The sequence below is a fragment of the Sorghum bicolor genome, chromosome 4 (genome assembly GCF_000003195.3).
Source record: "Sorghum bicolor cultivar BTx623 chromosome 4, Sorghum_bicolor_NCBIv3, whole genome shotgun sequence".
Classification (NCBI taxonomy): Eukaryota; Viridiplantae; Streptophyta; class Magnoliopsida; order Poales; family Poaceae; genus Sorghum; species Sorghum bicolor.
This window is the reverse complement of record NC_012873.2, coordinates 63,483,415-63,540,414: the sequence shown is the minus strand read 5'-3', so window position 1 is coordinate 63,540,414 and position 57,000 is coordinate 63,483,415. Positions and strand designations below refer to the sequence as shown.

General features: G+C 45.7%; 8 protein-coding genes and 1 long non-coding RNA gene across 16 annotated transcripts; 3 read left to right on the top strand and 6 right to left on the bottom strand.

Annotated features, from left to right (window-relative positions):
* Window positions 7,954-9,257, top strand: LOC8073956 (ethylene-responsive transcription factor ERF039). The gene has a single exon (XM_002454492.2). It carries the CDS (start codon window positions 8,098-8,100, stop codon window positions 8,800-8,802), a length of 705 nt encoding a protein of 234 aa, XP_002454537.1. The 5' UTR covers window positions 7,954-8,097; the 3' UTR covers window positions 8,803-9,257.
* Window positions 21,267-22,919, top strand: LOC8076236 (acetylglutamate kinase). The gene has a single exon (XM_002454491.2). It carries the CDS (start codon window positions 21,717-21,719, stop codon window positions 22,752-22,754), a length of 1,038 nt encoding a protein of 345 aa, XP_002454536.1. The 5' UTR covers window positions 21,267-21,716; the 3' UTR covers window positions 22,755-22,919.
* LOC8076235 lies at window positions 22,953-26,213 on the bottom strand. The gene is made up of 5 exons (XM_021460172.1): window positions 25,683-26,213; window positions 24,416-24,611; window positions 23,963-24,056; window positions 23,530-23,764; window positions 22,953-23,283 (listed from the first exon to the last, which is right to left on the bottom strand). Exons 1-5 carry the CDS (start codon window positions 26,054-26,056, stop codon window positions 23,253-23,255), a joined length of 930 nt encoding a protein of 309 aa, XP_021315847.1. The 5' UTR covers window positions 26,057-26,213; the 3' UTR covers window positions 22,953-23,252.
* LOC8076234 (VAN3-binding protein) lies at window positions 30,535-32,202 on the bottom strand. Its single transcript, XM_021460513.1, has 3 exons — window positions 31,833-32,202; window positions 31,193-31,733; window positions 30,535-31,092 (listed from the first exon to the last, which is right to left on the bottom strand). The coding sequence occupies exons 1-3, from the start codon at window positions 32,139-32,141 to the stop codon at window positions 30,734-30,736; spliced, it is 1,209 nt and encodes a 402-aa protein (XP_021316188.1). The 5' UTR covers window positions 32,142-32,202; the 3' UTR covers window positions 30,535-30,733.
* On the bottom strand, window positions 36,842-37,598 carry LOC8076233 (probable aquaporin TIP5-1). The gene is made up of 2 exons (XM_021459605.1): window positions 37,407-37,598; window positions 36,842-37,156 (listed from the first exon to the last, which is right to left on the bottom strand). Exons 1-2 carry the CDS (start codon window positions 37,596-37,598, stop codon window positions 36,842-36,844), a joined length of 507 nt encoding a protein of 168 aa, XP_021315280.1.
* On the bottom strand, window positions 37,805-39,103 carry LOC8076232 (aquaporin TIP2-1). Its single transcript, XM_002452763.2, has 2 exons — window positions 38,863-39,103; window positions 37,805-38,677 (listed from the first exon to the last, which is right to left on the bottom strand). Exons 1-2 carry the CDS (start codon window positions 38,987-38,989, stop codon window positions 38,055-38,057), a joined length of 750 nt encoding a protein of 249 aa, XP_002452808.2. The 5' UTR covers window positions 38,990-39,103; the 3' UTR covers window positions 37,805-38,054.
* Window positions 42,023-42,516, bottom strand: LOC110435138. Its single transcript, XR_002452819.1, has 2 exons — window positions 42,334-42,516; window positions 42,023-42,259 (listed from the first exon to the last, which is right to left on the bottom strand). It is a non-coding gene; the product is annotated as an uncharacterized LOC110435138 (long non-coding RNA).
* LOC8073955 lies at window positions 48,786-49,857 on the bottom strand. Its single transcript, XM_002452762.2, has 2 exons — window positions 49,535-49,857; window positions 48,786-49,412 (listed from the first exon to the last, which is right to left on the bottom strand). Exons 1-2 carry the CDS (start codon window positions 49,627-49,629, stop codon window positions 49,085-49,087), a joined length of 423 nt encoding a protein of 140 aa, XP_002452807.1. The 5' UTR covers window positions 49,630-49,857; the 3' UTR covers window positions 48,786-49,084.
* On the top strand, window positions 53,777-56,419 carry LOC8076231 (protein NUCLEAR FUSION DEFECTIVE 6, chloroplastic/mitochondrial). Of its 8 annotated transcripts, none has more exons than XM_021458361.1 (4): window positions 53,777-54,268; window positions 54,364-54,485; window positions 55,771-55,812; window positions 56,024-56,419. In XM_021458361.1, exons 1-3 carry the CDS (start codon window positions 54,126-54,128, stop codon window positions 55,788-55,790), a joined length of 285 nt encoding a protein of 94 aa, XP_021314036.1. In that variant the 5' UTR covers window positions 53,777-54,125; the 3' UTR covers window positions 55,791-55,812; window positions 56,024-56,419. The 8 variants fall into 8 exon arrangements, with proteins under 8 accessions (XP_021314036.1, XP_021314035.1, XP_021314032.1 ...); XM_021458357.1 differs by having other exon boundaries at window positions 53,786-54,268; window positions 54,364-54,521; XM_021458360.1 differs by lacking the exon at window positions 56,024-56,419 and having other exon boundaries at window positions 53,779-54,268; window positions 55,771-56,005.

The window sequence follows — 57,000 nt, the reverse complement described above, 5'->3', positions numbered from 1 at the left end:
TTGCTAGATCGCTTGCGTCTAAATAAAACCTGCGGGCAGGCTGCTATTCAATCGCAAATTGTCCTAGCTACCAGTTGCCGGACCCCGCCAAGAACACCAAGACGCCAGATCACCAAAGACAGCCTTCAAATAAAGCTCTCGTAGCAGCACATATACATACATAAACAATGAGAATCAGGGTGTGCCAGTGCCACCAGTAATTGTTAATCTCCTGTATTGCTGTATGTCCAATGCCCTTACTTTCCTGGTCGCCCGAATTAATGGGCGATCTATGATTAAGGGGATGTTTGGTTGCTAGCCATAGTTTACCACAACTAACTTTAGATAAGTGTGGCAAGCCACAAAAAGTGTGGCTAGCAAATTGGTTGCCACACTTTGTCATGCCTAAAGGAATCTTGCCACACTTTTTAACTCTATGACATGTGGGGCCCAAAAGAATCATGCATAAACTTAGTTGTCAACCAAACACTTGCCAACTTGGTCAAACTTGCCTAAGGTAAAGTGTTGCAAACTGTGGTTAGCAACTAAACAGCCCCTAAGCCCTGATGACCCTATTCCTCTTTATCACGTTACCTAACAGATCGATCTTTTCCCCCCGGAATCATCTTAGCTTGTCCAAAGCATCCATGCAGATGCAGCAGCCTTCTTCTATCTTCTGGGCCTCGGCAGACAGAGAATATGATTCTTGCAAGAAAGAGGAAGCATGGCTTGACTTCCTGACCCATTGCATGAATAATAAGCTCACACAGATTCAGACAGAGATCATCAGGCTTTAAGAAAATGTTATCGAGACAGATTCGTGCCTGCGTGATGAATCATGAGCGACCAGTAAAGGCCCGGCACGGCAGATGTTCTCTGATTTGGAACCGATTCAATGATAATGCCTTGTCTATTCGTTAAATAACCCTGTCATCGATCCTCATCAACTGTTGACTGCACTAATTCTGATTGTAGCGGCGCAACTACTGGTGTGGTTTGATCTTTGAGTTGTCACCATTAGGGGACTCACCATACATGCCCTACTTGTAATTGCTAGTGCCTATACTAGTACTTAATAACAATACAAAATTAGGCAATCATGCAGGGACTAATGGAACGTTGAAGGCATGCATGATCATGATTATGATTACTAGGGTGGCGGTTACGGCAGCCACATCTCGCATCGGTCTTGATGAGGAGAAGAAATGCGTGCTGACTGCAGCTGGGAGCTTCCGAAAGATGCAGGCTATGATGGTGAACCACTGATTGTGATTGCTACGGCCCGAATGAGTCAAGTAACGCTAGCAACCTCCTTGGTTGGTTTTTGTGCCTGCAGAGTTGTCACTCCTAGACTGAATGAATATTATCTGTATCGTGGGAGAATTCTTAACTGTCCTCTTCTCATCAAGTTTAGGACAAATTGTTTTTTGTTGTTTACCTGACACTGTCAAGGTCCATGATATCAAGTGATGGGCGTGCTTAAACCGCCAAAGATCAACTGGCCTGTGTTGGACTGATTTGCATGGATTATTGGTGGCTCGATTTCACGTCAGTAAATTTTGATCGATTCGGTAGCCACTCTCCTCTGCAGTGGTGACTTGTTACCCCCAGCGAGTTCGAGTTCATGGAATCCCTCCCTACACACATCACAAGGATAGTACTACCTCCATACATAAAAAAATGTATGACTTAAATTTGACTAAGTTTATAGCAAATAATAGTAGTGTCGACGAAACCTGGTCGGCAGTCTACCTTGGGGTATACCCACGGTAGTAGTTTATCGGTAGACGGTGCGCAAACTACGAACTCGATGGTGACGCAAGACACAAGTAAGCTTTTTATCCAGGTTCGGCCGCCAAGTTGGCGTAATACCTACGTCCTGCGTCTGATTGTATTGATTTGTGTTGAGCGAATAATCGTGTCCTAGGGGGGTCCCTTGCCCCTCCTTATATAGTCCGGAGGGCAAGGTTACAGATCTGGAAACTAATCCTAGTCGGTTACAATTGTCATAGATAGTTCGATATCAATTCCTATTCTAACCGACTAGAATCCTGCTTGATCTTCACGGCCTGTTCCCTTACGCGAAACTCCAAGCTGTCGGATCAAGCTTTGAGCTTGTCTCGTAATGGGCCAAGTCTCCTGGCCCAAGTCTAGCCGTAAGGGTATAGGGGTTTATACCCCCACAAGTAGTAATTATGGCTCTAAATAAATTTACATTAAAAATATATTCTATAATTAATCTAAGGATACTCTAGTATTTTGTATCATGAATGTTAGTACTTTTTATATAAATTTAGTTCAAGTTTAAATTGTTTGATTTCTCAAAAAGCGAGAATTGTATTCTTTTGTGAATGAAGGGAGTACTAGAGTACAAGGGAATGGGTCTGGTTTAAATTTAGGCTTTATTTAGACGCTTTCAAAATTCCAAAAGTTTACAAGATTTCTCATCATATCGAATCTTGCAGCACATGCATAGAGCATTAAATATAGATAAAAAATGACTAATTGTACAGTTTGTCTGTAATTCGCGAGTCGAATCTTTTGAGCCAATTAGGCCATGGTTGGACAATATTTGTCAAATACAAACAAAAGTGCTACAGTATTTAAATTAAAAAAATAGGTCTAAACAGGCTCTTAGGGCGTAAAGTTTTAAGGTGTCACATCGGCTTTCACATGGGGTGTTACATCGGATACTCAGATAGTAATAATAAAATAAATTATAGAAGTCATATATCAATACACCGCGAGACCGGTTTATTAAACCTAATTAATTCGTCATTAGTATGTATTTATTATAGCTTTACCGTAGCACCGTATTGACAAATCATAAATTAATTAAGTTTAAAAAACTCATTTCACAAATAATCGTAATCTGTAAAATTAGTTATTTTTTATATTTAATACTCAGTGTATGTACGAAAGGGAGCAGGAGGAAATAAACAAAGGCTTCACAAAACACGAGGGATTCGCAGACAGAACACAGAAGAGGCAGGAGGTCCAGGTGTGAGAAATGCCCCAGCAATCAGAGCATCATCAGGGCGGGTACGGGGTGCTGAAAATTAGGCGAGGGCACGAGGCATGATGCTGCCCGTGGACGATTGCCTCCATCTCCATCAGACGATTACGGTATGCTGGTTGATTGCCCAAGGTAAACCATTCCTTGGGCCAAATGGTTACTGTGAATTCGCCACCGGAAGGGAATATATCCACAAATTTTCCACTACAAATTGCTGCCAACCCTTAATCCTGCCATCGGTGATTGGAAAATACTCCTATCTTTCCTGAACCGTAAATATAAGGCCTTGTTCAGTTTGCAAAAAATTTTGGGCTCGAGTACTATAGCACTTTCGTTTGTTTGTGGCAAATATTGTCCAATCATAGACTAACTAGGATCAAAAGATTCTTCTCACGATTTACAGGTAAATTGTGTAATTAGTTTTTATTTTTATTCATATTTAATACTTCATGCATGTGTTGTAAGATTCGATGTGACGAGGAATCTTGAAAATTTTTGGCAGTTTTTGGGAACTAAACAAGGCCTAAGTCGCTTGCCCTCCTCTTTACAACGAATGACAGCTCCCGTACACGTTCAACGAAGTTAGAAAATTGTGAAAGCAAAACCCAAGGATCTGGCTAACAGGCTAAGTTTGGGTAAAAAAAAAGAAGTACTAGATTTCACCAGTATAAATGAATTTTGGATTTTTGTAGTACAAGAAAAGTCAGACCAACTCAAGCAAGTCCCCGAAAACTGTTTGAAATTTGTTGAAAAGACAGAAAGTTTGTAGCAGAAATTGGCTATGTTTCAGGGATTATCAAAAAAAGGGATATTCACGGTCAAACTCAGTTATTTAAACAGTTATGGCTATCTATGGAAAACAATAACATGGAAAATATCGGTGTAAACTAACATCTTTGGTGAAATTGCAGAAACCCCCCTAGAAAAACATAACATGATATGTATAGTATCTCAAATGTACAAAACAAAGTGATATACACTTGCAATCAACCATAGTGACTCTACCTACAAATACTAATGTAATCTAATTACTTGACAATAATAAGCAACGTATTATCATTGGCCAAGTACCAAGAATAGTTATGTGTAACATGTATGCACAACGAAACCGATCTTTTATGTGCATATATAATTGGGAGAACTCCATTTTTGGTCATTCAACTATTGCCCAAGTTTGTTTTTTTTCTGTTCAAATCTAAAACCAGAAATATTTGACCGCCAAACTATCAATACTGGACAAATTATGCCATCTAGTTGGTTTTATAGGTGTTTTTTATTTTTTAACAAGAAAGTAATACATTTGCAATTCGTAACTAACTTAGCTTAGAAATATCTAAAACTAGTATGAAAATATTTAGACAAATATAATATATCCATCGGTGCTATATTTGGAGTTACTCCTGTTGTTAGTTATTCCTATTACTAATGTTTTATTGCTCATAATTATGTTTCTTGTTCAAATCATCATTTTTGTATTTTTATTGTACATGCTCATGACATTTTCAACTCAAACAAAGTTCAAATTGTATTATTTTGAGGACTAACATACATAGGAACACAAGTGCGAAATCATTGACCAAAGTGGGCCTCCAGGGTTCGCTCGACTCTATTGGGCTTTGGGTGACTTAGGCCCTAGCCCAATTGCCCTCCAAGCTGGTCCGTGCGGATCAAGGAAACATAGGCCTTGTTTAGTTCACCCCAAAAACCAAAAAGTTTTCAAAATTTCCTGTCACATCGAATCTATCGACACATGCATGAAGCATTAAATATAGATGAAAATAAAAACTAATTGCATAGTGTAACTGTAAATCGCAAGACGAATCTTTTGATCCTAGTTAGTCCATGATTGGACAATATTTACTACAAACAAACGAAAATGCTACAGTAGCGAAATCCAAAATCTTTTCGCATCTAAACAAGGCCATAGCCTAGGCATCGTCCACCGCTAATTCAACATCGATTCACCCTCTTTAACAACTCATATACTAATAATACTTACAAATTATTTAAAACCACATTAGTAACCATGATATGTAATTTGTATAGGTTATTACCGAGATATATTTATATATTTTAACTAAATGTTTGGCACGTCTATAGTGTTTAACCGTAACTGCACATATAATTCCTTGATAGGAAATTTTCAATCATCTTGAGAAGTGTGAGAGACCATTGGTAGCTATAATTTCTCTAGCCTTTTAAGATTAATTTAGAGTAAAAAGTCGATCATTATAAAGCTTAAGTACTAAACTTCTTTTGAGGTTAGCACTGCTACCCCATATGATATCTCACTTCAAGTTCTATCATTTATTTTAGTCGACATGCATGGTGCAGATTTCAAATGATTCTTATACTACTGTGGTATTTAAGAATGTATTGTATGACCTAAATTTTCTACTTTGGAAGTGCATAAAAGAGAGTTAGTAATAGATAGAATAAACATAAGAGATGCAACTTAACTTATGGTCAAAAAATCTGTAGCAGTCAATGAGACTAAATTTTGAAAAAATAAATTTTTGATTCATAACTTCTTAAGATATGTGATACAACAGGAGCCATCATAGTTAATTTTAAGGTTTCAGACTTATTTCGTATTTAAAATATATAGAAATATCATGCAAAAGAAAAATATGAATATGGATAAAAAATCATATAGATCGGTACCTTGAAAAAAGTTATTAAAAAGTTTATGATAACTAGATATAATTTATAGAGTATTGTGGTAGAAAATAAACAAAAATAAATAACATACAATTTTTCGCAAGCATCCAACTTACTATAAGTAAAATTCTTTATTAATCAGATATATTGAACTGTCTTAAAATTTTAGGCTGTACATGAGAACACGGATGATAGAGAGTAGTATATAATAATTAAAAGTAAAATAGTGTGACATCACGCACACATGTCTTTTACTACTACACTATTATACACAATCGATAGTGAACTAGTGTACATATATGCCTATATATATAATAATCAAAAGTAACACGCAAAAGAATCGCAGCCACACTGATCTTCGGTCTTCATTAACGTGCACTGCAACTAGCAGGCACCAAAAATACAGGTTGCAAGCACGTAACAAGTTCACAAAAAGTCCTCTCTGCTTCGTGGTCATAGCACGTAACAATTCTAGGATTGATTCAAATCTAAAAATCTTATTTTTGGATGATAAGTTTATAAAAATCCAATATGTACATAATAAAAATATATTTGTTAAAGAATCTGATGATTATATTTAATTTGTTAAATGTTGCTCCCTCTATCCCAAATTATAAGGCATTCCAAGAAAATCTTGGAGAGTCGAAGCATATCAAGTTTGACCAAAATTTACATGATAGCATAATAACATTTAATATATCAATTAAGTATGATTAGTTTCTTCATTAATTATATTTTCACATTATACCTATTTAATGTTATAAATCTTTGTAATTCTCTCTAAATTTTGGTCAAACATGAAATATTTTGACTCTCTAAATTTTTTGAAATATTTTATAGTTTGGAATGGAGGGAGTAGTATCTTACTATATAAATTTATCTAGTTAAACTTAAGTGTATTCGAGTGAATGTAATTCTGCATTCTTATCTTTATTTTTTTTACTTTATATTTGCTTCAAAACATTGTACGTGACAAAAGTATACATGTCCACATGCATGTGCATATGCTCACTGTTATGAATACATACACGTAGTCTAGGTCAAATCTATATATAAACACATAAAAACATTTAACAAAATGCACAGAAGGTTATTGAGAAAATCACCATAAACATTTCGCTGTCTAAAATACCTTTCGAATACTAAATGCACAGAAGGTCCATCGACGAATATACTTCACTCAAAATGCGGCGAGGGGAATAATGGATGAATGAACCAACAGCTAGCACCACGAACCACATGTATATGGAGGCAGGAGGCTACCTGTCACTCTGTCAGATCTGCATGACGGACATGTCGCAGCGTGCTACGTAGCATGCACAGATGTCGCCGTGACATGCTCGTTATTAACTCTCCAACTCCCACCAAGAACAAAATCAAAGGCAAAACACAGAAATCACGCTTATTTAAAAATCTACCATCAGCACCAGTAGCGCTCTCTCTCTCTCTCTCTCTCTCTCTCTCTCTCTCTCTCCAATAGACGTCAATGCCCAGCAACGTACGTACTACTTCCACACGTTTTCATTCTACCGGATTGCAATGTACTTACGTACTACTACTACGTGTGTGCTACGGTTATACGTACATGTTCCCTTCAGCTAGCATGGTGTGTAGGTACAAACAGAAGGGTGGTTTTCAGAGAGTATCATTGCAAAACGCTCTGTGATTTGACAACGCGCGCATTTTGGCAGGACGTGGATGTGCCCACCAAGCCACAACACTGACGTGAAAAAAAGAACTAAATCTGTCTGTACATGACACTTGGAATATACTAGGGCCCTGTTTATTGGATTCCATGCCTAAAGTTAAGCTACTAAACTCTAAATCTTTTTAGCTCTTAAAGCTCTAAACATGAAGTCTAAGCTACTGTCTAAGCCAAAACTTCAATCTAAACTATTGTCTAAATCGTCTTAGCTAATTTCACAGAAACTTAATTTAGATCACACAAGTGAGCTAAAGTCATCTAAAGTTTTAGTTCTCAACTTTAAACAACTAAAATTCAGACCAGAGAATCCGGACGGGTTTAAATTGTAGGTAAGGTAACCACCAGAGGTTACGGTTTCCTGTAAGCACGTAGAAACAAAGGTCAGGCCCCAAAAAACCTGTGATGTTGTGTCGTGGTGGTGTCCCCTGGGCCACGACCACGATCAATCTGCATTCTACCTCGCCGCATTGGTACTGTTCCCTTGCCCGCAGGGAAGAAGAGTGACGGAGCAGCTTCTGTCCTCTTTCCACGTCTCCCTACACCTCATCGCCTCATCATAAAACCCCCCTCGCTCCCGCGGTCTCAGCTCCCACCTCACCACACCACGCCACTCTCCTCCTCGGCTCCTCCTCGCACAGCACAGTCACTCTCCTCCCGGCAGCAGGCAGCTGCTAGCTCCCTGCTGCCAACCAACTCCACCAACACAAGCAGGAGCGCGGACGAGCCGAGAGGAGCCATGGCCATGGACGACTCGTCCTCCGGCTCCGAGCCCGAGCCCACCTCGTCGTCCTCCGTGGAGGCTCCCGCGTCCCCGACCGCGTCGTCCTCCGACTCCGCCTCCGCCGCGGGCAGCGACAGCAAGAAGCGGCGGCGCACCAAGGACGGGCACCACCCGACGTACCGCGGCGTGCGCATGCGGGCCTGGGGCAAGTGGGTGTCGGAGATCCGGGAGCCCCGCAAGAAGTCGCGCATCTGGCTCGGCACCTTCGCCACCGCCGAGATGGCGGCGCGCGCCCACGACGTGGCCGCGCTGGCGATCAAGGGCCGCGCCGCGCACCTCAACTTCCCGGAGCTCGCGGGCGAGCTCCCGCGCCCGGCCACCGCCGCGCCCAAGGACGTCCAGGCCGCCGCCGCGCTCGCCGCCGCCGCGGACTTCCCGGCAACGCCCGCCAATGCAGCCGGCGCCGACGACGACTGTGGCCCGGACGCCAGCGCCGCCTCCGACGACGTCTCCGCCTCCGCCTCGCCACCGCCGGCAACGACGCTGGACAACCCCGACGACGCGCTGTTCGACCTCCCCGACCTCCTCCTCGACCTCAGACACGGGGCCTCGTCGTGCCAGCTGCTCTCGTGCGCGCCGTCGTGGTACGACGACGTGTGCTTCTCCGGCGCCGCCGCCGGTGCGTTCCGCCTGGAGGAGCCGCTGCTGTGGGAGTACTGAGTCCAATAAAATACAGTAGAATATTTTGCTCAGTCGTCGACACGAGAATCAAAGTTAGACCACGCGGCTTCGAGAGCTAGCTGCTTCGTTCGTGTGTGGCTATGGACTGTAATTGCGTCAGTGGACCAGGAACTATGGCGATCGATGTAAACCATGCATGCAGCTAGCTGGACCAGCAGAAATGGAACCTAATTAGAGCCATTTCTCCTTTGCGTCTGCTCCTCCAGATTTAGAAAGCAAACCATGTATAAAAAACCAATTCATCCCCGGCCCGTTCCTTTCGCTCCTCCAGTGTCCAGTCTGTCTGTCTTTGCTTGGATTGTGGGGCAAGAATATGGTATGGTGCACGACTAACCGCGCATCTAGCTAGCTCTTCTTTTTTTTTTCCCTTTCATTCATTCATTCATTCATTCTCCGCTGCCCATTAGGGTTATTATAAATAATTTCTTTTAGTAGCAGCAACTAGCAAAGCACTAGTGCTATTTAAAGGTGATCTAGCCCGATTTGGACTAATGCCCTCACGAAACGCTTTCGCCAAAAGATGCACGCACCTTTTAAATTACGGCCGGATTCGTCCGTCCACCCATCGATCATCTCCAACCCAGCACGAAACAATAAAAAGCGCAAACAAGTGAAAGAAATTCACCCGACGTCCCGAACGGCCACCACCAGCAGGAGGAACCTGTCCTGTGTCCTGTGTGGCCTTTTCACGCAACAACGACGGTCGCATGCAGAATGTAACCGCGAACCAAAAGCCGTGGGATGGCGACCGGCCGGAGCTAGGCAAGGCTGGGCGCGCGCGCGGCGCGATCGAGAGCGACGGCGACCGCGCGGAAAGCGGCGTGTGTGCATGGATCCCGGCCGGCAGAGCTACTACCGCCGGGGCGGGGCTGCTGTAAGACGAGAAGCAGGAAAGCGGCCGGTGGCAGTGCCGGGCCGTATCCGCGTGTCGCCATCGTACGCCGTGGCCGCCTCCACCGATCGATCGCGCGCGCGCGCGCGTTGCCCTGGCCGCTGGCGTTCATGCGCACACGGTACCGCGTGCGCGCCAGCGGCACCGCTAGTATGCAGCTCGATCGGCGGTGGCGCCTTGGACGTTTTCGTCGGCCTTGGCTGACGCAGACGGCCAGCAGGCCATACATACTCACAGTCAGCACACGGCGCCAACGGAGACGGGGGCGAGGAGAGGAGAGGAGAGGAGAGGACAGCGGAGTGGTTGCGCCCGCATAAATGGCACCGGTTTCCTGGGCGGGCCGGGATCGATCGTACCGCGAGGATAAGGCGAGATCTCGAGGGCGTGCCTCCCGTCCGTTCGTCGTCTCGTCGCCCACCCTCAGCAGCTCGCTTTATCCACCTTGATTAATGAGCGACGAGTAAATGCCGTGTGCTGCTGACCTGACCAAGTGACCATACCATACTGCTCCTTTTGGACCTTCGTGGAGGACAGTTCGTGCTGGCACGCACGGCAACCATGCACGACGACACAGCAGCAGGCTTGTGGCGATCGTGGTGTGGCTGTACACATGCACAAGCGGCGACCAGAGGTGGCCGCACGAGTGGGACGCCACGGAGGTGATCGAACAACACGGGTGGCTGCTGGTGGCGTCAGGCCGGCCGGGGTCGATCGATATCGTGCTGTCCGGCACTGCCCGCGAGTCGTCGTTGTTTTCCGTGTACGAGATTTGCCGCGTACTGCTTGCAATGTGGGCAGCTTAATTCTTGCTGGTCGTTTTTTTGATCTGTTATATATATATATATATATATATATATATTCATTATCCGTGTTCGCGGGATAGGGGATCCTTGTTTTACGGGGTTAGCTCTGTGCATTTCCTGCAAGATTTCGGGCTCTAGGTCGTGTAGATAGAGTATATCCGTCGTGCACATGCGACAGCAACACGGAGACGTGAGACCAGTACAGATCGTGCTGTGGATGGATATAGCAACTCGTGCTAGGAGCGGCAATGTTGTGGTGCTTTGGTTAGTATAGACTTAACTTGTCATGTTGAACAATGTTATTTACAATCCACGTTACAACAACTAAACATCTTTTTAGAAAAGACAATATATTAATATTCTAGCATCTACATCGATTAATGCATATAGTTGTTCATTATTACAAGCACACAAAAAATGTATTAAACAACTAAACCTCTGCTTAACGGTTACAATATGTATGCAAGTGTCCACTCATGAAAAATATAAATCTCATACAATTAGAATCTAAATATATATTTTAATTAATAAATGAATTATAATAACGTGTATACGTGTGCCCTTATGTTAGAGGGACTGGTTTTCACTTCTTAGCAAAGTGGGTTTGTTAACGAAACATAGAAAGCGCGACTGGCCGCGCGTGACATAGTTCCACCGCGTAGTCATTTTTCTCCTTTTGCTTGTAGTTGTCTTCCTCCTCCAGCTCGCAGTCATGCTCGTCCCATCCCCACCACCCACGGCAAGTAGCTGATGCACTACCGGTCGCGCCACCTACACCCACTTTCTCAACCCCACTGCTAGCCACCGTCCCGTCGCGGCGCTCTAAGCTTTCACCAGAGCTCCATGGCCACAGCCGCTCCCGCGGAGCTCCGACGAAACCCTAGGGTGCCCACAGTGGCCCTCTTCTTCCCCGCCTCACTCTCGCCACAATGAGCTTCGACCATGGCGCCCCTATCGACCTGACTTGGGCCAGTTGCCTTTGCCTCTGCCACCACCAGGCTGTCGTTCCCACTGTCTGGCCGGCCTGGCTCCCCAAAGCATCCTTCTAAGCCCGCCGGAGATATAGAAGAAGAGAGGATGATGAACTCTAATGTCGACGAGCTCATAGGAACCCTACACGCCTTCTTCCCCAACTCTAGCGTGGACATGGGTGCGGACACGAGCACGGGCATGTGGGAGGGCGAGGGAGATGTGAGCCGGTCTGCGTCACACCATCCGTGCTCTGCGCGACGAGCTGCGAGATTGAGTTTGCTTTTGTCAAGGCCCTACCATTGATAATGTGGCCATTTGCCATATATCTAGTGGTTAAAGGTCCTTGGTCCTAAAATTTCTAGATACGTTCAACTTATACTACTAGATTTGTAGCTACGCTACATTAGAGCTACAGTACTGCAGTAAAATCTTAATTCGTGGATCAATTAATTGTTACTACAAGAGTACCATGTGTCAAGTACACCTGTATCAGCGTCGTCTTCTATGTGTTGTCGAGTACCCTCTAACAAAATCCAAAACGTATTTATGTCTGCACATGATCGTGCTTGAAATAGTACTGCACATGATCGTGCTAGTACCATGATTAGGGTATATATTGATCGGTGGCTCTTGAGTACCTGTATATCATAAAATTTATTCGATACGAATCTAAGTACTTCTTGCAACCACTTGGGCATGTTTTTAAATCCCTTGTACGTGTGGGATTATTCAGAGTTTACGATCTCTAATCAAATAGCTCGCTCCGGTTTGACAGGACAACTCATCAGTCATCATCAGATTGCATCCATGTACGACAATATTCCATCGTTTAATTTGTAGAGGGACTCCATGCAATGCCAAAAAAGAAAAAAAAAATTATTATTTGTCTCTGCTATAATAACGCCTTCAAGAACTGCTATAATAACGCCTTCAAGAACAAAGGGACGCAGCAGCATCTTAGGTGCACCTATTATTTTATTTATCTATTTATTTATTACCGATCGAGAAGAGACGAGAACAAATCTTCTTTCGACTTTCGTTCATATCATGGCCGATTCTTGTCTCATGTCAAAAGATCTACAACTAGTCTACTAGCTAAAAAACGCTAGGACCAACGCAGCAACACACAGAGAGATTTGAGATTTCGGAATGTTGTGTATCCTGCGCGTCCAAGAAACATGACGCACGGTCTACGTACTAGTACTAGTACGTCCCTTGCACCTACCGTGCGGCGGTGCTGTGGGCCTCCCTCGAATGGGGCCGTCGGTCCGGGCGGTCCTACTGGCGGCCCATGAGGTAGCGACCTACGCTGTACGCCCACCGCACCCTGCATGCAAAAGCCAAAAGCCCGCACAGTATCCAAATTTTTAGCGCAAGTAGTCCTCTCTTCGGCTCTGCTCCGTGTGTGTGTGTGTGTGTGTCCCGTTCCAAAGCCTGGGACCGACGACCATGCTGTCGTGTCGCTTCGCGGCTGGTTAGTGGTTACGAGTACTTCCTCCTCTAATGCCGGATGGAGCTTTTTCGGGTGGAAAAATGTGGAATCCTACAGATACACAGGTCGTGTTCCTATTCTTCATCATTCATGAGATTAAAATGGACTAATGCAAGGCTGGGACAGGACAATAATACGAGTAGGGTCGTAGTATAGTACCAGCACTAGCAGCCAAGGCGAGGCCAGGCTCGTGCAAGGGGTGGCTTGGACACAACCAGAAATGGCCAAAGGCCCCAGGGCTCACTTCGTACGGCCGGCGGCCGTGGCGTCTGCCCATTATGATGCGCTGGAGTAGGTGGAGGGTGGGCATGCTTCAGCTTCAATAGCGGCGCCAGTGGCGCCAGCGCCCGCCCGGCCGCCGCGCCCCCGCGGTACCGCCGGTACATGCCGCGCCACGGTCAAAAAGGGCCGGGGGTCGATGCCGCGGCCACTGGGCAGACCAGGTGTGTGCGGCCAGCAAGGACCGGCAGGGTCTGTGCCGCCTGTGCGGAAGGCAGCGCCAGCACGGCCACCTGCCTGCAACTGCAACGCGGTATGCTAGAGCGGGTGCCCCGCGCGCGCACGGACGGACATCACGGACGCCACGGCAAAACACGGCGGCAGGCGGGCACGCTCCGTGAGACGACTGTGAAAGGGCAAACAAAAATCCTTTGCCGCTGCCGCTGCCACGGTCGAATCGATCGGTGGTCGAGATAGAGCGGCCTCCGGGGAGCCGGCCGCGGCCACTAGTGGACTAGTGGTTGGTTGTCTCGCCTGCGGCTGGGCGAATCGATCAGGACAAAATTCACACATGCAACACTCGTGCCAGTGCATGGCCACGTAAAACAAGAAGATAGACGTACGTACGTACGTACTATAGTCTTGCTTTGGCTAAGTATAGTAAGGGAGGGACGTCGTGAAAAGGAGGATACACGGCCGGCAGTAGCCAGACTACATGGTGGTGGGTGTCACGTCCACGTCACGCTCGCTATCACCTGAGTGACCTCCTTTGTCTTCCCACGTAGACCGTCCCCGGCGCTCTCTCGCAACAGTACGCCGTGATGCCCATCGGCAAACAACCCACCCCCCACACACACAAAAAAAAAACGATGTGCATGTGTACGATACGCCCCGACCGGTCGTCGTCGTCGTCGTCGTACGGCGGCACGAGCGACCAAAACCGCCCACGGGATCGATCGACGCATCGTTGCCGTCGATTCTTGTAGCACGAAAGTCGCGCGCGCGATAGCTAGTAGTTCAGAAAAAAAAAAGAAAAGGAAATGAAAGTGACGCGCCAGGCGCCCATGCATAATCAGTGATGCGACACGACGATGCTGATGCCCATTGCCCTTTGCCCACACAGGTGAGGTCACGAAAGATGCATGCAAGGCACGTCTCGATTCAGTCCATATATATATCACGTAATAACGTCTTGCCAAGTTTTTTTACGGACTCGTTTGCTGGCATTCATTTCCCGCCGCGTGCAACATGCCTTCTCATGCACACGCTCCTTTTCCACCAGACCACCAAAGCCTCTAAAGTCTAAATCTATTCGACAAGACTAGCATAGCATACTTGCAACACACTAAATTTCTTTGGAGGGAATAAGCTAGGTAGCTAGCGCCAGAGGGCTTGCACTGTTGCACAATGGTAGGAGGATGTTAGTGGTTTCATACTCAATAGATGTCACCCTAAACTTACGCTTATTTAGAGATACAAATATATTATACTATTTTTCATATTTCTAATCAAACTTAGAAAAAATTAACTCTAATGCAACTTAATTATATAGAAAAAAAAGTCATATCTACTTATGGGCTTCATGCAGGTAGCAGGCAAGGGTTGCCTATACCCAAAAAAAATAGGTGGCCTAGTTGGACCGCGTTTTGGAGTACCTACAAACTGAGAGACGGATAAGCTTCAGTTATTTAATACCTCAATCTATGTGAAAGACCACTTTCGAACTGATGTTGTTTTACCATATTTATATTTGAAACAAGTTATTGTAATAACTTATACTTTCGCACTGTGATTTGTAATTGTAAACCTATGTGTGGATATATTGTACAATATCCCAGATTGTGATCTTGTTGTAAAGATGGTTTCATCGAGGTCCTTCGGAGCACACCGCAAACTATCAAACTTACATGGGTTCAAGTGTGTAGATGTTGCTAGTCTTTGCGAGACTGTGATGAAGGCCATCATACTTGAACTCTTATAAATTAGGTGGTTTTACCAGGTATCTGATGTCCAGATTTTGCATATTAGATTGTTGATTGTTTGATATCTTGGCTTGAATATCTGAATTCTATAATAACTTTGTTTCATGGTAGTGACATTCGCTTTTATCGCTATGGAAAAAAAATTGGACCCGTCAAAGTTATGAGCTCTCCTTGAGCATTGTTATTAACGTAGAAGGCCTTGACCTTGCAAAAACGAAAAAAAAACCCAAAACCCTAATAGAGTAATAGTGTAGACCATAGAGTAGCATCGACTACCACCATTGTCGACACCCTACCACTATTTTAGGGTTTGCTAACAAGGGGGGTTTTTTTTACAAGCCCTAAACTTTTCTCTCATGGGAGTTAAATCTAGGCGTGAGAGGTGCTACTAAGAAGTTACAACCCCACTAGACTATGAATCATTTCGTTGTTGTGGAAAAAAAATATGGAGATAAAGGAATAATTAGCCTACATCTATGCTCTAGCAGAGTACAAAACTAGTATATATTATCATCCATGCAGAAAGGCCCTCTGCAATACTCTACTCCACTGCATGCACGTTGGTGTGGTGTGGCGTTGCAATGCAATGCAATGCAAGGGGCCGGCGCGGGTGACGTACCGTGAGAAAAGCACGGCCTACCCACCAGCATTAAAGCTCGGTGTTTTGATGGGGAGACACGGCTATACACACGTAGAGACAGGGTGAATAAAGCATCGTGCATAATGACGTGGATCAAAGGCGCTCAATGCAAAGAGATTAGATTCCCCCATGATTGTGCGGGAGAGGCGATCGACCGCATGCATGGCTACTACTACTACTGTGCCTCTGTGCGGCGGGGGCCGGGGCTCCCCATGCCATGAACAAAAGGGAGCCTGAAGCTTCCTCTGCTTCGACAGATAAAAAGGCAGCGCTCACGCGACGTACGTCGTGGATGATGGCTCGATCGATCCTCGGCTGGCGTTTTATGTTTGGCTGCTCTACTAGCTATCTATCGATCGAGTGCGTGTGCGTGGTAGGAAATCGCCCAAACAATCCACGTGCGCACTTGGACGCTGCCACGGGTGCATGCTACGTCACGACTTGCGCCATGCATGCGGGCATGCACGCGCGCCCTCACAAGTTATTCATGGTGTGTGTATGTAGTAATAAGAAGTGGTGGGCAGGAAAATCTAGCCACGATGATATGGCCTACAGGTGTGACTGTGAGGTGTCCACATACCTCTTTCGCTCCCTGTGTTCGATCAAGATCATCATGGGGCTAGACAAAAAAATCCGTAGGCAGAAAAGGAGCGATGCCGGCCGGGTGCTATGCTAAAGCTACGCTGATAGTACGCTACACACTGGTCACAGATTCGTTCCATTGATTATGAGAAGCAGTAGTAAGGTATGCGTAGCTGTCGTCCTTGCTGCTTGCTAATAATATAACAACAGCAAATGAGCAAAAGCAGGAATTTTTTTTTTTAAAAAAAAAAGGAGATGATGTAGTAGATATATATACGCACAAGCACAAAAAGAGTGTCAGTACAGGTCCCTACTACAGTCCAAACTCCAAAGGAAATGGTCCTCGGTTCTAGATGGAATAGCTAGCTGGAGGTAGCCTGAACGACGACGCCGAGAGAATCATCAGAGGAAAAAAAGCACAAAATTGCAAAATGGTAAAAAGAGGGCCGGCCGGCCGGAATAAAGCAACGCACGATCGATTCAGCCGCAGCTACGTACTCCTACGTTAATGTTGGAGCGTACTAAGGTTCCACCGTGACCAAAAGCTAGCACGCCCCCGGCCCGATCGAAAGGAGTGAGGGTTTTAGTTTGGACAATTATTCGCCCAACAAATTGTGTTAATTCTTATTACTACTGGATTTACGTACGTAAGCATATATACATATATATACACACACACAAACGCATTTTGTTTCCGAGTCACTAGATCGGCGTCTTCCTTTTGCTGTTTTGGCATAGTGTTACGTCGCCATTGCGCGGTAGTTTTCGGCCACGTGTTTTTTTTTCTGTACGGCGAGCATATGCATGTCACCAGAGTCAGGCAGTCACCACCACCGTTCCAGGCCAAAACCTAAAGCCCCCACCCCTGTTGCCCCGGGCAAAACCTGCGGCGTCGTCGCGGCACCCACTCCGGCCGGTGGCCCAGGCCAGGCCAGGCCAACCTCAGCTTCCTCCCGTCGCTTGCAGCATGAGGTAGAGGGTAGTAGTATAGGGGGAATGAACGCTACCCTACGCGGCCGGTACCGTAGGTACGCCGCGCGTGCGACGTCGCGCGGTGAGCGGGGCATGCAGTGGACACACAGGAATCCAATTCGATTCTCGCGCTCTCGTGATGGCGTTCACCGGGCAGGCAGTCACAGCAGGGCCCCCGGCTCCGGCAAAGCCAGCCACGCCAGTCGCCACCAGTGTGCGCGCATAGTGCAGTACAGTATTGTTCCATGGCTTTTAACCCGGAAGGAAGGAATAGAGAGGATCCCCACCCACACCCAGTAGTACTACGATTATGTAGGGGGGGGTCAACTTCACTACGTACGTACTGTACCGTGCAAAACAGTGGGTGAAAGCTATTACTCCTACCGTCCTACGGCTAGCATACGTTGCTTTTGTACGTCCTACTGGAGCATCTTCCGGTGCGCCTGTGGCAAAGCATCTGTGTGGGCTCTGGACCTCTGCAGGTCCCCTACTCACAGTCACAGTGCACGGAAGGAATGACCATGTAGTAGGCTCGTTGTACAGGTACCAGTACCACACGGCAGCACTACGGCCAACTGATCTTACTGTATTCAACAACGTACACCATTATTCATCGGCGGCAAGGCAGCTCGTCCCTCCACCTACAAAACCATGGGAAAACGATCGATATCGCGCGCGCGCGTGTGGAAGGAAACTTGAGACGCCGGCGTTCGATCGTAGTCAGGAGGCAGGACGACGGGGCAACAGTGCGTGCGAGCTATAGCAGGAGATGAGGTACGTGGACGTGGGTGGCCGGCGAGACGGCTGGTTAGCTCTCGCGGTCACTGAGCCGGCCGGAGTTCCGTGCATCCCATTCGTTCCATCGTTTGCAGGCTCTCTGCTGGCCCCGGCGCCCCCACATGATTAATTTGCTCCTCCTCGACAGGGCGCTCTCGGTCATGGTCTCACTGATCAACTCATCCATCTCCGTCCGCTTGCTATGAGAGAGAGAGAGGCAGAAACAAAAAGGGGCCGGCCGGGGTGAGGTGCGCGCGTGTGGTGTGGGTGCCGCTGCCGCTGCCGGGTAAGTGCGCACCGGGTTTGCCACGACAATCTCACTGCACCTACCGCCGCAACGCGAAAGCCTCTCTCTCTCTCTCTCTCTCTCTCTCTCTCTCTCTCTCTCTCTCTCTCTCTCTCTCTCTCTCTCTCTCTGTGTGTGTGTGTGTGTGTGAGGAGTGGTGCGCGATAGGCAATATAGCCAATAGGCAGGCACACAATGGGGCATCACAGGGGCTAGCTGCTGCGCACGCATAACATAATTGCGATCAGGAACTCGATCGACCAATAGGCAAGTAGAGTATATGGCTACCGTTCGTTCGTTAAGCTGGACCGCGGCGTGGAGGCACCGTACGTACGTGGCGCCAACGCAGCCGATGGTGACACGGCCTGGCATGACGACGGGCGTATAGCCTAGCTAGCGCAGCGCAGGCGGCGCAGGGCTGCCGGCCGGCCGTGCGTGCTTGCCGCCTCGGATTCTCGATAGGAGTGTCCAAGCGATTGGTAGGAGCGGCCGATCGACCGTTCCAGGCAGGACGAGAGAGCGCAGGCCCAGCCGGCGATCGACGACGTACGGTTCGCCGGCTCGCGCCGTGCTGCCTGCTCCTGCTCCGGCGACGGGATGAATGGGAAAGGGAGAGTTGTGGACGACGACGGCCTTTAAATGCCTGTGGTGTGTGGAGCTACCATGGCGGGGCGTGTGGTAGCTGGACCTGCTGGACGCGCGGCCGGCGTGCTGCTGGTCCGTACGTGTACAACAGGGATGGGATGCCGCAGGGCGCGCGGCAATGAATACTGTAGCTGGAGGAGAAGGACCACGTAACCGACCAGCGGCGACAGCGGGTCAAACCCAACCGCACAGTGCTCCGACGATCCAAGAGCTGGATTCTGGAGGGTTATGTTATTTCCTTGATCAAAAAGTGGTTTCTTGGATGATTTGACGACGATCTAGGTCTCATGGCGAGACATGTGGTTTAGTGTGCAAAAGAGAATTTTTTTTTGCAGTACAATAATCATTCAGCGCTATACAGTAGCAAAGAAAGAAAGAAAGAAAAAAGGTGGCGCGCAGCTTATACACGAGCCTGAATAAACGGGCAGACACCCGCACACTTTGTGGCAGCAAAGCACTGTTAGACGGTCAAAAAACGAATGATACTAGTGTACAGTGTATAATACAGCAAGTATACAAAAACGGGACATCCATCCATTCATTTCCAAGAGCATTGGCATTGCAATGACTGCCTTCCATGCCATGGCCCATCTTGATCTGGCCGTCGAGATCGATCGAGACCAACCACGCCCCCGCACCACGGGGAAGCACCAGATGAAGTTTACAATGAATGGCATGCATGATCCCAGTGACACGCAGATCATATCCAGGCTCCAGTCTGCAATCAATACAGGGCGGCATCACTGAATGACATGACCCTCCAAGATGGCAGAGGCAAAAAAGGAACCGCAGTCTTTACCAACCTGTCTCCACAGAAGATCATCAATTGAGCTACTGTTGCCGTACCACCGCTGCCAGCAAATGAATGGAGCTACCAGGAATTACAAACGGGCCCGTCCAAAACACACGGCCAAACAACTCATGATTACTCGATGCACATTGTAGCGTACTCCGTATGCCGACATCCCCCAATACTCCACCGCTAAGAATTTCAGCAGACAATAAGCCCCCGAATACTCAAGGTGCTCTCTCTCCGTCTAAAAAAAAGTAATTTTTGGTTTTCAAAGAGTCAAACAATTTAAAATTTAACTAAATCTATAAAAACTAACATCTATAACACCGAATATCATTGGATTAATTACAAAATATATTTCGTGATAAATCTATTTAAAGACACAAATATTAGTATAACTTTCTATAAATTTGGTCAAATTTAACAAAGTTTGAGTTGTTTTACATATGGAATTGCTTTTTCTTTTGGATGGAGGGAGTAGGGAAAATAGCTGGAAGTTTGTACTCTTCCACGGACACACAGCATTTGACTGTAATCTCACTATCCACAGACCACAGAGACTATAACACAGAGCATTTAACAATGATAACCAGCAGCTTAAACCTGCATATAATCAGTTATACCGAAGAAGTGCTGCAAACTATGTATTATACAATGTAGTGTAATGCTCTGTAATGACTAACCATACGTCTTTGGATCTAACAGGCAGGGTTCTTTTGGGATTTGGATATAAGCAACAGTTGAGGTGAGAATGTGAGATATACAATACTATTTTGACCCAAAAAAAAAGTAGGAAAGCCACTGGCGGTACAGATCCACATAGCCCAACGAACTAGGCTACGACGATACTGGGCTCTCCCCATGGTTGGTGTCCACAATGACTAACGCGACAAGGCCTAATCCAGTCTATTTTTGGGCCGGGCTATACTTACTGGCGGTTTCACGTTGCAAGGTAGACTAGGTTGGTGTCACAAACCACTCAAGCAATTTTGAGCAAAATCAAGTCAAACCACGATATAATCGGAAGAGAGTTTTTACTTTTTAGAAGAGCTGAAGAAGAAGGACATCAGATGAGAAGGAAGAACCGGGAAGTGGAGAGCCGAGCAAGAACAGTTCGTCGTTCTGTTTTTCGTTGAGTTGGCAAATTAAGAGGAAAAAAAAAGTCCAAGAGTTGATTGCTGGGCCAAAGCTCCAGCCGGTTGGCCCAGCCACTCATCAGACCATGAAGCCCAAATGCTACAATAGTCGTGTCCCTGGCAGACCGTTGGGCCTGTCAAGACAGTCAAGTTGAGCTCAGAAACAAATAGTATATTCCACGCCATGCTCGAGACAGCAATCAGGCCTGTCAAGCAACACTGATATTGTTTAGTCCTGACCTTTCAGTTTTGTCGAACGGGTTTTAAAATGCAGAAAATCCAACGGATGTCCCCAACGTAAATACAGAGACTCGATCAGAGAGTTCATATGAATCAGAACCTCTCCAGATGTGAGAATTGCCCTTATTTCTTTTCACATTTTGATCGAAATTTCTCTATCATATCAAATGTGCTGCTACACCATGCCAAATAATCAAAACCAGAGCACGAAACAACATATACTCGAATTTGCAAAGCAAGTCGATCCCCAAACGAAAACACGTGCTCCGGTCAACCGCCGGCCGCTCCACCAGCTCCGGTGTCACCACTCGCCACCTGCTACGCCGCCGTCCCAATCTTACAATTACCCATTTCCGCTGCGCCGTGGGCACACTTCCAGTGCCGAGCAGCAAGCTCGCTTCCGCCTACACCCAAACCAAAGCGAGGCATTTCATCGAACACAACGACCCCCCGTTGCAAACCATGCTGCTCACCAATCCCCACCCCTCCCTCGCCGCCGCCGCCGCCGCCTCCACGCCGACCCCGAAGCATGGCCTGAACGCTAACCGCGTTGCGGCCCTGACCCCGTCAGCCTCCCACCGCAGCGGCGGTCTCCGGGTCTCCGCCGCTTCCGTGGCGGCGGCGCAGCCCACGCCGGCGTCCCCTGTAGCGGCGCTGAGCCGCGTGGACGTGCTGTCGGAGGCGCTCCCGTTCATCCAGAGGTTCAAGGGCAAGACGGTGGTGGTCAAGTACGGCGGCGCGGCGATGAAGTCGGCGGAGCTGCAGGCGTCGGTGATCCGCGACCTGGTCCTGCTGTCCTGCGTCGGCCTCCGCCCCGTGCTCGTCCACGGCGGCGGGCCCGAGATCAACTCCTGGCTGGCGCGCGTCGGCGTGGAGCCCCAGTTCCGGAACGGGCTCCGCGTCACGGACGCGGTCACCATGGAGGTCGTGGAGATGGTGCTCGTGGGCAAGGTCAACAAGCAGCTCGTCTCCCTCATCAGCCTCGCGGGGGCCACCGCCGTCGGGCTGTGCGGCAAGGACGCGCGCCTACTCACCGCGCGGCCCTCCCCCGACGCCGCCTCCCTCGGCTTCGTCGGCGAAGTGACGCGCGTGGACCCCGCCGTCCTCCACCCCATCATCGCGTCCGGGCACATCCCGGTCATCGCCACCGTGGCGGCCGACGAGGCCGGGCAGGCCTACAACATCAACGCCGACACGGCGGCCGGGGAGATCGCGGCGGCGGTGGGAGCCGAGAAGCTGCTGCTGCTCACGGACGTGTCCGGCATACTGGCGGACCGCGACGACCCGGGGAGCCTGGTGAGGGAGGTGGACGTCGCCGGGGTGAGGCGGATGGTGGCCGAGGGGAAGGTGGGCGGCGGGATGATTCCCAAGGTGGAGTGCTGCGTCCGTGCCATCGCCCAGGGGGTGCGCACCGCCAGCATCATCGACGGCCGCGTCCCGCACTCGCTGCTGCTCGAGATACTCACGGACGAGGGCACCGGCACCATGATCACCGGCTAAAGCTGGATTATTATTTGTTAGCAAGAGGGGATTAGTCGTGAGTGTGTGTGACACATTGACATTGGTCTGAATTGTTTTGCACACGCACCCAACGGTCTGTTTTTCGCGAACGAAAGATGTGATAGTGAACTGAACCAAATCAAACTTTATTTATACAAAGAATTTTATCAATTGACATTTATGCGGGCTATTTCAATGGAGCAAATCAAATCAAAGTCAGCCTGTAACTTTATTTATACAAAGAATTTTATCAATTGACATTTATGCGGGCTATTTCAACAGTTAATGTTGTATCCTTACGATGAAGGACTGCAAACATGAAATTTGCTGATGCTGGACTGCTGGAGTAGGAGGCGTAGCTACAGAGGTCCATCCGGCACACAAATATGACCCAGAACAACAACATTCCCTTGTAAAATTTTGTATAGGCTAAGTTATGAAGCTTGGTGTGTTCTACAAAACATATACAGACGAGCTTGTAGAATGCCAGAATCTGCCTCACCACACTTTGAAATCCCAATGTTCATAACTGTAGCCAAAATCACCAGGAAAACGAAAAGCATAAGCACGCTGAATGCAAGCATAATAATGTTAATATTACTAGGACACATCATAATTCCACACATTGGCACAATAACAAATCCCAAATTCTTGGCCAGTCAACCTTTGGATGGCCTCAATCTTGACCTGACTAACTGACTAGAGTTGCTCCGTGTATAACCAAAGAGGCAATGAAACATATAGAAATATAAAGTCGACGGATTGTTGTGCTCACTTGATACGAGCAATGGCCACCACGATGAAGACGAATACCGTGAGCATGAACGACACCTTAACTGCATCACTGTATGCATCTGGCTTATCATCATCCTCTTGAGGGTGGATCAGCATGTTGATTATCTTCATAACATTCTCAAGGAATTCAACTATTTTTGCCTGGGCACTTTCCAGGATCCACTTAAGCACTTCAGCTGGACCACCAGTGTCTCCCTTTTTGTCATTTTCTTTTCCTGAACGATGTTGTTAGTCGGAATAAGTGAAAATATATAGACCAGAAAGAAAAGCAATAGTCTAGCTAAAGCAGTGAATATTTCTTGCAAATGTTACAAGGCTAAGGTCAAATGGTTCATCCGAGTACAGCTTGGAATTAACAAACAGAACATTGTATATGATACATGCATATACATGAAAGTTTTCACGCAACATACCATCATGTAAAGATCTCCTGAAATCTTGAACTGCCTCATTATTCATGACAGCATTCCAAACAGCCTTATCGCATGACAAAGACATAACCATTTTCTGCATAATGGACAAGGTTAACACAATGATTAAGAGATAAGCTGTTGAGAAACTTCTAGATGACAGCTAGATCTGAAATTACAAATGGTACAGCAAAATATGACAGGGCACTATAACATGATGTGGTAATAATGTATCACTATCTAACTAAGTGTTGCAAAATACCTCTGCTCGCCTAAACAGCCGGTTAGCTTTAATCACTACATGGTCACCAGTTGTTTCCATTTAACCAGCCATTTTGCTTGTTTAAAAAGCTGTTGAGCCCGAATAAAAGGCTACGCAATAAGTTACTGACCATTTAGCATCTCGTGTTTAGGTGAACACTGAAAATACATAAAAGGAATAGGTTCAGTTTAAACCTGAACGGTGGGATCCTTTTGCAACAGACGGAAAGCATCCAAAACATTCCTATGTTCCCTTGAAAGAAGTGCAGTAGAGTTAAGAACATAGGCAGCAGGTTCAATCCAGTCATCTGATCCAGATGAATTGCCAGATGAATGTCCTGATGCAGACAACTGTCTGTCAGTTGTGTCTCCAAGAGGATTCTCAAATACCCTGAAGGAAACGATAACTCGATTAAATGAAGCAAAGAACAGCAATGCATGAGATTTAACTCTTTGGTACAAGTTAATGAGCAAAGGTTTGCTGTAGATTTTTAAAGAAAAAAAGGTTTGTTTTCAGCTACAAACTTGAACATAGAAAAAAACATTTTTATCGGTTTATCAAATGATGGTACACACATTGCAATATGGTCACAACAAGATGTTGCATAATACAAACCCTGGAAACAAAGGGAGTCTAATCCATAGAACCTTTTCTATCTAATAATTAGTTTATGTTTGTTCTAATTATAAAGCAAACAAGAACAAATCTTTGATTTTCTCAGGCCAATCGCTCTGGTTTCTTTTTGGGGAAGAGGAGAGGAGAGGGGGGGGGGGGTTATAAAAAGACAAATACAAATTATGTTAGTACAACAAAGCTAGTCTTGGGGATCACCTGGCAAGAATGAGCCAGAGTGAGCAAGTAATCCATAGGGTTGGAAAAAGTTACAAGAAAATAAACAATGGGAAATTAGCATAACCAATTATAATCCTTCATTGAGCTGCTACTAATCATATAAAGTTGATGTAATTAGGTGGATCTAATGTTCTATAGTAGTCCCTACAACACGGGTGCCAAAAGGTACACAGACAATCCTATGATTCAAGAACATAACAACAAAAATAGGAACTCATTCATGATTGTTAATGAATTCTGCATGAGAAAAAATTGATACTGCAACTCTGCAAGTTCGTGTGGATGTCTATCCATAGATCCCTCGCCCCCACCCCTACCCCCATAGCGGCATAGCCCGCCCCCACCCCATCCCCACTCCATACTAAGATGGCAGGGACCGCATAACGACAACGAATGCTAACCACCATATAGTGCTAAAATGAACTGAAGCATGCAAGAGCTATCTATGTCGCATGAAACTACATTCGAAAACAGCTCCAATCGAATCTAATCCATGGAAGCAAAGGTCGCGTCACCAACACAAGCAACATCAAGATGCAAAGTTAGATCCAATCTAACAGTGTGCGAAAAATAAGATATGCTTTAACAAGGTGAGCACGCAAATCATACTCCTGGATGCTGGTGACTGCGCCGGTGACCTCGTCTATGGTGGGCGGGGACCAGAACACCACCCTGTACTCCTCTTCTTCCTCCATCTCCCCGGTACCGGAGGGGCCGGCTCCGGCGACGACCTCCTCCCAGTCCCCCTCCTCCTCCCCGTCGCGGCGGAGCGCGCGGGACTCCCAGTACGCGGCGGCGGCGACCGCGGAAGGCGGGGGCGGGGAGCTGGCGCGCAGGGGCCGCCCGCTCGCGACGGCGCGCGGGCGTGGGGACGCGGCGGAGGTGGAGGCGCCGGCGCCGGGGCCGAGCGCCGACGAGGAGGATGAAGAGCGCACGGCGCGGCTGCTGAGGCGGAGGAGGTGCCTGCCCGGCGGGTTCCTCATCGCCGTCTCGCCGGAAACAGAGGTTGTCTTCGTTCTTCGACCGCGAGGTCTCCTCGGCTGCACCGCGCGCTATCCAACAGCCTACGGGGGATGGGATGGATAACTAAAAAAAATGTCTTGAGCAGGAAGGTAGTTTTGGCCTTTGGAGCTTTGTGGAGTTGCGAAAATCCTCCAATGAACGTATTATGCTCCAATATATATTTGGAGAGGGTTGAGTATTGCTAGGGGTCACCCATACTGGTTGTGCGGTTTCTTGTGGTGTCATGCTTATTGGTTGCTTTAATTTTCTGTTCTCTTGTGATTCCATCAAATTAGTTTTGATTTATATTCTACAGTGGGCAATTATTAAGGTGCTATGGTTTTGAACTTATCAAACGTTTATTATCTCAAAGTTGCCTTGATTCTTGCACTTTTGAGGCTAATCAACTTCATGTCTCAATCTCACCGTCCATAAAAAATAAGAAAAAATTTCTAGTATATTTTTTTCATAAACTGATAAAAACTAAAAAAAAATCAAGGAAGGAAAATGGTATTAGGACTTTTTTCGTATATGCATATGAGTTGTTAAGCAATAGTTATTATTTTTTTGTTAGAGTTAGTAAAAATGATTTTTTTCTAATAACAAATTCTAATACGTAGTAATCCGTAATCGTTCTTGAACTCCAAGATTTTTTCTTTACTTTAGCTAAACATAAGCTCATTTCTATAAACACACATACTTCCTCAACATAATTCTAATGTAGTGCCAAGTCAAAACATCTTGAATTTGATCAATGTATATTGAAAAATATGAATACTTCACAAAATAAATGTATTCATTATATTATTTGTGGAATATATTTTTATATTATGTGTATTTGGTGTATTGAATATCACTATTCTTTTGCTATAAACTTGATCAAATTCTGTATAGTTTTACTAACGGCACAATTAGGATTCCCTTTGGCACGTGGGATTTTTCCCTTTTTCTTGTGTTTTTATGTGAACATGAACAAATTCTTTGAAATTACTACGTTCCAAAGAAACTCTGAATCCATTATTTTTAGGACATACATGCATGCACAGGCTGCTCTTACTAACATCTATGTTGATTAGGCTGAGAAATTTTGATATGTAAAAACTCAACATGTACACCTTTATTATCGATAAGCACATCACTTGTAAAAAGAAGAATACTTAACCGAGCAATGCAATTATGCAATCACCTATGTTGAACCGAAGGCTGCGCCCAAACCTAGATGTACAGTTACCATGACAAGAACCAAAGCCTTAATGCTCTAGTATTTCTTAATCAGGCACGAGTTCCTCGATGGGAGAAAAGGTCTACTTTGTGATTAACGTTTTGTTTTTCCTGTGAGCTTACCTAGAAATGACGAAATGTTTGTTTATGTAACAAAATGTTCCATATTCACAACAAACGGTTGTAGCTAATGCTTCCGCATTGAAGTGTAGTAGCAAGCGGAAACTAAATTAAAAGGCTAGGGGGCTGTTTAGTTCCTGAAAAATTTTGTAAGGTTTTTAAGATTCCTCGTCACATCGAATCTTGTTGTACATGTATGAAATATTAAATATAAATAAAAAATAACATCACCAACTAAACAACCCCTAGAATAATACGTACTTCAAAGCTATGGCCTCGTTTAGTTCTAAAAAAATTTGCAAAATTTTTTAATTCCCGTCATATGAAATCTTTAGACGCATAATTGACGAGACGAATCTTTTAAGTCGAGTTAGTACATGATTGGATAATATTTATCAAATACAAACGAAAGTGTTACTATTCCTATTTTGCAAAAAAAATTTGCAACTAAACAAGGCCCATGTAATGTAATGTAATGTAGCTTCAGCTGTGCACCAACGGTTTTCCATCGCCGCAACCTGCCGCAACCGTTGCTTTCTCAGCTCCGGCTATGGGCTGGGGCGGAATTGATCCACGTCGCCATTCGGTCCCAGCCGTAAGATCCCGCGCCACAAACAGCCAAACACGGCTCCCACCCAAGGAGCAAAACCATATTCCAGGTATGTACGGGGGGTTTCGGTTTCGCTGGGGCACGCAGCCGGCAGCCAGCGAGCCCCCCACCAAATGCTCGGTCCCACACGCCGTTGCTTTCAGAGTTGGCACACGCCACTCTGCCCGGTGATTCGCAGAATCGCAACAAATGCTGTCAAACCTTGCGGTTATCCTCTAACATAAATCCGTTGCGAATATTAAATAACTTTTGCCTGCTGGCTGATCTCAGCCGTGAGTTCTCTTTCTCGCTATGGCCCTCTACTCTAGCCTGCGACGGATTCAGAGTCGTCGCGCATGCATGTCGATCGATCGACCGGTCGCGAACTAGGTCACGAGTGTGTTAACTGGTGTCTTCACGCCATGACGCGCCGCACGTCGGAATCGTAACGCGACATATTATGCATGGATGATGGATCGGAGCACGCGTGCTGCGCGGTGCATCGAAACCGCACGCGGGCGTTTTGTTGTACGCCAGCGAGACAACCCGGAAGGCCGGAACGAAAGCGTGCGCCGGGGTTCAGGAATCGGGAGACAGCGACAGGCCGGGAAGCTCGCAGCCAACCGTGTACTTGTGTTCCTCATGCATCCTCCCCGACGACGGTGACGAACGGCAGTCCAAGCGCACGCAATGGCGCGAGGACGTCGAGGAGGCCGCGCGCGGCCGAGACCGCGGCGTGGCGTAGCGGCAGAGAGTCTCCCGATCCCCGACGGCGATAGACGACGCGATGGACAACCAAAGGCAACGGCCGCACGGGACATGTACATACATAAGCGAAAGCGAGGGGCAAGCGGGCAAGACATCGCACGATGATCGGATGACGCAACTGCCAAAGTGCCAACGCCGCCGGCCGGCGCTAATAGCCTGCACCTCCACGACCGCGTCCACCGTCCACGTACGGTGGCTAGCTAGCCGCTGCAGAGACCGCGCCTCGGTCCATTTGGTGGTTGCCACTTCTATTTTCGTTGCGGCTCAGCGCCTCTCACAGCCTGACGCAAAATCCATGGATGCTCAAATTCTTACCTTGTTTGTTTTTTTCTTCAAAGACGACACTAACTTAACCAATATGGACCTGTTTGGATCAGCAAACTAAAGTTTAATCCATCGTAACGTGGACTGATTAAGATTTCCTTTTTTCTAATGAGTTTTACTCATCGATTAGTTGTTAGACACAGTAATTAGTTCATGTTTAGGCCTTCTATTTGGCATCCAAAGCATGGACTTAAATTTTGTTTAGTGCATCAAACACTCCCGTATTTGAAGATGACCTCCAACTCCAAATACGTACTTCATTTCTGATGTCTTAGGGTTTACGTCGAGATTTGTGTCATATGACGATGATGATTATATAAGACGGGTAAATGTCAAATGTTCTCTTACAGTTGCCAATGCTTGAGCTTTTGCTAACAACCATAGTTACATCTAGCTTACATTGAATCTACCTAAGTTTTTAGTTGTGATTTAGTTAGTAAAATGGTCTAATAAAAATTAACTTATAGGATCTGGATCTTATGTATATGATCCTATCGATCTTATCAGATCGAGCAGTACTGGATTCTGTTAAATTTGCCATACTCCGTACATGGTAGGATGGATTTCTTATGGCTTTGTACTTGTAATTCCAAAAAAAAAATCTTGGTTTTGGAGATATGCAGAGAGCATTTATGTGTATAAGAGCATCCAGAGTTTGGTAAAAACAACTCCCTATCTTAATATTTTAACAAAAAGAAAAAAAAAACTTCTCCAACAGTTTGCTAAAAAAGCTCATAGAAAATTGTCAAATATCCTCTTCAACTCATAAGTTTTCAAAGTCGAGACACTTCCCTATATCTCTCCTCGGACCTATTTTCATGGCATTTCTCGCGCAGCCCTCTGGTCTGGCCGCCACTGGTATATACCTCCATCCCCAGTAGGTCAACAATGTCGCTCCGTGCTTTGCCTCCGCGGATGTTTATTGATCTTTGTTTTAAAAGCACGGCATGCTGCCTTCACATGTACATGACCTGTTATCTTCACATATGCTCATTGCTTGTATTGGCCGGAAACCAAATTTAGTTGGCTATTAGTTCATTTATGATGTTGATCGGAATTCTAGTTCCATGATGTCCGTTGCAAAGAAATAGTCTCTCCGTCTCAGAAAAATGTAACTCTAGTGAATCTCCCTTACATTTTCAAACATATAAAATAAAAATGTTTGCAATAGAAAATAATTATTGTTAATTCATTACAGAATATATTTTAAATATATTTAGAATAATAAATGTTGATGCTGTTTTTCATAAATTTGATTAAGCTTAAAAAAGGCCGTGTTATTTTTTGCTAGGAGATAGTGCTTTTCAACATTATTTTTTTAGCGAACGAACAATGTTTGTCTCCCTTAACATTTCAGCATACGCCAAATTTTGGCAAAAAAAAAAGGGGGCCGCACGTCATAATCAAGTCACAATCATGACGATGCTTGAAATTGACTACACCAGGAACAAACAGTATGGAGTCTGAGCAAGGAGAACTACGTACACCAGGAACAGACAGTATGGAGTCCCAGGAAAAAGCAAAAACTACAATTCTGCACATAAATCGCCCCTCGATTTCTCCCTGCGTTAAAACCGTGCGGGGAAACTAACGGGGTCAGATTTACTCATTTACGCGCCAGGTTACACGACCAAATTTAAGATGCGCTCAGCCTGAGCGACTCAAACGAATGCTCGAGCTGAGCAGTACCGCCGGCCACCTGCCGGATCAGGTTCTTCACCGCCTCCACCCACTCCTGCCTCTGTGCCCTTCTCTCGCACTGGAACTCGAGCAGGCCCTGCGCCGTCCTCAGCCCGAAGTGGCACGTCTCCGGCGCCGAGCTCTGCACGCCGCCGCCCTCGTGCGCCGGCCACGCCGGTATGTCGTCGTAGACGCCGTAGACGACGCCCTTCTTCTTCTTGGAGAAGGCGCCGCCGATGTGCTCGCTCTTCAGCTTCACCATCACCTGCGACTTCTTGTTGATGTACACGGCCACTTGCTTCCAGTGCAGAGCGCCTGTGGAAACAGCAGTTCGGTTTGATTCAGATTCTAGCTTGCCCAAAGCTCTGTCAGCAGTGAAGCTTGTGACGTGGCGAACAAAAATGGCTGTGCTTGCCTTTGCGGTTGCGTTCGAGGAGCGCCCCTTCCTTGCACCAGACGTCGGCGCGGCAGCTGCCGCCGGTCTTCTCGTACGGCGCCACGGCTGCTCTGCTCCTCGCCTCCCGCTGCGCCCTGTGCCTCATCGCCGCGGCTCCTCTGAGAGCCGTGGCCGCAGCGGCGGTGAGGGTCAGCAGATCCCCGGGGCTCCGCACGTCCACCGCGGCCTCCACGGCGGACGCCACCTGGTCGTGGTCGGCCCCGGCGAGCTCGGCGACCTCGACGCAGTGCGACGCCAGCAGCTGCGTCGCGGACGCCAGCGCGCTCTCCATCCGGGCGCCATCGATGTCATCCATCTCGGCGCTCGCGGTCCCGGCCACGGCGGCGACGGCGGCCGCCACGCTCGCCACGGAGACCGCGGCGTGCACGCGCGCCCGCTCGGCGCGGGCCTTGTCCACCTTGCTGCTGCTCGCGTCCCAGTGGTGGAACCACTTGCCGATCGCTTGGACCGTGTGGTGGACCTGGTGCGCGGAGATCGCGCTCCTGCTCCTGAGCGTCTGCTGCAAACGCAAATCGCGCAGGACAATCCATCCATTGATTCAGCTGCACTGGCGGTATTGCAGGGATGAGCAGAATGGTTCGATGAGATCGATGCTTACGCGTTTGCGGGGGCTTATGTTGGTGCCGGAGGCGGCGGCGGCGAGCGCGAGCGTCTCCGGCACGAGCATCCCGGACAGGCGGTCGACGACGAAGTTGGAGCTCCGCCTCGCGCCGACGCCGCCGGCGGCCAGCACCTTGGAGATCTCCGACGCCGACACGCTCCACGACCGCGAGAGGAACTCCATGGGCTCCATCGGCATCTGCGGCGACTGCACCGCCAGAGCCCCCGCCGCCCCGGCGCAGCCCCCGTCAGTGAGCAGCAGGTGATCCCTCCTCTTTGTCCTCATCATCAACAAGTGCGCCTCCATCTTGAGTTCCTCCTCACCCCCTCGACGACCGCTGCCTTGACCGTAGTTAGTATCGCACTGTTCTTCGTGTCGCATTGCGTCGCGTCCCGGCCGGTGCTGCCACCTCGCCGCCCATTTATCGTCATCGGGCTCGCCCGCGCGGTGGGCGGTGGCGGTGCGGCGCAGGCAGGCAGACACGGAGCACGGGGGAAACGCTGCGTGGGCGGCAGGAAACACCAAGGCTTCGGTCCCTGACGCCGCTGCCGCCCCTGTCGCGCAGATGGAGCGACACGTAGACAGAGTTGCATTGCTTGCGGAGTGGCCATGGCCGCGCGCGTACGCTGCACCGGCCGGGTGGGAGGGCGCGTCGGGGTCTGTCGGCGTCGCGGCATATAAAAACGTATGCTAGGGGATGAAATCTCCTCGGACTCGTGAGCCCGCCAGTGTACATTCGGTGGTAGTTTATTCGAACCGGTGGGTCTCACGGCGAGCTTGTCGGACCAAGCGGACACGGGTCAGGACGTTTGGACCTGGGGTGCGGATCGGTGGACATCTGGTGAACTTTACCACGTGTCTGTATGCTGTGTATTGTGCACTACCAGAGCCAGAGCACAGCACACTGACCCTGGCAAAAAGAGAAGGGGAGATCTAGGACGAGGATACGACATCAGTATGATATCTAGGCAAAGGCTAGCACGCTGCCGGCCACAGTAGTAGCACGACAATGTTGTCGTACTAGAAGACTGTCGCCAGGAATAGACGTCTCATGTGTTGTAAAACACGTCGTTGACGTTGGATCGGCTATCGCTCTCAAAAGCAACGCAAACACAGAGATGAACACAAGAGAATAATTGTGTGGGACTATTCTTTATTGATTTCTGAATATTGATGATTATAATGAAGGATCTCCCACATATATATATCCTGAATATGTCCTAGAGTTCGGTAATTATCCACATAGCAAACGGACTAGGATTAGGATTCCTCCTTCTCCTCTTTCTATATTCCAAAGTCCGTTTGTTTTACAACACTCCCCCTTGGGCAATTACCACGATATTATGTCTCGTTAAAAACTCTATCCGAAAAACCCATTGGGAAAAACGGTTTATGGAGAAAAGAGTACATATACACCGTTCTTGTTAATTGCACATATATTGCCTCATTAAAACCTTTATGAGAAACTTCAGAAAAACTCATAATAGGAAAAAGAGTACAATAATGATCTTCAAGATTTTATTGAACATTCTTCTAGAATGGTCATCACTGTGTCTTCTAGACATAACAATCAGGATTATTTAATCAAGGAGTTCTCCCCCTGATTCTTGTATTTCTCTTAGTCTTTTCATGCCAAGCCCACGTATGCATTTTTCAAAAATTGGTGGAGGCAAAACTTTTGTGAATACATCTGCAAGATTATCACAAGATTTGACACGAGTTACCATAATTTCTCCATTCTTTTGCATCTCATGCGTATAGAAAAATTTAGGCGAAATATGCTTCGTGATATTTGATTTAATATAACCTGATTGAACTTGTGCAATACAAGCTGAATTATCTTCATAGATAATAGTAGGGGTAGGCGCGATAGTGATTCCACATGCATTCTGTACATGCTGATGAACACGCCTAAGCCAAATACTTTCTTTGGCTGCTTCATATAATGCAATAATTTTAGAGTGGTTAGTGGATGTTGCCACCAGAGTCTGCTTAGATGACTTCCAAGAGATAGCTGTTCCACCACTCAGAAACACATACCCAGTCTGTGATAATCCGTTATGGGGATCAGACAAATACCCTGCATCTGTATACCCAATTATGCCAAGATCTTGTTTCTTCCGAAAATACAATCCAAGATCAATAGTACCTCGAAGATACCTAAGAATTCTTTTTACACCACTCCAATGCCTTTTGGTTGGGGCCGAACTGAACCTTGCTAATAGGTTAACAGTAAATGCAATATCGGGCCTAGTGCCATTTGCAAGGTACATTAACGCACCAATGGCACTTAAATAGGGATACCCAGATCCTAGTATTTCTTCACCTTCTTCTTTAGGTCTAAAAGGATCTTTTTCTACGTCGAGGGATCTCCCCATCATGGGTGTACGTTCAGGGTGTGCATTTTCATGATGGAATTTCTCTAATACCTTCTTGGTATATGCAGACTGGTGCACTAAAATCCCTTCATGGGTATGCTCAAGCTGCAAGCCTAAGCAAAATTTAGTTTTACCCAAATCTTTCATTTCAAATTCAGATTTTAGGTAAGAACTAGCTTCTTCAATTTCTTTTGTAGTTCCAATGACATTGAGGTCATCTACATAGACTGATACTATACAAAAACCTTTCTCAGATTTTCGTATAAATACACAGGGACAATCCTCATTCTTCAGAAATCCCATCTCTTCAAGAAAATCGCTAAGACGATTATACCACATTCTTCCGGATTGTTTTAAGCCATAAAGTGATCGTTGTAATTTGACACTATACATGTTACGTTTTTCTGGCTTTCGGACAGTAATTCCTTCAGGAACTTTCATATAAATTTCAGCATCTAATGACCCATATAGATATGCAGTCACGACATCCATTAATTTCATCTGCAAGTTCATACTTGCTGCCATTGATATCAAATACCGGAATGTGATTCCATCCATTACAGGAGAATAAGTCTCTTCGAAATCGATGTCGGGTCTCTGCGTAAACCCTTGTGCTACTAGTCTCGCTTTATATCTTACCACCTCATTGTTTTCGTTTCTCTTTCGAACGAAAACCCATTTATGTCCTACAGGGAATATACCTTCAGGGGTTCGGTCTACGGGACCAAATACTTTTCTTTTATTTAGCGAGAGTAATTCAGCTGCGATTGCTTCTTTCCACTTAGGCCAATCAGAACGCTTCTTGCATTCTATTAATGTTTTTGGCTCAGGATCTAGATCAATTTTAGCAATCTTCTCAGCAAAATATACGTCGACATTAGTAGTCTTTCTATCATATACTTCTCCTGTTTCAACATAATTTGTTGAATTCTCTATTATTCTTTCACATTCATCCTGATTAACCGGTATATTTAAATCAGGAATTTTCGGTTTCCCATCGTGAGTTTTTTCTATGTGCACATTCTCACTGGGTTGTTCATCTTCAAGATGCGTCACTATAGGTGTACCTTCACTTTTATTCTTATTTTCTTTCTGCCCAGTCTTAAGCTTCTTAGGACGTCTCCGTATAGCTGTAGACTGAGTAGATGCACCTTTTTCTTTATTAGTATTTCTACTTTGTCTCCCCCTCTTCAGGGTATGAGGAGTTAGTGTAGATTTTATTTGGAATTCCAATTCATCCACTTCATGTGGTATTTCTATTCTTTCAGGTGCATTTACTGCAGGTATGTGAGATTTTATAATCCCTTTATTATTAGTGAAGGCTTCAGGCAGCTCGTTTGCAATTCTATTATATTCTGAACTTCAAGTTCATTTTCTTTAGTGCGAGGATCCATTCCAAAGACCCCAGTACTTTCCTATGTTATTTCTCGGCATTCGTCCCTAGCGAGGTACTTTCCTCCCCCTAATGCCGGGAAATGCTCTTCATTAAAAATACTATCAGCGAACCGAGCCGTATGCAAATCTCCACTTAATGGCTCTAAATATTTTATTATTGATGGGCTTTCAAATCCTACATAGATTCCCAGACTACGCTGAGGCCCCATAGTTGTTCGCTGAGGTGGTGGTATAGGAATGTATACAGCACATCCAAATTTACGCAGATGGGAAATATTCGGTTTTATTTTTTGCACTAATTGTATCGGTGATACATCATGATATGCAGATGGTCTAAGTTGAATTAACGCTGCTGCATGCAACACAGCATGCCCCCAACAAGTGGATGGTAGCTGACTATTTTGTATTAATGGTCTTGCAATTAACTTGATCCTCTTAACTAATGATTCTGCTAGACCATTTTGTGTATGCACGTGTGGCACAGAGTGCTCAACTTTAATTCCCAGAGCCATACAATAATCATTAAATACCTTCGAGGTAAATTCTCTAGCATTATCCATCCTGATGGATTTAATTCTTGAGTCTGGAAAATTGGCTCGTAATTGGATTATTTGGGACATTAATCGTGCAAAAGCATGGTTTCTAGTAGAGAGAAGACACACATGACTCCACTTCGTGGAAGCATCAATTATAACACCATAAAGTACTGAAATGGTCCTGACAACGGACTAATCGGACCACAAATATCACCCTGAATTCTTTCCAGGAATGATGGTGATTCATCTCTAAAACACGTCGTTGACGTTGGATTGGCTATCGCTCTCAAAAGTAACGCAAACACAGAGATGAACACAAGAGAATAATTGTGGGACTATTCTTTATTGCTTTCTGAATATTGATGATTACAATGAAGGATCTCCCACATATATATATATATATATATATATATATATATATATATATATATATATATATATATATATATATCCTGAATATGTCCTAGAGTTCGGTAATTACCCACATAGCAAACGGACTAGGATTAGGATTCCTCCTTCTTCTCTTCTATATTCCAAAGTCCGTTTGTTTTACAACATCATGCGGTCATGCCAAGGTTCAAAGACATCACAAATGCAGTACAGACGAACGCTGAGCACAGACAGGTGCTAAAACATGCTGCTACCGGATTACGGGCCCGAGGTAATACTGCGGGGTGGGCTACTAAACATGGAACGATCATTTGACAGTTCCTAATGAGGGCATCTGGGCCTGTGCGGTTGCACAACCACCGTCTCGACGCTGCCGGGCCCGCAGCTCACCGAGCGACGAGGCCGGGCGCACCAGCGCCGCAAGGGCCGCACTGGCCATCGGGCCGGCCCAGTCGGCGTCTCTGTGGCGCCCTCCCTGTTGCCGACCGCCGGGACCTGGGTCGCACGCCGCATGCCGGCGTCCACCGTGATCCGTGAACACCACCATCAATGTCGTCGCCGCCTCCAGGATCGACGCGCCGAAACCCGTCATGTCCACGGAGACCCTCGTTGTGGGCACGGCCTGCGTGAACATCTTCGGTCATAGCTGCGAAATCGGCACGCTGATGTGGAACGAAATGGCCAGGGGAGTCCAGGACAGAAATGCATTCTCCCATTCAGCGTCCTGACGGGAGTAGTTCCATGATCTGGACGACGGAGAAGGTGTGGAGGTGGACACAGGGTAGCGGTCGGCACGGCAGTGTGGCCATTGACGGCGAAGACGAACGTGACGTACGGCGGGGTTGGCGACTTGGCGGTGGCCACCGTAGTACCAGCGGCGAGGCGTCGGATGTCACGTCCGGCGTGAGGGCGAGACTACGACGGTACGACCGAGCAAGCGGTGGCAAACACCGGAACACGAAGAGGGAAGTGGAGATGAAACCGGCCGGCGAGAGGTACGACCGCTGGGGGGCGACGGCGAGATGCACTGCTGCGAGCAGACCATACATCATGCCGGACGCCATGGCTGCAAACTAGTCTCGATGTTTTTTCTCCCCCTCTTGTACCTGCGCGGTTAAGAATTCCAGAGGAAACGCGTGCTGCTTGTTCGTTTTAAAATGGCGATTGTACGGGTACGTAGTAACCATTGCACGGGCGGGATTGCAACCGTCAGGATTTGGGGGCAGACGTGGATGAATGGAAACCATAAACGACCCAAGAAATCCATGCATAAACTAACTCGAAACGTAAATCACATTTGTTTTTTCACTTCAAGAACCGCAGATCGGACGAGATCTTTACATCGATTTTACCCCGAAAAAAAAAGGGAACTGAATACAAAGGACCATATGCATGGACGAGATATCATCGACACACATTACATACAAACCATTTAACGTGGCGAAGAGCAAAGCAAACGACGACGCAGATCCAAACGCTGCGTTCAATTCAAATCCAAACAGCCCAGACGGCCGGAGCACTTAGGCGTAGTCCTGGTCGGCGACCTGCTGGTAGTTGCCGCCGATGAAGACGTCGCCGTAGATGAGGCCAGCGAGGCCACCGCCGATGAGCGGGCCGACCCAGTAGACCCAGTTGCCGGCGAAGTTGCCCGCGGCGACGGCGGGGCCGAAGGAGCGTGCGGGGTTCATGGAGCCGCCGCTGAAGGGCCCCGCGGCGAGGATGTTGGCGCCGACGATGAAGCCGATGGCGATGGGCGCGATGGTGCCGAGGGAGCCCTTCTTGGGGTCGGCGGCGGTGGCGTACACGGTGTACACGAGCGCGAAGGTGATGATGATCTCGAACACCACGCCCTCGAGCTCGCTGATCCCGGACACGCCGTGCGTCGGGATGGCCTTGCCGTGGGTCACGAACTTGAGGAGCAGGCACGCCACGGAGGCACCCAGCAGCTGCGCCACCCAGTAGAAGATGCCCGTCAGGATGGTGATGTGGCCGCCCACGGCCAGCCCGAAGGTCACGGCCGGGTTCAGGTGCCCGCCGGAGATGTTGGCGGCGATGGAGACGCCCACGAAGAGCGCCAGCGCGTGTGCGATCGCGATCGCCACCAGACCGGCAGGGTCCAGAGCGCCGTCATTGGTCAGTTGCCCTGCACGTGGACATCAGGACAGGTAATTGTTCAGCATCGTTCCATGCATTGAACTAGGCACACAGACGAATTAAAGTCAACCATTTGAGCCTGAGCATGGCTGGAACAAGTATATATATATATATATATATATATATATATATATATATATATATATATATATATATATATATATATATACTCACCGAAGGCGATGGCGGAACCGACGCCGGCGAAGACGAAGAGGAGGGTGGCGATGAACTCGGACACGTAGGCCTTGATGGAGGTGGCGCTGAAGGAGTCGCCGACACTTCCGAACGCGAGCTTCACCATCTTGCTTTCGCTCTTAGCTAGCTCTTCGTCACGGCAGGGAAGGCTTGGCGCTGTGAGCTTGAGAGATTGCTAGCTCTGCTTCACTGATGCTTGGAGTCCAGTCAGCTCAGGCCCCTTTTATACACACGTCCTGGAGCTCAAGGCTTCATGGGCGGCCTCAACTTGTGGATTAGAGTATTCTGGACGGTGCGGATAATCGTCACAAACATTTTAATTACAAAAAAAAAACTATAGGAATATACTGGCTTATTCCATGATTGGTACCTAGCTATAGCTAGCCCGGCCGAGTAGGCGCACCAAGCTTCATTCAGATGTCTGTTGCTATTATTATGAACTTTTTAGGGAGCGTCCATGTGAGGGTACACCAAGGCAATCAGCCAGTGATGACAATACTAAAGGGCAAAGCCGCTAATTGGAGGATATGTTATCTCATGTGTAACGCTTAAATATTTTGTTAATGGTACATTTGAACGGCTGCAAGTGTCGGTCAGAGATGGGCTGTCATTTGGAGGATATGTTATCTCAAAGTCTATGTAGTTGGGCACTGTATTCTTTGTTTTTCTTCTGAAATTTGGAAGTAATGTGCTTGCAGATGCTTGTGAATTTAATTTGTCAGTTGGTCAATCAGGAGAACAAAGCACAAGAGATTCATTTCAAATGCAGTCCCGTTTCTCTGTTCGTGCAAGAAGTGCAACATGAGAGATAAAAAGTTTTAGCACTTTAGCATGATTTATTGTTCCATTCACTTCGTTGTATACTCATGCTTAACCATAGGCTTTATCGCTCTTTCTGAGAGGCATGCATGACAGTGGTTAGCTCGAAGACTTTTGTTCTGTAGCAAGTCATATGTGGCTGATAATCATTGCTCTCCAATGGTGGGAGCTCCCATCCATCGTCATCGGTGCTCTTTTCCCAGCCTGCCTATCCAATCAGCTTTGCCTGCCATTCTAGACACTTCGGGACGATGATGGTGACGTGGACCAAATGAGCACTCTTCATTTTGAAGTCGGTGAGTGCAAGGTTAGTAAACCCATTACGTTTGCATCAGTACAGCAATTGAAAACCTCGACAATATGATAGTACTGCATGCTGCCATCGGTGGCAACGACTTCATCAAATGATTAGGACTAAGCCTTTTGGTACCCTCTTTTAGTATTCTTTATAACTATATATGAAATTATATAAGTAGTATTCCCCTTTTGAATTCAAGGAGGCTTCTAAACTTCAGATAGTGAAAAACTGAAAAGATGAAACCTGTGACTGATGAGCCAAAGTAAAATAGCATTAGCGTGCATGATGTGTAATAGCAGAGTTGGGAGTTTGCAGTAAAAGGGCGATTTATTTATACCTTAATAACCAGAAAACTTGACTAGATGGTTTTCTGACCATCAACAACAGCTTTGATGTTCTGAGTTCAAACATGAAGATCCTCGAGATCCTTCCCTTTTTCTTTTTGTTAACATCTAATGTGTCCTGTAAGCCGTCTTACCATTTACGGATTATGTAAGGTTTCTGCTTTTGTCATGCTCAAGTCATCAATAAATTTAACAGAACAGAGAGAATCTTTGGCATTTTCATACCATTCCGTGACAACAGCCAACTTGGAACCCACAACACCCACACGTTTTTTTGTAATGCAGTGGTTAGCACTTTTAGAGGCCATGATCAGTGGCTCCTAGCCACTACAATTTCCAGAGGTTAGGTTTCCTGTCCTAATGTCCTGCCCTCAGTATTATTCAGATGACGCATCCGGCCGTGCCAGGCTGCTGTTAACAATACTCCAATGGTTGTTTACCTTATCGCTTTATGCAAAATGATTGACAAGGCACGTCTGCAATTGAGGATTTGGAATCTTTCTGCACATGACTGGCACATCAAGGTCCAGTTGGCCGAAGAGGCCCTGTCTATCTGACTGTCTAGCTTGCCTAATTGCTGCTCGTGAATGGAACTGTTACTGTTACTACCTTCTTCACACTTCCTGCAAAAACTCTAGATCCAGCTTATTGCTCCTCGTGAGTGGAACCGTTACTGTTAGTGCCTTCTTCACACTTCCTGCAAAACTCTAGATCCACCTTAACTTAGGGCCTGGTACAGCTCACAACAGCTTCATGAGCTGTTGTGAGCTGTTTTTTTTACCAAACACTTATTTCCAAAACAGCTTCATGGGTGAAGCTATTTTTCCCCTCCTCTCACAAAGACATAAGTTGGATGAAGCTGGAAAAAAGTAGCTTATTACAGCTTCTCCCTCATTTCTCTCTCTCAACTGTGTATGAAGTAGTTGGTGAATCTATTTTGCCAAACACTTTTTCCAAAACAGCTCAGCTTCATCTAAAAAGTCACTCATGAAGCTATTTTCTAAAAAAACAGCTTTATTAGTGAAGTTGAGCTGTGCCAAACAAGCCCTTAATATAATGACAGAAACAGAACTCTGAAGTTGGAAAAAGAAGTTTACATTTCAGTACTCAACAAACCTGGATGGCTGGAATCCATCAGTTATGCATTGTAGGAACCAGTGGTGGAATCTATCATGGCAGATAAATTTGCAGCTGCATTAGCACCGTGCATGGCAGATTTCACGAGCTAATGGATGGTCGACTAACAACAGTTAGATAAATTATCTATGCCACCAGTTGTAATCCAGGTAAACAAAATATTCCATGCACTAGCAAGTAGTAACTGATCTACAGCAATGGTCAATTTGGAACATAAAAGGGGTCATCGTTGAGTTGTCAGATGTTACCCGTAAACAATTATTGTTTTAATATTGCCAATTGGTTTATGATATCATGAAAGTATTTTTAAGAACAATCCACATGTATAATTTTCATGGTTCCAAACTAAGTATTTGAAGACTATTGATTGTCCAACTTCTAAAAGCTTAATCAAACCTTATCTGAGAGATGTTAAGTATTTGTGACCCAAAAAGAATAATGCTAGCTTCTGCATAGAAACATAAATAAATAAATAAATAAATAAAAACTTCTGCACCTAAACCAAAAATAAATAAATAAATAAATAAATAAAAACTCCCAGTTCACAGGAAAGGAGAAACCATGATGCAGTTGGAAAACCAAATGAATCAATAATGTTGGCTGAAGTATTTCACATGGGAATCATACGCTACAAGGAAGCTATGTGATCGATGTATAGCTGTATTTTGACTTATTTGCCGCTTGCCAGCCTTCCAAGTATCCCGTGGGCCAAAGCGTTTATCTGCATGATCGTTGATCGGTACGGCCAGCCAAATTCGTCATGCATGCCTGAAAATTCCTGCAATGTACAGATGTTCTCATGAATGGGAATGGTACTTGGAAGGACAGGTGCTTAACGTAAATATTGAAGACCTCGCCAAGCCATGGCGGTGATCTGCCGGCGGCAGATCCACCACCACACGACTCCGGCGAGGGTCGAGATTTGGGAGGACAGGCACTCCGGATCCCGAGAATCGCGCTTGGCACGAGACCACGGCGCTGGATGGTCGCGGTATGCGGAAGCAGCTGCGGCTGCATCAGCGTAGTCGGCGGATGTCTTGCCTCCAAACGTAGATGCAGACCATCTCGCCAATGGTAGGCACCAGCAAGAGAGGCGCGCGGTTTGGCGGAATCAGTGAATCACCGGCCGGGCGTCCGAACGGCGCCGCTTTAAGGCGGGCAAGCTCACGTAATCTCGTTGCCGTAACCTTGGGAAGGAAAAGGATGCCGCTCCTACGAGGAGGCGCCAGTTACGGAGGTCGGAGTTGAACGGCGAAAACGGTCGACGCCGGCGGGCGGCGGCGACCTGGAAGGGCGTCTATCGGGAGCAGGAGAAAACGTATTGGGCTGAGTTGTTGGGTATGGTGCTTATAGGCCTTGGTTTAAAGTTGGGCGCTACCATGTGTGCATGAAGCAGCCGTGGGCCGTTTAATCGGCCCAGTGTCTCCAGCGGGCCATCGCAGACTTCTCGAGTTAAAAAAAAAAAGAACATAGTTTTCAGTGAACGAACATATTTTTTTTTCTCGCAGTATTTCAACGTAAGTCAAATTTCCATGTCCATCATAACGTCATGTCATCTAACATTGAAATAATAGGCCATAAACGATGAATTAAGCGGTTGGCTTTAAAACCACTAAAGTCTGACTAAACATGTTATTTAGGCCATAAAACGATGAATTAAGCGGTTAGAATTTAAAAGAGGCTATTGCGTTCTTAGGGCCTGTTTAGATTGGAGATGAAAATTTTTTAGATGTCACATCGGATGTGTCGGAAGGATGTCGGAAGGCTAATAAAAAAACAAATTACATAGCTCGTCAGGAAACTGCAAGACAAATCTATTAAGCATAATTAATCTGTCATTAGCACATGTGGGTTACTGTAGTACTTAAGGCTAATTATGGAGTAACAAGGCTTAAAAGATTCGTCTCGTGATTTTCAACCAAACTGTGTAATTAGTTTATTTTTTATGTATATTTAATGTTCCATGCATGTGTCCAAAGATTCGATGAGATGGATGAAAAAAATTTAGGTGGAGAACTAAATAGGGCCTTACTCTTATTTTGAAGTCTAATTATAATTTTATTCGCGCTTTTATCACCGTTGCAATTTTATCTTTGCTTTATAAAAATGAAGCTTCAGTTTACCTCTAATTCGTAAACAGTGAGTAACAACGTTAAATAGACTCAATAAGAATAACTTTATTCTTATAAAAACACCCCTACTTTTCTGGTACATACCACGAGGCCACGACGCCACAGAAACGAGAAGACCGAGGGTACGTTTCAGTGCAACTTTTGTGGGATGGTGCATGCACATGCATGAACCATGCATCAATGACCATTGCTGATAGCCTGATAGCTTCATAGCTAGTAAGTGCCGATGAAAAGATTTTGGATAATGTAGCATTTTCTTTTATATTTGGTAATTATCATTTAATTATAGACTAATTATGTTAAAATATTCGTCTCGCAAATTAGAGACAAATTATATAATTAATTATTTTTTAACTATATTTAATGCTTCATACAATATGTCGTAAGATTTCATATGACGAGAAATTTTAATTTTTTTTGGATTTTAGGTGCAACTAAACAAAGGCCTTAATCTGTCTAATGGACACGCGCGTAGACACGAGCAGCGAGATCTTGAGACAGAGGCCTAGGCCTTGTTTAGTTCATCCAAAGAACCAAAAAACTTTTCAAGATTCTTCATCACATCGAGTCTTGCGGCACATGCAAAAACATTAAATATAGGTCAAAAATAAAAACTAACTGCACAATTTATCTGTAAATTGCGAGATGAATTTTGATCCTAGTTAATCCATAATTAGATAATAATTACTAAATAAAAATAAAAATGCTACACTACCCAAAACAAAAAAAATTAGAACGAAACAAAGCCAGATACTGACATACTGTAGGCACATTTGCTTGTCGCGTGTTCTGAATCTACTGCATGGACAACGTTGATCGCCTACAAATGCAAATGCAAATGCAAATGCATGCAGTCGATGCGCTTAATCGGTGCAGGTGTTCGTTTGTTGCGGCAAAAGCCACGGCGGTGGACGGCGGCCGGCCGGGCACACCGTACCACGCCGCCGGACGGGAGGATGCACACGGCCGTCCGTGCCGCAGTATATTGTGCTCGCGTTCCCAGCTTTGGACACACATGCATAGTTTAATCCGGGCGGTCGCGCCATGCATATTGCTGCTTAATAAGCTGCAAAAGTACATCCGAAAAGACTTTATATATTTATACTGTTAAGTGTTAACTAGATCTGCAAACGACACTGGATCTTTAACATATATATTTGTAAACATGCATGCATGGTAGATTGGTAGGGTCGAGGCATATATATATGGTATGATGGTGCGGTATGGTGACCAGATGCTTTCTGGTGCATGCATATCAATGTGTGTGTGTGTGGCTGGACGTTGGATGCATGTATCATCAGCCTGCTGTTCCTTTCGTTAAATCCTAACATGGAGTATCAACTATCAAGCACCTATTCCCAGGTCCTATTGTAAACTTCGTCAGGGCGGGGCCTGTTCCTGTTCGGATCTCATCATGCATGCGCACAGAGTTTAACAAAAACGAGTTGATTATAGCATAAGATACGTGGATCATGAGACTATTATCAAAATTCATTTCCTAGTGCTGGGATAAATGTGGGCACATATCCGATCTTATCCTAGTCCCATGAATCAGACGCCTCGTACGTAAAAGTCAACACCGTGGATTCCAGCCATGCATGTAGCTAGGAAACTTGCCCAATACATATACCTCTCTCGAGAGTCGGTCTCATCGGGTACCATTCTTAAGGTCCCGTTTGAAGGGTGGGAGATTCTAAAAGTTCCTGTTAGCTAGCCAAGCCGAAAAAGAAAGTATATGACTGGAAACAGTGCTGATAATTTTAAGCGAACATGTCTGATTATCTAGGGTGAAGAAGATTCTAAGATTAGAACTTTAAGTGATAAGGTTTTAAAAATATGCTTTATTATCACTCCCGTTTGGTTAAGGATTTTTTTATCATAATCCACGAATCTTTATCCTATTTAAATGGGGGCCGTCTTGTTCATTTGGCTCATAAGTCATGACAGAAAATACTGTTGGCTGATTTATTATAAGAGAAAAACACTATTAAATAATTGACAGATTCGGCTGATAAGTTAAAACAAAGGCATAAATAAACTTCCTTTTTTGCAGCCACGCAGCAGCTGCTGCACAACTGCAGAAACTTACTCTCACAAATTACTGAGGAGAAAAAGCTTGTGTTGCAGCAGTTGCAGAATTTTAGAGCCTATTTGCATGCATAAGGACTAACAACTAGTGGAACAAGTAGATTGCAGCGCTTTGAAGTCCATGGTCGATAATCACGAGGGAATGATATCCTCAATTGGAAGAATTTGTTTTGATATTATAGAGTTAAGCAGGAGTTTTTGTGAGTTCAAAGTTGTATGCGTGTGTAGGGAGGCTAACTTTGTGGCCCACCGTTGTGTGAGTATGGTGTTGCCTATGGAGCGTGCTCTTTTTTTGGCTAGACTATATCCTAGAGTGAGTGATTGTTGAGTATAGCTGCCGCTGATTGTATTTTGTGTCGTTGATTAATGAAATTCTATATTGCTCAAAAAAGGACTAACAACTAGTCCTATTAACTCCTATAAATTGACTAATGGACTAACAACTAGTCTATGGCTAGTGAACTAATAATTAGTCTACATGTTTAGATGCATATAGAGACTAAAACTTAGTAAATTACTTGTTAGTTCTATTGATCTAAACAGGACCTTACTCTTGTAAATTACTGCAGCGAGCACCCCTACATCTCCCAAATCTCTGTCCTAACTCCTAATTGATTCACATTCCTCAAAACTAGCTGCGGCGAACAGAGGGACAAGGCTTTTGATTCCTTTGGAAAAGCTGCCCTTGATCGATTCCACCACAAAACATAGGAAAAATAGGAACTTGCTATATTTCAGATGCCTCAAATATAGCATGTTTTCAGACAACGATCTTCACCGTTGGCTCAAGAGCATGCAAAACTAAGATTCAGCTTGATGAAGGGTAAAGATCAAACAAGGGATGAATATGGTGTCGCCCGAGAAGTTAGAACTCAAGTATCTGGCCATTAGGCCAATTTTAATGGGGATTTCATGTCATTTTCAACACATCTTATTTTCAAAAAGTAAATTGCATGATTGGTCCTTAAAGTATTATGTGGTTTTCATCTAGGTTTCCAAACTACGAAATCGCACGTCTGACTCCCTAATGTATTTGAGTGATCTCATCTAGGTCCAAAATACACATAAGGAGGCTTAGAAGCTGACATGGTCATCCACATATGGATATGATTTAATCCCATGACCCCTTATTTAAGCCCACGCGTGCGGCCGCCGGCTCGCCCCTACTCACCATTTGAGCGCCCGCAATATACGACCTAGTCTTGTAGACGACAATGGCGGCCGGTTAAATCTAATATATATTTAAGTCTCATCCGATAAAACTTCTCTAATAGTTTTAGGGTTTTTTTTACCAAACACATTAAATAGAATAGCTGCTGAGATGGAGTTGCATAAAACCCGTTGTCACAGAGTGGGAGCTAGATGGAGTTAAAAATACTAGCATCTCTTAGCTCTCTCTCTCTTATTTACTATGAGAGCTAAGAAAAAAAGGTTACTTCAAAAGTAAAGCATAACTGCACCAATGAGACCTTGCGTTGTAGAGAAACCATATTTAGATTCCCAGCTAATCGAAATCTAATAAGATCAGACCTAATTAGGCCTTGTTTAGATAAAAAACCCAAAACTTTACAAGATTCCTCGTCACATCGAATCTTACGGCACATGCATGAAGTATTAAATATAGATAAAAAGAATAACTAATTGCACAGTTTACTTGTAAATCACGAGATGAATCTTTTAAACCTAGTTACTCCATAATTAGATAATGTTTATCAAATAAAAACGAAAATGCTATAGTGTCAAAATTCCAAAACTTTTTGTATCTAAACAAGGCCTTAGTCTGTGGAGAATAGATGAGAGAGAAAAAAAACTCTTGTGAACAGTGAATGAATAATGAGTGCGTCAGAGAAGCCGGAGCCAATAAAAGCTCTACCAAACGGGTTAGTACTAGCAAATCAGCACTGGCAGAGCACAAACCGTTGGTGCCGTGGATCTATGCCCTGCATACAGATGCAGTGGTGCAGGAACAGCCGGCCCAGATGTATATCATGACACTGTTGACCAGACAGACAGAGAGGTTAGGGGTGTCAGATGGACAAGGGAAACGAGTGGCGTTTCATGGGTGGATCATTGCGCGCCCCCCACAAAAGATCTGCAGCCCCATCGCGGAGCAGGAGTGGTGGTGGTGGGCCTTTTCAGTTTCAGGCATGCTTCGGCATGGGCTATGTCGGCCACTTCACTTCTCTCGAGTCGCTAGCCGTGGCATGCCGCCGGTCCCTGATTCCAGCCGTCCGCCTCCGCCACCAGTACTTCATCGCCGCCGCCGCCGCCGCCCACCGGTGGCCTGGCTGCAGGAGGAGCATGCATGGAAACTACAGCACATCGACCACCTTCCAGAGTTTTCCAGAGACCTCAACGGCCGGCCGGCATGGAGGAGAAATTAACTAAGGCCTTGTTTAGTTCACCCTAAAAACCAAAAAGTTTTCAAGATTTTCCGTCACATCGAATCTTATGGCACATGTATGAAACATTAAATATAGACGAAAACAAAAACTAATTACACAGTTTAGCTGTAAATCACGAGACGAATCTTTTGATCATAGTTAGTCCATAATTAGATAATATTTGTCACAGACAAACGAAAGTGCTACAGTACCGAAATTTTTTCACTTTTTGGAACTAAACAACGCCTAAGCGTACCATGCATGTACAGAAAGCCATCCAGAAGCAGTGTGGCTGGCAAGAATACGTACTCTCGCCTCATATTCTTCTTGTTCCTCCTGAATGAAAGAATCTTCAGTTGCACCCTGTTCCAACCGTGCATACTGCGAGAGTACTCCTAGGTTCGATTAAGACGTCGTCGTCCATTTTTTGCTTTAGTAGCAGTACGTAGGTGAGAGAGTGGATTATTGATTAGGGCCTAAGCTAATCGTCCTCTCGTATCATATCGACAGCTAGTCTAGTCAAAACCCAAAAGATTGATCTGATGGTAGCAAGTGACGTACGCCCGCCCCGCCGGCTGACCACCATGAGTTGTTGATACGCAAGATCAAGCGCATGCATTTGACGACGTGATACGTCTAGCTAAGAAATTCGTCAAAACTCTCGCACTCAAACACACAATTAACGTACACGCATGTGATCACAACAAAAGTCTAGCTCGACAAGGGCAGCAGCTTAGCTTATGCACATGCATATGCATGCATAATAAATAGCCAACAGCGTCTCAAACACAGCACGCAAATAACACTCTCGATCGCTCGTACAAAGAGGATGATTAAAAGATGGAACTAATTAAAGCATCTAGCTACTAGCAGTAACAATCTAGTTTTACCTGCTATCTACTACGTAATTAGCAAGCATTGTTTTTGTACATAGTACAACGACGTCGTACGAGCACCTAATTAAGCTAATAGCTAGCCGGCCGGCCGCCGGCTCGCTAGCTAGCACATCACGTCCTTGAGGAGCTTGTACCTGCGGGGCCTCCGGCCACCCTCGGCGTGCTCGCTGCCGCCGGTGACCTTGCCGGCGCCCTTGCTGCACCCGCTGGACGCGAACGACGACGCCGGCTGCTGCATGCTCCTGCCTGCTTCTTCTTCTTCCACCTGCAGACGCTGCTGCTGCTGCTGCTGCTGCTTGCCGTGTCCCGACACCGAAGAGTACTGCCGCTTCTTCCCGCCGACGACGTCGCCGCTGACGCTGAGGCACCAGTCGCACACGCCGGCGCCCGCCTCGGCCGGCGCCGCGTCGCCATAGTAGTTAGTGCAGTATCTGCGCGCATTCATTCAAAGGAAAACGGCAAACCATGCATGGGTTCAGTCTCTGATATGATGAAGGGAAGTAGCTAAGCTAGCTTATTTACTCGATTCGATCGTAGGATTCGAAGGGCGTACGAGTGCTGGAAGCGGCGGCGACAGCGGGCGCAGCGGAAGAGCTTGTCGGGGAACCCGACGTCGCCGCACATGGAGCACACGGTGGTGCCGGCCATCGACACACACGGCCGGACGGGGTCGCCGGCGGGCGTCCTTCTAGCCCGTGTGGAATGGAATGGATGACGATATATAATATAACCTTGGAAGGCCGGAGGGAGGAGAAAGAGATTCGTTCACGCGCGGTGGCGCGCGGCGGCAAACAGCGCAGGAGATCGAGCGGCAAATAAAGCTCAAGCTCAAGCCCGCCGGCGGGAGCCAGGACAAGGGTCCCTTTTATAAACACCGATGCGAGAACGAAGATGTGGATGAGCAGGGAGAGGGGAGGGAGGAGATCAGATCGTCAGATGGGAGGGGGCCCTCCAGCACCCAGGTGTGAGGTCGCCGGCGGAGCTGCGGGGCCGGGGAGCCGGAGACGGTGGTCCACGTGTCCCTGCGCCTATACGTGCGTGTAAAGGGCAAATTTCAATAAAAAAAGGTGTGGCGCGAGTCGCCTGGTCGGTTGCACTAGTTTAATTAACCTTGTACTAGTTTACTTGATGATGATATGAGTAAAGTTAGATTTATGCTCAGTATCAAGACTTAGGATCACATCAGCAGCCAGCCTATGTGCTGGACAAAAAAGTTGAAATAAGAGTACTCTTGAAATAAACTAGTTGATTCAGAATAGCTTATAAGTTGGGCCTGCATTGCGTAGGGCTTGTTCGGTTAGCTAGAAAACTACTCAGGAATTGTAGCTTATCAAAGGTTATATAAATTAACTAAAGTTTTTTAGCTCTATTTTACTAAATTATTTCTTTTCTGGTCCATTCGAATTTCATTCTCTCTCTCATCGGGGCACGGTACTGTTTGTCTTCAGCGAGCATGGGTAAAAGTCTCCATTTTCGATGAGGGCATGCATGCATATATGGTTAGTTTGGAGAAAGGGAGTTTAATTAGGGCCTGTTTTCATGGCCTAAGAGGCTTATGGTGAAGAAGTTGAAGGTGGCAATGGATAAGGGTCTGTCATGGGATGACTCACTCATGAACAATCTTTAAGCATATGGGACATCCAGATACCATATATCACTTGATACGGGAGGACATGGGATAGAGAGTGGTGCTATGGAAAAAACTCATTGCCACTGAATAATCAGAAAACGACAAACTTAATAGGTAAGATGAGTCTTTTGTACAATTGTCCAGTTATACACGTTGAGGAGAATAGTTTCTTCAAAACTGACGAATATATATTGTATCACTTCATTTCGTCCTTATTTCATACTCCTTGTTTACTTTCAAAAATTTTTGCAAAATGAACATCATAACACTTTCATTTGTATTGATAAATATTGTCCAATTATGGACTAACTAGGCTCAAAAAATTCGTCTCCCAAAATATAGGTAAATTGTACAATTAGTTATTATTTTTATCTATATTTAATACTCCATGCATGCGCCGCAAGATTCGATGCGATGAGGAATCTAAAATCTTTTGTAAATTTTTTTGAGAACTAAACAAGGCCTAAGTTGTGTTGCAAGCTTTAATTATTATCATATCGAATTATTGTTAATTGGATTTTAATGAACTACATGTAAAAAGTTTAGGATGACGTATCCTTCGCTAAAATTCAACCATTGCTTGTGTCCTATGGATAGAGACGTATTCCCCCGGTCCTATAATACAATGTATTTTGATATTTAAATCTTGTTCTCAAATATAATGTATTTTATAGGACAAAATCCAAATTTACATTAAATACTTTTCATTTATCAAACAATCACCATTAATCACGTTAATGATAGCTCATAGCATCAAGTAGGAAATTAAAACAGAGGTACATGTGTCTTTTATATATACTTTCTATTAATTTATCTTAAAATTATTAAAATACACTATATTACAGGACAGAGGGGATTTTATTGGTAGAATGTACCAAATGGCTAGTGTTTTTATAGCAGGTTATTAGAAACTTTTATATGGTTTGTTCTCCTATATATGTGTATGATGGGATACATGTACAAAGTACAACACAAATATATCTAGCAGCAAGTCACTTCTATATAACAAATCAGTGAATAGTGAACAAGACGTTACAAAACAAAAAGTAGGAGGAGCAGTACATGAACGCAACGACTCTGAGATGCACTGCACTGAGGTTCGTCGGCGGTTGGTTGCTGCACCTGCATGCGTATATATGTACTAAGCACCTTGAGTGTTTGACGCGATTACAGTACCGGATCCTTTGCTTAGAGGAGAAGACAATTGGTTTTAATTTGGATATGCAATGGTGTGCAGGTGCAGCTGACAGCAACAACATGCATGCACAGTCGTACTTACGTAGTACGTGTGCAGTAATTACTTGTGCAGTTGCAGGCAAGGAGCGCGCGCGGCCACGCGGAGATGGCCAGGCAGCAGAGTATCTACGGAACGTTCTCCATGGCACCACCGTACGGCTGTCGCCGGTCGTTTCTCGCGATTTCTAGAGTGCTCGATCGCTAGTAGCTCTTCTTCTCCTCGTACTGTACGTACTAGTAGTGTGTATGCCATGCCTGCCAGCCACGTCTCAGCCCCGCAGGTCAAGGGTCGGGTTGCCGGAGAAGATATTTTTGTGGGTCTCCGGTCCGGTGCTGCGCGCATGGAGCAGATTGCTTCATCTTTTGAGGAAAGCCCGCGTCAGAAAGACGGCAACCGGATGTTCTCCCTCCAACACAAAAGAGGGAGAGGTACCATGGCAGTATGGGAGAGCCCATGCTTATAACTAGGGCTCCATTTAAATTTTAGCTAGCTAAAATTATTTTATCTAATTTAATTTTATGAATTAAACAATTTTATTTTTTTAGTCAGTTATTTAGAAATTTAGCTATTAAAATTAACTAAAGTTAAGTTAGCAAGGGAAACAAAATATGGTCTAAAGTGAGTTGAAGGAAAAAACATGATGAAGAGTTTTACAGAAAGAGAGAGCTCCCCCATATGTTTTTCTAAAAAAAGGAGCAGGAGTGAGGGCCTGTTTACTTTGGAGATGAAAATTTTTTTGGGTGTCACATCAGATATGTCGGGATGAGTTTTTAGAAAGTAATAAAAAACAAATTACATAACTCGTCAGGAAACTGCAAGACAAATCTACTAAGTATAATTAATCTGTCATTAGCACATGTGGGTTACTGTAGCACTTAAGGCTAATCATGGAGTAACTAGGCTTAAAAGATTCGTCTCGTGATTTTTAACCAAACTGTGTAATTAGTTTATTTTTTTATGTATATTTAATGTTCCATGAATGTGTCCAAAGATTCGATGGGATGGATGAAAAATTTTTAGGTGGGAAACTAAACAGGGCCTCAGAGTTTGCGTGTGATGTCAATGTCATCAGGTCTCCTTTTATTCACGAGTCAGCACGTTCACTGTCGTGGCCATGTGTTTCCCACCTAAATTTTTTTCATTCATCGCATCCAATCTTTGGATATATACATAGAGTATTAAATATAAATATAAATAAAAACCAATTACACAGTTTGGTTGTAAATCGCGAGACGAATCTTTTAAAACTAGTTAGGCTATGATTAACCATAATTACTACAGTAACCTCACATATGCTAATGATAGATTAATTAGGCTTAATAAATTCGTCTTACAGCTTTCAGACAGTTTTCAGACTAGTTATGTAATTTGTTTTTTTATAAGTCTATATTCAGTAGCCGACATATTTGATGAGTCTTGTTGCTTTGAGGTCTGCCAAACCTGTCCCGTGCACACATCCTTTTTAGTTGCTCATCGATCGAAAGGTGGATGAGTGTCGGTTGTTTTCGCAGGGTGTAACTGGCTCGATTCTCGCTTCCGGGCAGTGGGAATTGCCTAGAGATTGATTGAGAGTAAGCAATACTAATCAAAACAGACTTTAAACCTTCCATTTTTGTACTATCTATATTTTATTGTTGTCTTCACATAATAATATTACTTAAAATGGGCCACCCAAACTCATTCTAGTAGAGAATGATATGTGGGTCCCCCATGCGCATCTTCTCTCATGTTTTTTTTATCACCATAGATGAACTAGTGTGTCGACACCAGAACAAAGATGGAGCCGAAGGTGCGCCCGCGCCAGGGGTAGGGAGTTGTCGGGGGCAACACTACCACACCGAGGTTAGGCCTGCTGCGCTGGGGACCTTGCTCGGTGCTCGGCGGTGACATGGAAGATCTGCGCGCGTAGGCGAGGGCAGGGTGAAAACGAGGGTATAGGTTTTTGGGTAGTCACCTAGGGATTGGCCAACAGGAATGGGTAGCGAAAGGGAGGACAACAAATTTAGAGTAGACTGCCGCCTATAGGCACCAGCAATTTAGCCCGCCAAAAGCCCATCACGGTCCCACCCGCATCGGGCCTTTCAGCCGGCTGAACACCTCTATTCCCCCCCTCTCCAAGGAAAGCGAACCACCCTGATCCTGCAACCCGTGGCGCCCGCTGCCGCCGCCGCATCGCATTGCCCCGACGCCGAAACCTAGCTCCTCAATTCTCCTCGCTCACCCTCTCGCTAGCCGCTGCCCACTCGCCAATCTCCGTGGCCGGACGCCGTCGGCGAGATGGCTACGACCTGTTTCCGCGCCGCCGCCCGCGTGGCCTCGGCTGCCGGCCGCTCGGCGGCGGCCTCCCGCTCCGCTCCCTCCGCGGCCCGCGCCGCTGCCGCTGCCGCTGCCGCAGGCCGCGGGGCCTCGTGCTTCTCCAGGTAACGGTGACCCGTTCCGCTCTTGGCGCTTGGTGCTGGCGCAGTGGCGCATTACGGGATCTGTAATGGATGCGCTTGTTGGGGGTGTTGTGCAGGGTGCCGGTGGAGCTCGGGTGCTGCGCGGGATTGTCGCTGCTGCCGCTGCACAGCGCGGTGGCGGCGGCCAGGCTGACGTCGCGGCTGAGCACGGCGTCGAGCTGCCGTGCTCTCTCTCAGGGTATCCTCTGTCGCACCTATCCCGGGCTTTAACATCGTAAGATTATGCTCTTGTCTGTGTTTGCTTTACATTTGGTTGAAAATCACGTCCGTGTATTTTTCCTTTCTGCTAGTTTCATAGTTTACTGCGTGCTTGTTTCATATGCGCGGAAAAAATGTCATTCATTGTTGTATTGTAACAGCGAAATGACATCCTAACCATTTATTGTTCTATTGTAACTGTGAAATGACATCCTAACCATTTTAACTGATCATGTTCAACACGAAACCTCTTCCATTTTCCTGAAAGCTGCCCGCTGCTCTATAGTACACAATACATGAATACATTATGATCTCTGAATGGAAAAGTACATATAAACATTGAAGCCTTGAACGCTGAATGCAAACACCTTTCATTGTGCATATAAACAATCATGCCTTGAACGCTGAATGCAAGCACTACTCTGAACGCTGAATATTAGTACATATAAACAATTTAATGGTGATATTTATTTTGACGAATCTTGTGCATATAGTCCTTTATAGGAAAAATGTCGAAATAATGCCGTGACTGACTTCCCCACAATAATTTAAAGTAGCGTTTCACCATACATAACCTATATGGAGCATTGACAGATTTCCCTATTCTCTTGCCTTTCATACGGATGTTTTTCTTTAGGAAAGGCTGCGCGGACTCCTAGTAAATCCCTTTTAGATTTCAGTCTCTTTAGAGAGGTTGTTTTGAAGCCCAATGCATCTCATGTGCTGATTCTCGGAGAGAAAAATCTCACTTATTGCTTTGCAATTCAAGACAAGATAACGTTTTCCATGCTATGATGATTCCTGAGATTTGCTTATTCAAAAATATTGTTTGGTGGGTTGAGGTCAATTAAGTTAAGACATTTGGTTTCTGCAGGCACTGCTGCAGGCACATGACTTTGATAGTTCTTGAAAGATATTACTGGAGCTTGCTGTTTTGCTTCATACAATCATGAAGAATGAGTACTTTAACACTGAAATTGTAATCGGAGACTAGTGTTATGTTATTTACCTAGAACTACTAGCTACCTCTGTTGAGGAATACCTTGATGCAATAATGTGGCATCCTTTTTTAATGTTTTCCACAGTAATTGATTGTTTGCTTATGTCTGCGTACAGTGCTTAAGTTATCGTTTATGCAAGCCTGCTCTTTTTTTCTTGGCACTTTGGAGAACCCTGGTGTGCGTGCTTTCATGATTTTTGTATTCAACAGAGTTTTGATCTGGTTGCCATTGTAGTTTACCATATGATTACTCTTCTTTTCTCAGATGAAAATGATGGTACGTGAAACATTTGCCCAGTGTCTTAAGGTGGGTGCTTGGATGTTTGGCAGCGATGCACACGCTTGCTACTGCAGCAACCACATTTAGTCATATAGAGCTTATGCTTTAGAGTCAAACTTGTAAAGTCTTTTTGCAACTGTAGGGGCTAACAAACATTACAACTCTGTATGCTTCAAAGCTTATAATTGAAGAATGATTCAGTCCTCTGATGTATGCTTTATTTCTTTGTTTTATATAGAGATGGGTCTATCCGTTCGAAGGTGATAAATCGCTGGAAGACCTGCTCATGTCATGCTCTCGGACTGAAATGATTTTTGTAGAGTAGTTATCTAAATGAACATCTGGAGCACTACTCTTTATTACCCCATCTACAATCTTGGCTATACTAGATTTTTTTTCAAGGTCATGCAAGGACGGTTTGCCGTTGTCTGGGTTATATTCGCTCAGTAACAATTCTGAATGCCTATCTGTGATGATAACAACGAGGAACAATTTAAGGTCTCCTTGTCATCATTTTGAAAGTGGTCGATGATTATGTTAGTACACTTGCTACTGTTTTCTTCAAATTTTTAATAAGGTGGCACGAACCTGAACGTGGCTCTCTAGTGAACACTTTGGAGCCTCCGTTTGCTTTGCTTCTCTCTCTCATGGTTCAGTTTTGAATTGGATTTCTTCCTTGTATATATATTTTGAAAATTACGTTGTGGTTACAATTTTAGCAACATGGTTATGGAGTAAAATTCAGCTGTCTAAGCTATCTCACATTCTTACCGCTAGGTTGATATATCATCAAATTTTTTTCTCAAAAAGGAGAGCAAGTCTTCACTTTTCTCTTTCCCTCGCACGCTAGTGCAGTAGCTGCGGCCGCCTGGGAGACTTAGGAACGAATGTTCGTTTGACTGATAAGCTATTGTTGACTGATTTGTTGTAAGAGAAAAACACTGCTGAATAGTTGCTGATAAGTTCAAGAGAACAAGGCACCAAAAGGTCCAGTTCCTGCCCGAGGGTGGGTTGCACAGCGCTGTTGACATGAACAGATTATGTTCAAATACTCAACTGAAGATCTATCGGCGTTGGTGGTCGATGACATCGAGGAACAAGGTGAATTGCGCAACCATGATCATTTTCAGAAGCTGAAGCAAGTTAACTACCTCTGTCCCAAAATAGAAGTGTCGTTTTAGATTTTGTGCAGATCAAACTGACTAAATTTATATA

What these genes read in the sequence shown, in the direction of transcription:
- LOC8073955 (XM_002452762.2), bottom strand. Translation starts at nt 49,629, where the DNA reads ATGGCCGGCACCACCGTGTGCTCCATGTGCGGCGACGTCGGGTTCCCC. An exon ending in CGCCGCCGCTTCCAGCACTC is followed by an intron (nt 49,413 to 49,534) that starts GTACGCCCTTCG and finishes GAATGCGCGCAG; the next exon opens with ATACTGCACTAACTACTATG.
- LOC8076231 (XM_021458357.1), top strand. Translation starts at nt 54,126, where the DNA reads ATGGCTACGACCTGTTTCCGCGCCGCCGCCCGCGTGGCCTCGGCTGCC. An exon ending in GGGGCCTCGTGCTTCTCCAG is followed by an intron (nt 54,269 to 54,363) that starts GTAACGGTGACC and finishes GGTGTTGTGCAG; the next exon opens with GGTGCCGGTGGAGCTCGGGT.
- LOC8076236 (XM_002454491.2), top strand. Translation starts at nt 21,717, where the DNA reads ATGCTGCTCACCAATCCCCACCCCTCCCTCGCCGCCGCCGCCGCCGCC.
- LOC8076232 (XM_002452763.2), bottom strand. Translation starts at nt 38,989, where the DNA reads ATGGTGAAGCTCGCGTTCGGAAGTGTCGGCGACTCCTTCAGCGCCACC. An exon ending in CGGTTCCGCCATCGCCTTCG is followed by an intron (nt 38,678 to 38,862) that starts GTGAGTATATAT and finishes GTCCACGTGCAG; the next exon opens with GGCAACTGACCAATGACGGC.
- LOC8076234 (XM_021460513.1), bottom strand. Translation starts at nt 32,141, where the DNA reads ATGGAGGCGCACTTGTTGATGATGAGGACAAAGAGGAGGGATCACCTG. An exon ending in ACATAAGCCCCCGCAAACGC is followed by an intron (nt 31,734 to 31,832) that starts GTAAGCATCGAT and finishes TTGCGTTTGCAG; the next exon opens with CAGACGCTCAGGAGCAGGAG. An exon ending in CCTCGAACGCAACCGCAAAG is followed by an intron (nt 31,093 to 31,192) that starts GCAAGCACAGCC and finishes CTGTTTCCACAG; the next exon opens with GCGCTCTGCACTGGAAGCAA.
- LOC8073956 (XM_002454492.2), top strand. Translation starts at nt 8,098, where the DNA reads ATGGCCATGGACGACTCGTCCTCCGGCTCCGAGCCCGAGCCCACCTCG.
- LOC8076233 (XM_021459605.1), bottom strand. Translation starts at nt 37,598, where the DNA reads ATGGCGTCCGGCATGATGTATGGTCTGCTCGCAGCAGTGCATCTCGCC. An exon ending in CATCCGACGCCTCGCCGCTG is followed by an intron (nt 37,157 to 37,406) that starts GTACTACGGTGG and finishes ATGTTCACGCAG; the next exon opens with GCCGTGCCCACAACGAGGGT.
- LOC8076235 (XM_021460172.1), bottom strand. Translation starts at nt 26,056, where the DNA reads ATGAGGAACCCGCCGGGCAGGCACCTCCTCCGCCTCAGCAGCCGCGCC. An exon ending in GCAGTCACCAGCATCCAGGA is followed by an intron (nt 24,612 to 25,682) that starts GTATGATTTGCG and finishes CGTTTCCTTCAG; the next exon opens with GGTATTTGAGAATCCTCTTG. An exon ending in GTGGCCATTGCTCGTATCAA is followed by an intron (nt 23,284 to 23,529) that starts GTGAGCACAACA and finishes TTTTGGCTACAG; the next exon opens with TTATGAACATTGGGATTTCA.